Here is a 72,089-nt window from a genome sequence, read left to right as displayed (position 1 = left end):
GTATTAGAAGGGGCGTTGGAGTAATTGGTAAAGTTGTTGCCATGTGATCAGGAGGTCACGGGCTCAAGCCGCGGAAGCAGCCTCTTCCATAAATGCAGGGTAAGACTGCATACAATAGACCCTTGTGGTCCGGCCCTTCCCTGGACCTCAGTTGCTGCAAGAGAACCTGCCATGTTTGTCCAAGTTTTCTGGTGCATATAGTGTGTTCTTTGAAACATCATCTTTTAACCAAGTTCTCAATGTTGACAGGTGAAAAATATAGCAATGGAGATACTAGATTATTATGAGAATCATAGATCGATCACAGATGAGAGGGTGCTTGCTGTCATGAGCAAGCTAGCTCGAAGATGTTGATACCAGCGCACCTAGCCTCCGCCTTTGTGCGGACACTATATATGAATAGAGAAATTCTCTTAAGTATTTGTAAATACTTGACTGTGAATCAGTTATTATTGTATAGCTTTTGCCATATTCTTCACAACATCCTATGTGAGCTAATTTTTGATATTACTTTTGCCATATTTTATCATCTCGTAAGTATGAGGTAGAGCCAGACCCCACGCTGTGGGAATACATTGGGTTTGTTGTTGTTGTTGTTGTTGCAAGTATGAGGCAGAGATGTATAATATATCCATGTCATGTCAAAGTAGACTCTATTTGTAAATTGGCTTTGGGAAGTTTGATATTCCTGGTCTTTGTTTATGTCACAACTTGTCTCCACCTACCAATTAGTCCACATTTTTTAGACAGCTCTTATTTTCATATTTCTCATTCCACACCTTAATTCTAAATATATTTTGTTGGAAGAAGCTTCTTGAAGTTTTTCATCTCATATTGTATTCCCACCAAAGGTACGGTGAAGTTGAAAAACTAAAAACCAATCATCAGCACCTTATTCATGACAAGCACTCAGCTTCAGAATTTGTTATATGATCAGAAAGTCAAAAAAATACTTGAAAAAAGAGTTGTTTACCTCATGAGCTTTAGTTTTACGTTGTGGATAATTAAAAACTAAGCAGAAATTTGCAGATAGCTCTGAGATGAAAGCACTAGCAACTGCAACTAACAAGACAGAATTGATACATCAACCAAGGATGTCTCAAAAATATTCCTTAAAAGGCGTAAATGATTACAAGGATGATAACATTTGAAAAATGTACATTACATCCCCGTCCAGATGATAGTCATAGTTAAACATCTTCTCAAGCAAAAAAGACACATTTTGAGCTATAATAAAATCAAGATATTTTGACATACTGTCGAAACTATTGGAACTTGGAAGGGGTTGGTTTATCCTGGTCCTATCCTATGGACATATAGCAGATTCATTCTTCACGACATGATCAGTCCTCCAATGCTGGTGTGTTCCTCCCATCTGTGATCTTACTCTTCCCTTTCTTTTTGGCAAGCTTTTTTGCTGCAGATCAATCAAATATATTTGTTCACTATGCCTGTAGCAAAAGTTGTACAGTTAAAAGAGAGAAGGAAATGGTGAAAATACCTTGTCTCCTTTAGGCTTAAGATTTGGCAAAGAAATCTCTCCATTCATCTGTAAGGACAAAAATAGGCTCCTCTTCATCTTCAAAGTCGTCACCTTCATTTTGAGTCATTCTTCAGATGAAGACACACACACACAGAGGAAGTTAAAATCTATAGGATAAAAGAGCCTTAAGATTAACAGCTCTAACACAAGGTAACATCTCAAACACACAGTTTCACATGTATACCAAAAAGGAATCATGCCAGTGAGGTTCTAGGTTCAATTTCGCCATCACCACCTACTTGATTACCGAAACTTTAAATTCAAGTCCATGGTTTTGTATCCTTTTCCTCTGCATTCTATATGCAGTGACACTTTCTTAAACTTCCAAGATAATCTATATTTATTTCCTGCGAGTTTATTTGAAGCCAAAATAGTTATTTCCCACTTCATGTTTCAATCAAATGTAGCATTACAACAAATAGACAAGATAAACCATTACTCTCAGTCGTCCAACGTTCATATTTCTTTTTGTGGGAGGAGGGGGTAGGGAAGGGAAAGAGGTGGGACCAAAACCAACCTTCATCCCCTTTTCCATAAATAAACGAAAAGACAAGAAAACTTTGATCAAGTCCTTCTCCATGTTTAACTGAAGACGAGAAAAGTTGGACCAGGTACTTCTCCATGATTGGGCCATAAAAACTCCCTCCTCTCTTCAATTTTCTTTGACAAACAGAATATGCACAGATCACTGTTTACTTTGCACCTATTTCTTGAGTCCCAAATTCAGCACCAATGAACTAAATATTACCAGTGCATATGCTTAGTTCTGAAACTGAGAAAACTTCTGAAAATGTGGACTGAATTTCTAATGTTCTGTTTAGGAGTCGAGAGAATTAGGATCACTTGGAGATGGTTGTATTCAGTAAGAAGATGAAGGGCTCCCAGAGATGTCATACATAAGAATAATTTCGCAGTGATAGAGTGAAAATGGGCTGAGCTAAGGAAAAATGGGTTCTGGGAGTGGAAAAGCACTGATAGGGAAACTGGTCAGGATGAGGAAAAAAGGAGGGAAAGGTGCCAGCAGGTAAGGACAAGGAGGAGAGTGAAAGCAGTGATGTGGTGTATATTGCTGGATGGGCAGTTGAAAAATAGTTCAGGTGTATTTTGATAAATAGTTGGTGATAGTTCAGATAGAAAACTCATACAGCTGTAGTTCAGGTATGAAACTCGAAAAAAGGGGATATTTTAGGTGTGTTCTTGACCCTTCATTCTAATACTATCACCATCATTGAACCACCATTTAATTATAGACACAATATATTGGTACTTCTCAGTTCTCATACACTAGTAGAAAAGAACTCCCAAGTGTGGGAAAATAAATTCCACACTTCTGGACTCTTCATTCAAAAGGTGGCAATGTATACCAACTTCTAGCCTCTAAACGGAAACAAAAGCATACCCAACGTAATCCCACAAGCAAGGCCTTAGGAGAGTAGGATGTACCCAGACCTTAACCCTACCGTTGTAGGGTAGAGAGACTGCTTCTGATAGACCCTCAGCTCGCAAGAAACTTTTAGCCTCTAAACAAAATCTGACATTCAGTAGTGCTGATGTTTAAACTTGTCTTATACAGAAATTCATGATTAAAAGAGCGTAAAATACCAGGAAACAAAACAACTATACGAATGGCGACAACAACAACATACCAAGTGTAATCCCACAAATGGAGTTTTTAACAAATATGAACAGCATTTTTATATAATCAATAATCAGAAAATCCAAGTGCAATGTATAGCAACAACTACTTATTTTTGATAACCCTAGTGCCCAAGCTAGCTCGCGCGCACCTAGACTAATTCCATGAGATACCTCCCACCAGCAACATATATCGACACTTATCAACCAGGTAACTCGGTCTACCAAGACTACGACAGATGTAGCAACAACTATTTTACAAGAACAATCAGAAAATTGTGCAGAAAATACAATCTTTAAGTTAACCCAATTTCAATCAAAGCACAAAAAAACATTAACTAATCATTGAAGAACAAAAAATATATAATAAAAAAGGACCTAAGAAGGAATTGAGTAAAGTTACCTTGAGTCGGTATAACTAACAGTAGGCTCAGAAATCTGCACATCCAAATCGTCCGGCAATAAAGCTGCTGTACTTTGCTGCAATGAAGGAGTGAAAAGTGGACATGCTGGTACATGCTTGTTGCCCTTCAACACAAATACGTCAGAATTTTCAATAACGCGTTCAAAATATAAAAAGGAAAACACTAAGAAATTACAAATTATAGGGGTTCAGCATTTGGAATACATACGTAAAAGTTTAATTTTAACTATGTATAAACAGCTTAATCTTCTGTAGAAAGGGGGAAATACGTGGCTCGTCACCTGCTGCAACATGTAGCTGTGTAAAGGAAAATTATTTAATATATGATAATGATGATGATGATGACGACGATGGTGATGATGACTGCATGGCTTGACATCCATTGAAGATTTTTTCTCCATTGATGGTTTGAGCTGAAGTGAGTGTACTTGCTTCTGTGTTATTTCGGGTCAAGGAATTGGGCTGTGAGTGTATATTGTTAGATGGGCTACTGCACTACAGAATAAGGCCCAAATATTCTGGACTCGGTCCGGGACTAGACCAGCCATTCAATGGTTCAGCCCACATGAGAATTGTGTACTGCCCCCTTCGTCCTATTTTTTTTTTTTTATTTCCCATCCGGTGCTCGTATTGAAGCCCCGACTAATTCGGATTGCCTGTAGCAGGGCCCATTAAGGTACCAATGCTCCCAACAGAGTTTTCTCTCTAGTCGAAAACTCGACCTCTGGTTAAGGGAGGAACAGTCTCATCCACTGCACCACAACCCATGTTGGTGCCCCTTCGTCCTATTACCTATACTTATGGTAATTTGATTTTGCACTAAATTTAAGAACTTACAAAAAAAGTTAAAAGGGCTTATGATCTTGGAGGAGTATTAACATTTTGTATAGTTAAGACAATATCTCATCAAAAAATAAAATAAAATATTAAAAATAAATATTTTAATTGTGAAACAGAATATAAAGAAATAGTGTTGCGTAAACGAAAATACAAGGAATAATTTACATAACAAATCAAGGATGTTTGATGATATTGTTATAAATGTATTTACATTATACTGAATGTCTATCAAGATCTATCAAGATCTACTTTAATATCTATTAGTATTTGAAACATCCGTCTTTTACTCAGACTATGAGTAAATTTCCCCTATAAATAGAGGGGTTTTGTTTATTGTATTTACAATCTTATGATCTCTCATCCCTCAAAATGTGCTTCGTTCTATCTCCATTTATGTATGTAGAAAAGCTTTGACAACATGTGCTACGTTCTATCTCCATTTATGAATTTCAAGGTTAGTAATTATTTATGTTATCTTTCTTTTGCTACTATTAATATAATTATTATTGGATTTGAAGAAAAATAATTGGTTTGGAACCATTTATATTTTAAATTTATTCCTCAAAAATAATATTATCAAAAATGGTGATAATATGTTGGGTTCAAGTCCCATCGATTCATGCCTAAGACACTTTTATATGGATAAGATGTTGAGTTTGAATCTCAATACACCATATTGATGATATTATGATGGCTAAGGTAAAATAATGGGTGTTTAATGAAAAGTCATGAAATTCAACCCATTGAATATGCTCCATTCCATGAAGTGAATGTGGTAGCAATATATGATAAGTCTGAAATATGACAACTTACTTCACTCTTGAGGTGTATTTGGTAGCAGTGCATAATATGTCTGAAAAAAGACAAGTGATTAAATGCACGAATATACGCGTGGAGGGACAATATGATAATGATCATCAAAAGTGACAATATTTTCACACGCTTATATGATTATAAGATATACTAGAGAAGAATTCTCTACATCATAGGTATGCCTCAATTTGATTTTGTAGTAGCTATCATAATTTGATACGCTTAAGGCATGATTATATTCCATTCCTGGAGAATGAGAAACTTATTAATGCAAATGTGCACTTGAGTGTGATGGTATCACAACTCACCTCCGAATGAGGTAGAATAACTGAGAAGAGTTATTTCGAAATCTACTTCTAAAGTAGTAAATCTGAAATTTATTCATGCAACGATAAATTTGAGATTTACTAAAGCAAAAGCACATATCATGGTAAGCTTGGAGTTTACTAGATTAAAAGTTCATAAGTTGACATGAACGATTGTGATATCCCGAAGATGTGCATACTGAGTATTGAACATATATTGAAGAATTAAAAAATTCTTCATGAACTTTAATGTTGCTTATTCTCATGATAAATTAGTTGGACCAATTAATTTTGGGATGAGATCCCTCAAAATTTGAAAAGAATAAAAGGTGAATAAGGGCCCGTTCACCTATCATGTGATATGTTGAAAAGACGTATCAATAAGATGATCACATGTATATTTATTGTCAACCTGCAGTTTGACATTCATAAAGTTGTTTGCTCAAGAAAATTGAGTTAAGAACATAATTTTCAGATTGTGCAATCAATAAAGTTATCTGGATGACGATGGTTTGGCATTGAATGCCTTCGATAAATAGCTAAACCATCGCTAATGAGAACAAAACTTCATGTGCTGATCTGAAATATGATATGTTGCATACAATAACACTTGTATGCATTAGATCAATAAATTATGATTATTTCTTCCCCTCAATTGGTTCAAGGTCATGAACTAACTATTCCATCTAATAATTTGATGTGCGGTATACGATTAATGAATGTACCATAATGCATAAAGATGGATCCATCAAAGAAGATGGATGATGTATGTTAGCTTTCCTAACATATGGGGGAGATTATAAGCAGCTATGAAGTATGTTAGGAATTATCATCAGATCCCCATTCAAAAGATAATTTAAGTCAAATGCCGAACACATCTCATATTTAAGCTGCAAGTGCTCCTATTTTATGTCTTTAGAGGACAAAATCTATGCATGCGTGAAGCGTGATAGACCAATCGGTTCCAAATAAAATAGTACTTGTATAAAATAAGGAGCAAATAATCATAATAAGAAGGTAATATGCACTCGAAGAGCCTATGACATAACACTTCATGAAATCTTATGAGAGGTTTATGTACCTAAAAATAATGAAGTGATGAGATCTCAAAATGTCATGTCGCATTGTGAACCGATACAAAATGATATATCATCAATATCTTTGACACAATATTGGCGTAATATTGTGAAAGATTATGATGATCTGAATTCTACGTTTATTTAAGCATGCTGACGTAGAAACATTTATCAAGTGACATGAAATGATGCATTTCGATAAGCATAAAACTTATTTGATTTACAGTCCAGACACTTGAAGATGTCACTCATGAAATGTTGAATATTGTCACTTGACAAAACTTATATGAAAACTTTTAAGGATTCAAACTGCTTAAAGCATATAAAAGTTTCTGGGAAACTTATTTATAATCCTTATATTGTATAAACTTATTGCTTGAACATCATTGGAACTCTTGGAGAGTTTTCAAAGCAGTAGATTATTTGCTGGAATTCAAAATATATCGAATTGGATTAGTTATGAAGTACCATATCTTAGTGCAATTGATGCACTCATGTACCTTGCAAAAACTACAAGACCCAATATAGCCTTTCGCTTAATTCGTTAGCAAGGTATATTTCTACTCCTACTAGGAGACATCGAAATGGGATAAGATACATGAGTTTATTTTATTCTAAATATTGCAGTCCCGATCTTACTGGTCATGCTGGGTACTCATCTAACCCGCATAAATCTCGGTCTCAAACATACAATGTGTTCACATGTGGGGATACTACCATATCTTTGAGATATACAAAGTAGTCTATCTTAGTCACTTCATCGAATCATGCTGGGATAATATCTATTTATGAAGCAAGCCGAGAATGTGTATGGTTGAGGTCCATGATACATCTCATTCGAGAAAAATATGGTGTGAAATATGGCAATTTACCCACAGTTTTATACAGAGATAATTCAGCATACATAGCACATCTTAAGGGAGAATTCATAAATGGAGATAGAATGAAGCACATTTTGCCAAAGCTTTTTTACATACATGAGCTACAAAAGAATGATGATATTAATGTGCAACAAATTCGTTCAACTGACAATGTGACTGATTTATTCACCAATTCTTCTCTGATTACAACTTTTAAGAAGATGGCGCACAAAATCAGGATGCAAAGGTTCAAGGATGTTCTTATTAGGGGGTGTTAATACACACTGTACTCCTTTTTCCTTACGAGGTTTTGTCCCACTGGGTTTTCCTTGTAAGGTTTTTAATGAGGCAGCCAAAATGTGTATTATTAGAGATGTGTACTTTTTTTCCTTCACTAGATTTTTTTCCTACTGGGTTTTTTCTAGTAAGGTTTTCTATAAGAGCACACTGCCTTCTTATTATGATTATTTAATCTTTATCTTTTTCAAGGATTATTTCATTTAGAACCGATTGATCTACCACGCTTCATGCATGCATAGATTTTGTCCTTTAGGAACACAAAATAGGAGCACTTGCAGCTTAAATATGAGATGCTTTCGACGTTTGACTTGAATTATCTTTTGAATGAGGATCTGATGATAATTCCTAATATATTTCTTAGCTGTTTATAATCTCTCCCTTATGTTAGGAAAGCTAGCATACATCCTCTTTCTTCTTTGAGGAATCTATCTTTGTGCATCATGGTATATTCATTAATCGTATACCGCACATTAACTATTAGATGGACAACGTGTGATTTCTGACTTAAAATCAACTTTGAGGGGAAATTAATCATAATTTATTGGTTTGATGCATACAAGTACTTTTGTATATTATATTTCAAATCAACACATGAAGCTTTTGTTCTCAATGGTTTAACTATTTATTGAAGACATTCAATGTTAAACCATGATCATCAAGACGAATTGTCTTGATTGCACAATCTAAAAGTTATGCTCTTAACTCAATTTTATTGAGCAAGCAACTTTATGAATGTCAAATTGTAGGTTGACAATGAATGTACATGTGATCATCTTATTGATGAATCTTTTCAACATATCACATGATAGGTGAACGGGCCCATATTCACCTTTTATACTTGTCAGATTTAAAAAATTCAATCCTCACATTAGTTGGTCCAACCAACTTATCATGAGAACAAGCGACATAAATAATTCTCGAAGAATCTTTTATTTCTTCAATACAAGTCCAATATTCAATATGCACATCTTCGAGATGTCACAATCGTTCATATCAATTTATGAACTTTTATTCTAGCAAACTTCAAGTTTATTATGACATGTACTTTTTTCTTTAGTAAATTTTAGATTTACTATTACATGAATAAATTTCAGATTTACTACTTGTTAACACAGAAAATAAAGGCCCACTTAGTTAGGCCCAATAGTATACATAACCGGAGCCTATTATTCTTCTCTGTACATTGTATTTTTATTTTGGTTCAATTTTAATATGTGCACGTGTATATATAGAGTAGTGGAATGGACAGACCTTCCAGAGTATTCATTTTTGGAATAAGAACAGAAGATATTTTCTCTCTCTTACTTCTCCATGACAGTTAGGGTTTTCTTCTCTCATTTTGATGGCGATCTTGAGCTGTGAGACTCTAACACTACTTTATAAGTAGATTTCAAAATAACTCTTCTCAGTTATTCAGCCTTTTTCGAAGACAAGTTGTGATACCATTATAATCAAGTGCACATTTGCATTAATAAGCTTCTCATTCCCTAGGAATGGAATATAATCATGCATTAAGCATATCAAATTATGATAGTTACTACAAAAGTAAATTGAGACATACATATGATTTATTGCTACCATATTCAATTCAAGGAATGGAGCATATTTAATGGGACGTGTTTCACCAAATACTCATTATTTTGCCTTAGCTATCATAATATTATCAATATGGTGCATTGAGATTCAAACTCAACGTCTTATTCATATAAAGACGTCTTAGGCATAAATCTCTGGGACTTGAACCCAACATATTATCACCCCTTTTGATAATATTGTTCGCAATGAATTTAAAACATAAATGGTTCCAAACCAATTATTTTTTCCCAAATCCAACAATGATTATATCATTAATAGAAAAATACAAATAACATAAGGAATTACTAACCTTGAACTTTAGATTTATAATCTCACCTTATTTGACTGAGTCTCGTGCTGATCATGTGTTATAAAATATAAAATAAGAACAATAAGAATAAATAGAGAGAGAAAAGGAGGTACTTCTTTATCTCTCTTGGGAATGAGAGATGATCAGATTGATTATATAATAAACAAAATTCATCTATTTATAGGGAAAAATACTTCTAATTTCTCTCTTAGATAGATACTTCATATCTTAATAGATATCAAATATATCTTATCTATATTATTGATAGACATTCACAATAGTGAAAATACATTCCTAACAACAAGTCTTTTTTTTTTTTTCTTTTTCCCTTGCTCTCTTTTATTGTGGTCGTCAATCTTCATCATTATTCGTTACCAACAACTTGGAGTAATTAATTCTGAAAAAACACTCCTTCAACACTTTTTCCAACTTTGTTTTTGGAGGTTGGTGAAAAGCTCACTTATAATTCGAAAAAATTTAAAAGAATTCTTTCCAACAAATTAAAACAAGCACTAGTTGGTATCTAGTCTAATTATGTTTGGTCGTATAACCAAACCGATCGACTTTACCAACAAAAGTTAAACTAGTTCTTACATATTTTTTTTTATTTTAAGGGAGAGTATCATGTTTGGTGCATTTTCAAGATTTCACCAAATCTTAGTGATGGTTGAAAATATAAATTTTCTATCTTTCGATCTTTTTTAGTCATGGTGGATAGAGTTATGACGGGAGATGACAGGTATTTCGTAAATTTAGTTGAGGTGCGCGTAAGTTGTCCGAACACCGCGATTATCAAATATATATAGGTGGATTTTCTATGTCGTGATTATGCTTTTAGAATTGTCAAATTTGGTCCCGTAGAGTTGAAATTGAAGAGCAATATGAAGATTTTCCTAAGTTTGGCTACTGGCATTTCAAATTTCAATTCCCCCTCCCACTTGTTATCACAAACAGACCTACCAATACCAAATTCAACAGTGACCAAGCCACTTTTCACGAGAGAGAGGCGAAACCAAAATTTAAAATTTTAATTGATTTAAGTTATTATATTCTAAATTACTAATATTTTATATACATATCAAATATATTTTAAAAAATAAATGCTAAATTTATTTAGTTTGGTCAAATCCGTCGCTTCGCCTCTTTCACTAGGGTTGGACATAAAATATCAAAAATTGAATTACCGAATCGAATCAAAAATTTTGGTAATTGGTATTCGATAATTCGGTATTTGGTATGATATTTGGGAGTAAAATTTCAACATTTCGATATTTGGGATTGAGTTTGGTACAAAATATTAATACCGTTTGTTATTCGGTATATATATATATATATATATATATATATATAACCCAACCCAATAGACAATAGTACTATTAGAAAGGGGCTACCCCAACCTACCCAAAGGTCGAGGGTTCGACCCTGGGTATGAACAAACACTCTGTTGGGAGCTCTCCCCCCCAAATGGGACCCGACGCGGGGCAAATTCGAATATAGTCGGACTCCTAAAAAGTGGGTACCAAACACTGGGTGGTTTAAATCAAAAGTCATTTCAAAGAATCTCTTGGATCTTGGTAATATATTCGTAAAAAATAAAAAAAAGAATATTAAATAGGATTTCTATTAAATATACTCTTCGAAGTTTAGACATACCTTTGCACATTTCCAACTTTATTATGGTATTACCAAATATCGTACCGAATCGAAATTTAATTTACCGATTACCGAATTATCAAATCAATATTTATAAGTATGGTATGTAATATCTATGTTCAAATATTGATTACCGAATTCAAACTTTATAAATATCGAATCGAATATTAAACGCCCACCCTTACCTTCCACCAACCCTGTCACTCCTCCAAAAGCCGCACACAAAATTTAATGCGTTCAAATCATATTTAAAATGTGCAGATATATGGTTTAGTCTTTAATATAGTAAATGTATTTGTATATATTTAAATTTTTAATATAGTAAATATATTTGTATGTATTTAAGTTTAGTGGTATGTATTCACATGTATTTGAGGGACTACAATATGTATTTGCGTGATTATAATACGTATCTACACATCTTGAATTATTATAAATAATGAAAGAATAAGTAAATAAGAAATGATGTCTTGGAAAGTTGTGTGCTCTCTCCTTTTGAATTTACTTGTTATTATTTTCTTTACATGTTATTCTTAATAAATTAATTTTTTTATAATATATTTTTAGCATTAATTACTTATTCTTACAATTTTTGTTATTACTTATCAACACTAAATAAAATTATTATATTAATTATTACTCCCCTATTTAAAAAAGAATAATCTATTTTTTTAATCCATTTAAAAAAGAATGACTTTTTTTAGTGACTTTTTAATTTTAACTTTCCGCGTAACATGTTTAAGATTACAAGATTAAAAGATATTTTGGTACATTCGACATATATTTAATTTACAACAACAACAACAACAAAAAACCCAGCGAATTCCCACTAAGTGGGGTTTGGGAAGGTTAAAATGTACGCAGTCCATACCGCTATCTCCGAAGAAATAGAGAGACTATTTCCGATAGACCTTGGCTCAAGATAAAGAATAGTTAATAAGATCAAAGTAATACACAAAAACAAAATTGGTGGCATAACTGAAATAAGTAATAAGAACTAATAAAAATAAAAATATGAGAGACACACAAATAAAAGTAATATGCAAATAAGAAATAAGAAAAACACACCCACCTAGTAACAGTATATACTAGCAGCTCTTACTAATAGACACAATTCTAGGATTACTAATCCGGTTACGCAAGAATCGGGTTAGTAATTTATTACCATAAATTTTTTTTTTTTCTTAAATTTTATGTCAAGTTAAATTAGGTAATTTTTTTTTTTTTTTTTTTTTTAGGGTTTCAATTTTTTTTTATTTAATAATTTTTTTTTTTTTTTTTTTTTTTTTTTTTTTTTTTTAAAATCAATGTTTTTTTTTTTTTTTTTTTTTTTTTTTTCTGTAGTAATGCATACCCTGCATATTCAATCTGCACGTCGTCCCCAGATCCAAATAGTACATGTTCATTAATAGCAAGCCCTACAAATTGCCATTCTTCCTTATCTTCAATTCATTTGCTTGTCAAATTTTCCTCATTTGGGTCTCTCAAATTTGGAATCTTTGGCTTAAATCTTGAATCCTTCTTGAATTTTTTTTGTTCAGGTATTTATTTGTGTTGTGTTTTGTCAATGGGCGCATTAGATGAGGGGCATTATCAGACAGAAATAGAGAATGAAGTGAATTTTGAGCTTGGTTTTGAAGATCAGCCAGAAACAGTGGCTATTGAGGATGCTGTAAGAGTCCTTTTGCAGGGTTTGGGCGAAGATGTCAATAGGGAAGGGATCAAGAAAACACCTTTTCGTGTTGCTAAGGCTCTTAGACAAGGAACAATAGGTGAGCTTTTTGGACACCCTTTTCGATTTTACAATTGTTGTTTGTTTTTCATTTGTGCTGATTCAATGGATCTGTTGTCCTTTTATCTACATAAGATCTAGGAAAGTGGAGGATGTGCATCAAACTTGTTAGTGTGGATTTGTGTCTTCAAAATGTTATTAGTATGACCTACTGAAATAGTGTGAATGCATATTTTTGTCTCATGCTGTTAGTTTCTGTGTTTTCCTTTTTGAAAAATGCCCAAAGATACAATTTTTAGCTGAAACTGTGTACTGAATTGGTCTTTGCTGGAGGTTATGGAGGGCATGGATTAGGATTGAGGGTTCGTTAAATAGTATGAATGCATATTTTTGTCTCGTGCTATTGGTTTCTGTGTTTCCCTTGTTGGAAAGTGCCTGAAGATACAGTTTTTAGCTGAAACTGTTTACTGAATTTGTCTTTTGCTGGAGGTTATGGATTAGGATTGAGGGTTAGTTAAGTAATAGAGAATTGACTCACTTTTTCTTCTATACTAGTAGTCGTAGCATTACTCAGGGTATTCTTGTTATTCCATTTCTGTTACCAGTTAATGTTTCTTGCACTTCGATTATCGTATTATCTGGTTGTAGTGACTGTTCCTTTTTGGTGGGAATTCACTGGGTATGTTGTGGTTGTTGTTGTAGTGACTGTTCCTTTTTAGTGTGTGCTTTGTCGTGCGTTCTTTAGTATTTTGTATTTTTCACTTCTGCTTTGGTATGATTTTAATTAGCCAAGGGTCTATAGGAAACAACCTTTCGACCTCCCAAGGTAGGGGTAAGGTCTTACACACTACCCTCCCACACCCCACTTGTGGGATCACTTCGCATGTTGTTGGACGTTTTTCTTCCTTCAGTGAAGGTCCCGCAATTATGAGAACTCTGTCTGTTTATGCATCAAAGGAAAGAGAAGGGGTGGGATGGTGGAATTAGCTTTAACCGGACAAACAAGTTTTGTCATTTTCTAGGAGTAGCTATTTAAGTTAAAAGGCATCTTTTATACCATTATATACTTCATATAAGTTATGCAGATGGATACTGGGTTAAAGAGGGAGGCGAATTAAGTTTTACAAGTACTTGCAGGTCTGGTTTTCTTTATTACACCAAATAATTCTTTCGTTTTGTAACTGGACTATATTCAACAACAACATACCCAGTATATTCCCACCAAGTGGGGTCTGGGGAGGATATAGTGTACGCAGTCCATACCACTACCTCAGTGGCGAGATAGAGAGGTTGTTTCCGATAGACCCCCGGCTCAAAATAAAACAATCTAGACAAGGAAAGAGTCAGATGCTGTAACAGCTCAAAAACAATCTTTCATCATGAGATTTCAAGATTAGTTTATGCAGCTAAACCAAATCGCATACACCACAAAACAATAGAAACCGAAAACTTAAAAAGGACAACAAATGCATTTGACTTCATTCCGGAGAATTGAAGTGATGATTGCCTGAAACTTCAAAAGGAAAGTTGTCAGGTTAAGGGTGGTGGTTTCCATCCCCTCAAAACATCTCAAGTTCCTTTGGTCGAGATGGTCTAAAATGTAGCCTTGGTTGGTTTGCCACAACATCCTGATTGATGGACTTTCTAGCTTTCAACTGTCCCCTTTAAAATGTTCGCAAATCTCTTTTTGTTACAAGGTTAAAAAGTTCACTATCTCCTAATAAATCTGTTAATTAGCTTTTCAGTTAGTGAAGCACGAGTCGACGAACCTTCCAGAAAATAAGTCTTTGAATGTCAGACATGAGCTTTCTCTTTTTCATATTTTCTTGATGGATTCAGTGGCTCAATTTTCCATTGTAGAGGTTATTTGTAGCCATTCTGGTGTGTCCACCAGGTGGATGTTATTAAATAAACCCCCTCTAATTAGATAAGTTGGATTAATTCACTTCTCTAACCATTTTTGTTAGTATGTGTTTGGTGTGAAACTATTGGAAATAAGCATATACGTAGAGGGGAAAGGGGAAGTCATGAATTCCGAAAGCAGCTTCTGGACGTCCATGAAGTGTTGTTCCCTCAAGTAGTTGTATCCATGTACTTTAATTGGAAACTCATCCTTGTAGCACAGTTAAATGAAACTCGTGGGTACATGTCTCTTGAATACACGTGAGAGGAAGTAATCATGAAAGATAAAACTTTTCCATCTTGCGCATAGAACCCATGGATTACTGGCTTGTAGGGTTCAAGAACTTGATATTTTGATGCGGTAACAGGGCGTAAGCTGAAGCATGATATCATGTGTTTTTTTTGCAGTCAATGGAAGAATCTCTAGGTACAACGTTTCTTCAATTGCAATTAGAAATTTCATCTTGCCTGTTTAAAGAAAGTGTTTCTTATCCCCTGCTCCTTTCTGCTTTACATTTAAATGCTTGGATGCTGGTTAGTGCTGGATTTGTGTTCTAGTTTGAAACAATTTATTGTTTCATTAGATAAACTGTGCCTCATGTGAAAAATGAAGCACTTGCACAGCTTTCTTTAGTGAAATAATTTTGAGCACCAAGAGCTTGATAAAATCATAATAAATTGTTGCATGTCATTAGAACATCTACTTTATGCTAGTTAACTGCGGAACTCATCATGCTCTATGCGAAGGAAATCTGTATCTTCTAATAGCATGAATCATGTTGATATTTTCAATTGTAGGTGGGTGGTGGATTGATGTTTTAAACTATTGTTTGACTCTATTCCTTCATATTTTGTGTTGTATGAAGGTTACAAACAAAAAGTGAATGATATCATTCACGGCGCGTTATTCCCTGAAGCTGGATTGGAAGGTGGCAGTGGTCAGGCTGGAGGAGTTGGTGGGCTTGTGATTGTTCGAGATCTTGATCTCTTTACATACTGTGAGTCTTGCTTGCTTCCATTCCAGGTTAAGTGTCATGTAGGTTATGTTCCATCTGGAAAAAGGGTTATAGGACTAAGCAAGCTCTCTCGGGTTGCTGATGTTTTTGCGAAACGGCTCCAAAGTCCACAGCGCCTTGCTGATGAAGTTCGCACTGCTTTGCAGCATGGAATCAAGCCAACAGGTGTTGCTGTGGTTCTACAGTGTAAGCATATTACTTTTCCAAATTTCGAATCAGCATTTCTCAACTCGACTTCCCAAGGATGGGTAAGGATGATAGCTACCTCAGGTTCTGGTGTTTTTGAGGATCAGGATGCTGATGCTTGGACCGACTTTTTGAGTCTTCTGAAATTCCGAGGTATAAATGTAGACAATGCCCATCCTAGGCCCTCTGACCAATCATGGTGCCCATCGCAATCTTGTGGCAGGCCTGGACAAGCAAATTCAGCTATGACAAATGCAGTGCTTTCAATACTTAAGTCTCTGGGCGAAGATCCATTGAGAGAAGAGCTTGTAGGAACCCCATCTCGGTTCTTGAAGTGGTTCATGAACTTTAGAAACTCCAATTTGGAGATGAAACTGAATAGCTTTGTTCGAAGTAGAATAGATACTCGAAGTCTTTCTGGTCAGACTGGTAATCTTAAAGATGGCATCTGCTCCGAGCTCAATTTGTCGTTCTGGTCCCAGTGTGAGCATCATCTACTCCCTTTTCAAGGCGTTGTACACATTGGTTATCACTCATTGGATGGAGTGAACCCTGTTGGAAGACCTCTAGTGCAATCAGTAGTACATTTTTATGGCTTTAAACTCCAAGTACAGGAGAGGCTCACCAGACAAATAGCTGAAACTGTTTCATCGTTTTTAGGTGAAGACATAATCGTCGTTGTGGAAGCAAATCACACCTGTATGATATCTCGAGGAATCGAGAAGTTTGGAAGCAACACAGCCACATTTGCTGTGTTGGGTCGATTTTCCACCGACCCTGCTGCAAGAGCAAAGTTTTTGCAGAGCCTCCCTGATTCTTATTCTGCAGGAAAATGATGTCTGATGTCTTCTTCTAAAAGGAAATACATGCTACAGCAAGCTAGGTACTCACTCGCCTTTCGGGTAAAACTGGTGGAATTGAGAAGCAATCTCGCCCGTTTGCTCAAACAGGTCCTCTTTTTTATTTCTACAGCATAATGATAAATGAGGTGATGAGATTTTATCAATTTTTGTTTTTCCGTCCTTGTAGTATAATGTAGCATGAGCAAGCTTTTAAAGTTGCCCATGATTTATTTTCTACTGCATCACTATTGGTTGAAGTGTAATACTTGGCACATTGTGCCATATAGCATATACATATGGTGTTTTCCAACCACTTCTGCTAGCTATATTAATGTTATTCAAGACCTGATTGAAATCATTTCTGTATATGATGTGCATCAACATTACAAAGTAATTGTCGTGAGCATTTTGTGGTTGAACTTTGCGGAAACTTTTACCTTCAACGACCTTACAGCATTACTAGTTCTTCTATTTACTGACCCGACGAATATAAGCCATAACGCCGTCTTCTCTTAGCAAGATAAGTAATGCTAAACAATCACTTATGCAACAGCAACAGTAGTAAAACAGCACAGTTAAAACACTAATAATGATCAACTGTACAACGAGTTTCTAAAGAACGTTACTCTTCTCCAAGAGAATTATAGCTGAAAGTAAGACAGCTAATGCTGTTTATACACAGAAAGCATGTATTCTTGAGTCGAAACACATAACTAGCTCTAGATAAGTGCATCAACCTCTATACATTCGAGCTCATCAATAAACTTAGCCAAACCATAAGTGTCGGATTGCACCCCAATTCAAGTTTTCATCTGGCTCGGGGGGCTTAGGGTGAAGATCGTAATCAGAGTCAACCTCACTTGCATGACAATCTGAAAGATCATAGTCAGAGTCAACCTCACTTGCATGACAATCTAAGTTCACATCTGATTTGGGGGCCTCACGCTGAATATCACAAACAGAATCAACCTCACTTGCATGACAATCCAATTTTACATGTGGTTGCATTGCACCCAAATCTAAGTTTTCATCTGATTGGGGAGCTTCAGGCTGAAGATCGCGGACAGAATCAGCCTCACTTGCATGACAATCTAAGTTTACATGTGGTTGCATTGCCTCAGGCTGAAGATTGGGTACAAAATCAACAATAGGTGCATAACTATCTCCGTCTACACGTGCTTGCGATACCTGTGAATTGGGAACAGAAGCAACCTTGGCTTGGAGTGTATTCATGAACATAAAGCCCAGTCCGATAAGTATTGCTAGAACCGCATATACCAGTAGAGATGACACTAGCATCTTCAAGAGACCCTAAAAGAGAAAACAGTAGGCATGATTTGAAATTGCACGATAAGCAGTAATTTAAACTTTCGTACACATCTGGATGCAGAATAGGGTACAATTTACAATAAGCACAAATCAATTATCATCTATAAAACTACGAATACGTCCGCATTGTACTTTCGGCATCTATGTCATAATACTAGCTGAATGTTATACGTTAAATGTATCATGCAAGCAGATATATCCCCATGAATTAGAAATAACAATATAATGACCGGATCTTAGCAAGGGTATCCACATTGAGCCATGAAGTGTAAGCCATCCAAATTCAACAGGTTAGGGGGGTGACATTCATCTAAAGTGGCAAAATTAGGAGCAACCCAAATCAATCATGCAACAGATTGGGTTACATTGCCAATCACTATAGAATTTTTTCAAATAATAGATGATTACAACTACATCTCAATCACAAACAAGTTGGGGTCAACAAATAGTAGATGACTCAGAAAAAGAAAAGGACGACCAAATTATTTCGCCTATGGCACTTTTACTTCCTTGCAGAGTGAACGATTTTGGCAACCCAACTGTATAGCTCAAAGAGCAGAATATACATATAAACCATCAAAGTATTTCTAGTTAGACAGCTTGCACTATGACTCACTCCTCAACCAATTCTGACCCAAGTGAACTTTGAGTGGTCGCAACATGACTCTTCATTTATTCAAAACATGACTCCTCATTTACTCGACCCATTTTAACTTGCCTACCGGCAAAGCGTATAAGTGAAAAATGACCAACATCATATAGGCTGTGGTTAATTACGCATTACAGCTTCAATATTCAAATAAATGGATTGCTCCCAAAGGACTGTAGCTAGAAGGTTGAAGTGTTAATTGAATGCCAATTTGATCTAGGAGATGTCCATCAACTGATGGTGCAACCATGGCAATGAAGGCATGTTCACCATACAAGTTTCTCGACCAAAAAAACGTATATCATACAAGTTTACCTGTCTTTACAGACAAATGAACTTTAAAAAGTCACTAACAAAGAAGTTAAACCAACTCACCTTGCTCCGATATGGGCCTTCGAAAGGTTGGTAATTTTTGAAGGGTAGATTTTTATCAGCTAGCTCAAGACAATGGCGAAGCATGTTGAGTACAGTCAACCTAGTTCCTAAATCATCACTTTCTGAAAACACAAGACCAAAAGGAGAAGAATAAAGGAGGGGAGGGGTGTTAGAGTTCTGTTAAACTTAAACAAATTCATGTACTAGCAGGCTAACTTATCTAGATGCCACCTGGGATGTCAAAAATTTGTTTCTTCGGATGAATACCCAGCAGCTGTCCCAAATACATGCGAATGCGTGTACGGTCCGAGAGTGAAAGTAAATCACCATGTGTGAGCACAACAATAGGCTTTTCATCTGAGATTGTGAGAATAAGCAAATTAGAAGAGCCGTAATATGCTCCAATAATGAGAAAGAGAAAATGGGAAGATAAATACCAAAATATGTTATAAACTTAGTATCAATCTGATACTTGTTTTTGGATGGGCTAAGGTGTGTCTTCCTTATTATTTCCAACATTATTTTGTAATTCCACAATGAACTTCCCCATATTCTGATCAAGGGGGCTTCAATTAACATTAATCGTTATCTAACAGAACCACTACACTTTGTTTCTGTCTACACATTTTTAGTAATCACAAAATGGATATAATATTTAATCAACTACACTGCTCTTAAAAGGCCAAAAGACAGACTGAAGTGATAACAAAATTAAAACAAATTGGATTAATACCTTTGAACGATAAGAGAGGGTAGTTGAAAGTTGTAGCAACAGCCTGAGCTCGTTGTCTCTTTGTTTCATCATCACTGTCCATCGATTGCAGCATTTGGACCGCACTGACAACAAATATGACACAACTAACCACATTGGTCTCAGTGGCACAGTATCTATTTCGGCGAGCTTTAGACTTCATCTCTGCATCATCAGAACCCCTGCCAAAAGGAGTATTTCAGAGAGTCGAAGTACCCTAGGTAAGGTTTTGTTTAAGGTTACTAAAAGATAGTCATGTAAACCTCCGTATTAGTTTCCCATGACACACCCCCTTTTTCATCCAGCGCTTCACCATTTTCTCATTTTCATTCGAATCATCCGACAAACCACGTGTGTCATACAAACAGAAAGAGCTTGAACCTCTTGGTATCGTGTACTCATGGAGAAAGTATGTCCCATCTCCATCAGAAGAATCTGGTAACCCACAGATTCAAGAACAATGAAGCTGTTATGACATGTGAATTATCTGACAACAAATACTGAAAGAAAAAAACAATATGATTACAAAATTTCTAGGACAAACAAAGGAAACACGACACTCACATTCTTTTTGGTTACCATCTATCAGAATTTCACTTATTTTACATGAGAAAAAGAGAAAGAGAACATACACGATACTTGAGCTCTTTCTGGTGTAAAAGGATCATCATCGAATACCCTGGAAATCTTGTTAACAAGGCTGCTTTTTCCAGATCCTCTTGGACCAATCAACAAGAGTGTCATCTTTTTTGGTATATTGTAATCGCTCGCTTTCATGCCACCCACCTCCTCAATCCATGATCCAGGGGTGTAACTGCACGTGTTCATTTACCATGTACCTCAACAAATGCATCGTATTTACAAGTAACCAAGCCAAAGAATTTTGTAATATTCTATAATGGATTCTACCATGTACAGTTAAGAAACTGAATAACTACTGGGATGAAATAATTAAGGTTATGCAAGAAAAAAAAAGAAGTTAAACTAGCTAAGTAAAAATTTATTCCATCACAGGCACTAATCAAAATTCAGCTGTCTCTAGGCTGTCAAGTGAGTGAACACAAGACAAGCAGTTCCTGTCCTCCCAGATAAACTGGAATGGGATTAGCTTGTACAGCATCAGAGTGCGTGTTGAGCTGCATTAAGCATATCATTAACATTTAAAGTGATGTAAACATCAGCTGGCACTCATTTTTGATAACTGAGATCAATTGTTTATGACTTTCAAAGTCGGAGAATAATGGGTCCAGTCCACTACCTTACTCTCCTCCACTTAAATACTACACTTGGTTTACAAAACATCTCAAGTTCGTGACGCACACTTATCATACAATTCAAATTGTACTACCTTCTCCAATGAACCAAACCCCATCTAAAGCTAGCTCAGATCTACTACCCAAACCGGGGGGTGATCTTCTTTGGAAGTCACCATTTCCAGACTTACTTAAAAAATGGTACTTCCCTTCCTTGCAGTGGAGGCCACCAAAGCGCCTGTGGTGGTGGGGCGTGGGGGTGAGGGGTGGGGGTGGAGAGAGCAAAAATAGCTTGCATACCTACGATAAAATTAATGCTCATCTACTCACTGAGCATGGATCCCAAGAGTGTCTCTCAGAATTATGTTTCAGAATTTCTTGTTCACTGTGCATATGATATTATGTAAGCTACTTATCCCAAATCTCTACCTTAACCAATAAAGACGGATTTCGTTAACACATGGACAAAGGCTCTGGATTATTTTTCAACATAGCTCAAAACTTAAATATGAGACTAGCTGTTGCTATTTCCACTCTCTGGAGCTTAGCAAATTGCCCAGTAATACAACCCAATATGCAACATTCATCGGAATATCATTGAAACAGAGGAAGAGAAATCAAACAAGGCCGTGAAACACAATGCACCCTCATATAAATAAGTTGAACAATTTGAGGAGCATTCTTAAATTAGTATATCTAGTTACTTATCTTCCAGAGAAAAAGAACAACAACAACAACAACAAACCCAGTGTATTCCCACATAGTGAGGTCTGGGGAGGGTAAGATGTACACAGTCCATAGCTCTACCTCTAAAGAAGTAGAAAGGCCTTTTCCCATATAGAAAATGAATTACCATAAATTACAGTACCTCAAAATTTTATCTTTGGCTTCCTTCAAATAGTCCTTATGGAACTTCAGCTCCTCATAGCTCTTGAGAACATCCATATATACATTCCTTAAACACTTTTGGTTAACATCATCTATGGAATTTGAAGAAGCTCGAACGAATTCCTCCAAATCCATAGAACCTAGTCCAACTTCCCCATCCTCCACTTTTGAGCCAGGATGATCATCACCACTGCACACATTCCAATTTCCAAACACTAATATTACAAACATGTACAGACACACACACACACACACAGAGACTGTGGAGAGTCCATGTATGTAGAAATATCATGAACCAGAAACAGAAAATACCTGAGAAGCATAGGTGAGCTTAGTGGATTCTCAAAGACGTTTTGATCAAAAGATGATTCTTCTGCAAGTACCAAAAATTCAATCTTTTTTCAGCATTATCAATACACAAAGTAACAACAACAACAATAACATACCCAATGTATTCCCACAAAGTGGGGTCTGAGGACGGTAGAGTGTATGCAGTCCGTACCTCTATCTCAAAGGTGAGTTAGAGAAATTGTTTCTGATAGACATTATCAATATACACAAATTCTAGATTTTAAATAAGTAAAATTGATGCAAGAATCAAAGAATTGTTTGTCTCAATTCCAAACAAGTCCACTGAGTTATATGATCATTAGTTCAAAACTAGTTTTACCTAACTGTCAACCTACTGCTACACCTCATTCTTTATACTCCCTCCATTTCAACCAGTTTGTCTGATTTTGGCTTGGCATGAAATTTAAGAAACTAAAGATACATAGAATATATCAAAATATCCTTTAATCTTGTCGCCTTAAAAATATCATATGAAAAGTTGTAACAATGAGTTGCCAAAAAAGGAAAGAGACATGAATTTCAAAACTGACTAACAAATTGAAACAAAGAAAGTATCTGAATCCAACACACACATTACTCTTTTTTAATAACCGTGGTATCCAGGCTAGCTTACGCTCACCTCAACTAATTCCACGGGATACCAATCACATCCCAACAACAACACGTACACATAACTCTATCCACTAACGCTACAACAAATGGAAAAAAAAATCACCAAGTGTTTTTGTCTCCACCGAAATTTGAATCTAAGGGAAACTCTTTCGGTATCAACAACTCTCGCAACGGTCCTCTAACTGTGGAAAAGGGGTGATGGAACCTCTACTATGGCATCTTGCCCAAAGCGAGCGGGCAAGCCTTGCTGGTGGGGAATCGATAAGAAATCGAACGGGCATTCAAGCTTGGACTCAATTTGTCTGGATCATCGTTATCAACCACTTCATTAACCACTAGCTACACCACCAATCCACCATACTTACAAATATACATATCCAAATTATGCAAGAAACGTGGAAAATACAACCACCACAACAACAACAACATATCCAGTGTATTCCCACCTAGTGGGATCTGGGGAGGAGGGTAGAGTGTATGCAGTCCATACCACTGCCTCAGGTGAAGTAGAGAGGTTGTTTCCGATAGACAATAACAATTAACAAACACAAAACATAAACATATATAACCTAACAACACTAGCCACAAGATAATACTAGAGCCACAGGATAATACTACAACTATAACTCTGAAACCATAGACAACACTCAACACCATGACCAAAAAACTACAGACACAAATGAAGAACACTCCCCTACTGTTTCTTACGCACTCCCACCCCCCTAACCCTCTACCCTAATCCGCATCCTCCACACCTTGATGGGTCATGTCCTCCGTAAGCTGCTCCATATCATGTCTAATCATATAATAAATAAATAAATAAATAAATAAATAAGAGAAGATTCATATAATGTACCTGTTGTATACATGAGAGGAGAATTAGGAGATGTTGTATCGCCACCCATACAGTAAGCCAGCAAATTCTAGTAAATTATTATTTTATTTTATTTTAATTTTTTGATTTTGAAAATATACTGTTTAAGGTAGAAGAGAAAAGAGCGGACTTCAATAAGCTTGATGATGGGAAAAGGTTTACTTAGCCAACAAGAATTGAAGAAGGAAAACAGTAATAAATATGGCAAAGGGTTTTGATCACAGTGGAGTATACTCGGTGTATATTTTTGGATGATTATCGTGGGGTTCTGACACGTGTCATCTGATTTACAGGTAGTTGATTGGTTTTTACTTTCATTAGGACTTTGATTAAATTAAGGAGGTTACGTTACAGTTTAGAAAAAACATTAATGAGGTTGGATGATTGATGTGAAAATGATAAAATTGGCTTTGGGAATAGGGGCGCTCCACAGTCAGTTCGATTTATCGATTTTTAATCATTAAATTAATTTATGAGTCTTTTCCTAATTAGAAAAGATTTCTTTCATGTTTTATCAACTCTATTTTTAGAAAGAAAAAGTTTTTAAATTTTTATACATTAAGTATTTTTTTAATAAATAATAAAATAACATATGAGCAGAAAATTATTCTTTCAATAGATTTGTGCTTTTAATATTAGTTAAAATCTTAAATATTATTTTTTTTATTATAGTTTTATTGTTGCCATGTTTTTTGTAATGTATTTTATGTGCAATTTAGTTTTAATATTTTGTCATATATTTTTTTTTTAGAAATTTGTGATTTAAAATGTTATGAAGGTCACGGATTATGATAGATGATTAATTTTTTTTTAATTTATAAATCATATTTTTGTAATGACGTAACTTTTATATTGAATTAGTTTTGATTATGTTAACCACATGAGTATAGAGGTCTCGAATTAGGGTAGAAAGTTAAATTCTTTTTAATTTACGAATCATGTTTTTGTACTATTATAACTTATATGTGCAATTTAATTGTGATGTTGTTGCATGCCCACAATATATTTGTTTTAAAAAATTTATGATTTTTTTTATACAAGTGCGTTAGATAGAGAGATATGGAGGTTGCAGATTAGGGCAGAAGGTTAAATTCTTCTTAATTTATGAATGGGTAAAAATCATTTCACACCCCCACCCCACCCCCCACCCCCCAACTTTGATTAAAAAATCAAACTCCCCCTCAATATTGAACAATAATTATACCCCTTTTATCTCATGCAATGTCCATTTTGTCCTTATAATTTTAATTTTAATTGTGTAATATCTTTTTATATTATATGTAATGAATATTTTTTTAACATGGATATTTGTAGCATTTTATTTAAGTTTATTAACTTTATACGCAAATTAATACGTTTTATAAATTTATCACAAAATTTAATGTTATTTTTTAAGATCGTTATTTTAGTATTATATGTATTAAAAAGTCGTTTGGTGTGAGGTATAATTATGATAATTCAGAGATAAAGTTCATGATTATTTATCCTACGTTTAATTAGATGTATTAGGTAGTTTCAAAATTATTTGTCGCACCATTTATACCACAGTGATGAGATAAGTTATCACACATACATGTTAGTATAACTTATTTTGTAATAACTAATCCCGAAATAACTTGTTTCCAAACAACCAACCCTAAGTGTGTATATATAAATATGTATTTACATGCATGTGCGTATATTTTCGTATTTTATCACTCTCTTATTAAATTCATTTCGTATTACTTAACTTTTTGTTGATGTAACACAATCCTTAAGAAAATTTTACTTAGAGGTATATTTTGCTAAATTAACCTTATCAATGATAATTTGAAACTTTAAATTTGTCTATATTGTTACTTTATATAGTTATTTAACAATAAAAGGTAGAAAAAAAATTTCACAAATTGAGCAGAAAAACTAAAACATTTATTTTTAGCATGAGGATCAAGTGATAAGAAATGATATTATCTATTGTCTATATCAGTAAATAAGCTGTGACTGTCATTAATAGAGTATTACATATTTTATAATTTATATAAATAAATATAATCTTTAAAATTTGACCTTATTTTAATTCGAGAAAAACATCTAGTATCCCCGAACTATGACCAAATTTGCTACGACACACGTCAACTTCACGGGGGTCCTATTACCCCTTAAACTAAATTTTAGCATATTTTTGTCAATCTTTTTAGCTAACGTGATATCTTTTATCAATCGTTTTAGATGGTGTGACACCTTTGATATGAGCTCCATTTTATGTAATAAAGGTGCTACATTCGCACAAAAAATAATAAAAATACGCTAAATTTGAGTTCAGGGGATAATAGGATCCCTGTGAAGTTGGAGTGTGTCGTAACAACTTTGACCATAATTCGGGGTGGTACTAGAGGCTTATCTCTTTCATTTATTGTTTGTATTCTGCATTGAAATATGTTTATAAAATTAGTAATACTTATTATTTTCACTTGTTAAAATAAATATTATAGTTTTGATTATTATTAATAAAACTAATTTTCTTATTATGCTAATTTACTTCATAAAGATCATCATTAGCTTATATATTTCTTACTTTTTTTTTCTCTAGAAGATAATGTTTATGTTTTTATGAAAATTTTGTTATATGAATAATGTTTATGTTTTTATGAAAAAATTGTTATATGATTTTTTTTAAAAATGAAAATATGATGATTTTAAAGAAGTTAAAAAAAAAGAATAAAAAAATTGATGATAAAGGGTAAAATAGAAATTTTAAAAAGTCAATTAGGATAGAAGGGGGAGTATGATTATTGTTCAAAGTTGAGGGCGGAGTTTGATTTTTAAGACAAAGTTGGGGAGGGAAAATGATTTTGACCCTTTATAAATTATGTTTTCTTCTAATGTCTTTTATGTGCAATTTAGTTCTAACATGTTGCATACTTGTAGTATATTTCTTTTTCGAAATTTGTGATTCTTTTTTATATATTTGCATTAGATAAGATGGTATAAATGTCACAAATTAGGGCAGAAGGTTAATTTTTTTTATTATTATAAATCTTTTTTTTTTTATAACGTCGTAGCTTTTTAGGTGCAATTTAGTTCTAATATTGTTGTATCCCCAAGTCTATTTGTTTTCGTAAACTTGTGGTTCTTTTCTATACATGTGCATTAGATAGGAAGTATGAAGGTCATTGATAGACTTTTCAAGCACGGTAATTTTTTTAAGATTCACTCACCGCTTAAAACATATGTAAGTATCTGTATACTTCTAACCCATACTTAATAATGTTATCCCATTCTAAATTATAAATATTATTAGTTTGATTAGTTAGGATTTTTAAATTGCTCAATTCAAAATTTTATTTTACATTATATTAAGAGCAATGTCTTGATGATCAGTTAAAATTTACTTGCAACACGTGTATCTTAAATTAGTACTATATTAAAAATGTGGAGGGTTTTAGAAATATTATTTGAACTTTTTGCTCTTCATTAAAAGTTTCTTCTTTAGACAAAATCGTTTTTTTCACTATTTTCTTAATATTTAAGAGTAAAAAAATAATTAAATATTTATAGTAAAACTTTCCTTATTAGAAGTTATTAAAATTAATAACAATTAATATATTTTCCATTAGTTAAATAATTCTAAATCAATGAAAGCTGCTTTTAAGAAGATTTGAAAAATCTAAAAATAAATATGAAAGCTTTAGAATAAAAAAAATATAAGAAGTACCAAATATTTAAAAGTTTTAGTAAGTAATCAAAGATTTTTTAAAGATTTAACTTTTAAAATAAGGAAAGATTTTAAATATAAAAAAATAAATATAAATAATCATACTATAAATATGGTTTAAATCGAAGCGTCTCTCTTAGTCTCTAACAACATGAAAAAGAGACATTGCATGATAAACGCAAATGCGACGATTTATTAACAATTTGAAACTTTTGATGGCAAAATATATTTGTTTACAATAAAATATATGTTATGTTTACATTATTATATCAGTGTGAAGTATCTTTGAGAAGTGATTGGAACTTGTTGCACTTTATTAAAAATCTTCGAAATAGATAAAATCGTCTAATTTTAAACAATAAAAAGTAACACGTGCAAGGCACGTGCGGTTAAGCTAGTAAATTATAAAAATTAAGACAATAATTATGAAATACAAAAGATAATCAGGTATGTATTTAAAATCTAAAATCATGATTATATAATTATAAATAAAAATATAATTTTATTGGGTTGTTGGTTAATCATTACTAAAATCTTAAAATCGAAAACCAAATCGATAGCCCAATAAAAAAAATTTACAAAATCATTAAAAAACCTATTATTAACCGATATCAATAAATCAATAACACTTTTATCGATTTGAATTATCGATTGAATTGATTTTTACACATCCCTACTTGGGATAGGTTCAAAATAGTTCTTAAAGGTGTGCTCTAAAACAATTTTAGTAGTTGTGGGGAAAAACAAGCAAATCAATAATTATCATACGATTATTTTGTTGTAATTTATGTTACATTATTATGTGTTGTTTTTTTATTAGTTGTACTTCGATTGCTTCTTTTGCTGGATAGCTTTAAATTTATTTTTCTTGAGCTACAGTCTATCGTAAACAACTTATCTACCTCTTAGGTAGAAGCATGGTGTGCGTATTCGTTTCTACTCTTTCTTCTTTCGAGCTACACCTGGGGCAAATAATCTTTTTCCCACTAAAACGTGCATTTTTATGACTATATCGTTGGGAATAGATTTTGTGGAGACAGGGTGGGGCCTATAACTCAGAGGATTAGAGCACGTGGTCAGTGGTGGAATTAACTCGTGATAACACTCAAGCTCATCTCCGATAACGATATCGTCGCCGAGGATAGTGGAATACCCCCGTTAGCCGGCTTTTATAGCAAATTTTATTTGTTCCACCGCTTTGGGTCCCCATTAGACCCGACCTTGTAAAATTAAGTTATATTAGACTCTAGAAATAGATCAAAACGAATAGAAACCACAAAAACTCGATGTGATTGGCAAATAAGAATCGATTCTTCAGCAAGATACATAAAATGTATCATCAATCCAGCCAAATGGATGTAAATAATTTGTACACGGATTCTAAATCAGGGAATGCCTTGTTGAAATAACACAGATGAAAGAGGTATGAAATTTGAACTTGTAATTTTGAAGTACGGAATCTGCCTTCTTCGCCAATAGGAGGACCAGAGATCATGCCAACAACAACAACAAAAAAAAAAGGGCAGCCCGTGCATTAAAAATACCGTTATGCTCAGTGTCCGGGGAAGAACCCCACCACAAAGGTGTATCGTACACTGTCTTACCTTGCAAAGGCTGTTTCCAAGGCTTAAACCCGTGACCTCCTGGTCACATGGTAGCCTTTATATTCTAGAGATCATGCCAACAATTTTACAGAAACCATTATGATAAACATGCTTCCATTGGGAGTCTTACATTCGAACAAAAACATGAACAACTTTAGTATTGCCTTCTCCCAGTTTATGATGGTTTCAATAATTACAACAGTATCTTTCAGTCATCTTCTATAGGATGTTCCCACAAGGACGCCAACTATACCGCATAAAAGGGGCGTAGGTCACTCTCAACATCTTTAGAAGAAAATCTTCTGACAATGAAAAAAATCCTAGTAAATAGATTTTAATTGTGCTGTCAACTACATTTACAGATTACAGCTAAATACAACTATAATTGCTTATTTAGTCGAACTAGAGAGTTGAATCACTGGCTCAAAGGCAACGTCCCTGCTGAAAGGATGATGACATAGCCAGAAAGGGGCGCTCCAAGAAGTTAGCCTGCAAAGATGTCATGCCAAAGCCAGCTGATTGTGGAGCTCCAATGGTTGAATGTGGAATTGTGCTGCAGACCAAAATAAAGGGAAAACTTTAGTTTCATGCTGTCATACTGATCAAGTACACAAGACATTGCCTACACTATAATAAACATAAGATGTCGCCCTACAAGCAGCTTCAATTAATAGTTCTCCATGCAAAAACAAAAAATAAAAGATGTCAGCACTTGAATTCCTTGTTTCTGATATCCAAGTTGAGATACTGACGCTACCTGCTTAGCAGGGGGAAAAGACTAAGCTGCGTTCAATCTCTAATACGAGTAATGACAGTAGACTGATGCATGAGTGCAATGAAAGTCGGGGAACAAATATTTGTTAAGGAAACTGGGTAGCAGGATGATTCCATTTCTGTTCTCCACATGAGAATACATTACTCAAAAACCTAAAATTCATTATTTGAAAGAACTAACATGTTCTTTAATGGATGCCCATTTGATTTTTCTATAATTCGTCTCAACATTATGGATCCAGGATGTCCCAACCAATCGTGCCAAAGTTCAAAAATATTGGAATTAGTAAACTTTTGGTTTACTATAGAATGTGCCTCCATCACACTAATTTTTGTCTAATACAAGCCAGAAGATAAAGCAAGAAACTTCTCTATAACACATGTCTGCCCAGAGACATTCTTGGTAATACCAAGATATTCATGATTCAATTCATCCATTGTCTTATATAATAACCATTTTTACGGATATCTTTAAAACTCAACAAGTTTCTTCGAGACTTGAGAAAACATAACATTATTTATGATGAGTTTAGTTTCTTAGGCAAAATTATAATGGTTCTTCCGAAGTCTTCAATCAAATTAGTACTACCAGAAATTGTAGTAACATTTATTTTGCAATATTTAAATGAGAAAAATATTTTCATTTTTAAATATTGTGTGTTGTAGCAAAATCAATTAAGCAAATGTCTTCATGATTGCACAACTTTCTTTGAAAATTGTCCATATCTTCAAGTAAAATGACACACACAAAACAAATATATATTAAATATTAATAATGAATAAACTACAAAATCAACACTAAGTAATATAAAATCAAATGAGTGGTTTCATTTTCATGGTAAGTATTAATAGAAAGTCATAAGTACTAAAATTTCTTTTTCACACACTTGTTGAGAAAACGATATCAATAATAATAATTAGTCCATGTCAAAAAAAACTTATAAGTAATTTGTTAAATGTTTCTCTATTAACATAACTCGGTGAACTATATTTTATAATATCCAAAAAGATGTAAGAATTAAGATCATAATTAAAATTGTTATTATTATTATTTTTTTTCGTAAGCAGACAGTACATTGCAATATTAAAATGTGATAGGAAAAAATAAAAAATAAATTACTAATAAACTTATGATAATATGACTTAAATAAAAGTAAAAATAGAACAATTACTTTAACCTTTATTCATTACACTACTATTACTAACAAATATTAAAATTTGTTCAATCTTCCATAGCCACAGAACCATCACCAATCAGGTGATCTATCTTTCCCTCAGGATGCTCGAAGAAATCTGCTATATCTAAGTGAGCAATGTCAACATGATTTTTCGAAACAAAATTAACTTCAGGATTTTTTCCTTTTTCTTTAGTGATCCTTGATAAAGCTCAACCAAATGTTTGGGAGTACGATAGTCACGTGCATAGTGTCCTTTTGCATCACATTGAAAACAAACACATGTTTTACCTGCTTCACATTTGTCACTATTTCCTTGTTCATTTTGGCGGAACCATTTATTTGATGAGTGACTACCACTAGGAACATGATTTCTTTCTTGACCATAGTCACGTCCACGACCAGATCCGCGACCCTTGCCACACCTAGCATGGTGGGCATACACCTCATTCTATTCAGGAAATGGTGTAGATCCAGTAGGGCGAAGCTCACGATTTTTCATTAACAAATCATTATTTTGTTCAGCCACAAGGAGGTGAGAACTTAGTTCAGAATATTTCTTGCAACCTTTCTCTCGATATTGTTGCTGCAAGAGCACATTCGAGGCATGAAAAATTGAGTGTCTTTTCCATCATATCATCGTCATTAATAGTTTCTCCACATAATTTCAACTGAGAAAAAATTCTGAACATGGCCGAATTATACTCATGAACAAACTTATAGTCTTGAAATCTCAGACGCATCCAATCATATCGTGCTTTTGGATGTATGACCATTTTTAGGTGGTCATATCTTCCTTTTAAATTATTCCACAAAACAAGTGGATCTTTAACAATAAGATATTCAATTTTTAAAATTTCGTCAATATGATGACACAAAAATATCATGTCCTTAACATGTCTTGATTTGATGCTTTATTTTCTTTTTTAATGGTATCTCCAAGACCCATAACATCTAAATGAATTTCAGCATCCAATACCCACGAAAGGTAGTTCTTGCGCGAACTTTGAAGGGCAACGAATTCAAGTTTCATAAGATTAGACATATTAAAAGAAAAAGGTTAGCCTTTAAATTTTGAAATGGTTAGAGCTTCGTGCTGATAACGTGTTATGAAATAATGGAAGAAACAAAGAAAAAAATTGCAAAACTTATGTATTATGTATATTTGTATCTCTAAAATGAAAGTAATTATGTGCCTTATATAGGCAATTCTACCTACACTACAACCAATTAGAATTGGTCAATCTTGTACAACTACAATTCAATTTTGTAAATTGTTAAAAACTACAATTCAATTTTGTACAATATTGAAAAAGGGTGAAGACATCCACTTATTTCTTAACACCACTCCTTGGATGTCCAACACAAAATAAAAAGAAACTCTAATAATTCATATCTTGTAATATACACTTTATTTTTCAACTGCCTCATTAAAAATCTTATCAAGAAAAATCCAATGGGACAAAACCTTGACTAAGGAAAAAAGAGTGCAGTGTGTATTTACTCCCCTGATTAAAACATCACTTAACAACTTGAAGGTGTCGCCCAATCTTGTATATCATCTTCTCAAATGTTGAGGTCGGCAATCCTTTGGTGAATAAATTTGCTAAATTGTCACTTGAACGGACCTATTGCACGTCGATATCACCATTCTTTTAGAGTTCAAAGATTGGATGGAGCACACCCATTAAGTACTCCAATGGTCGTTCGATTACTCAATGTGACTGAGGATCCATTCCGACCTCAAGAAAAGAATGAGGAAATTCTTGGTCCTGAAGTACCGTATCTTAGTGCAATCGGTGCACCAATGTATCTTACTAACTCCACGAGGCCTGATATAGCCTTTTCTGTTAATTTGTTAGCAAGGTATAGTTCCGCTCCTACTAGGAGGCACTGGAATGGAATCAAACACATATTGCGGTATCTAAAAGGGACTATCGATATAGGCTTATTTTATGCTAAAGGTTGCAGTCCCGATCTTGTTGGTTATGCTGATGCAGGGTAATTATCTGATCCACACAAAGCTCGATCTCAAATAGGTTATGTATTCATATGTGGGGGTACTATCTTGGAGATCTACAAAGTAGTCTATAGTGGTCACTTCATCAAACCATGCGGAGATAATAGCTATTCATAAGGCAAGCTGAGAATGTGTGTGGTTGAGATCCATGATACATCTCATTCAAGAAAAATGTGATTTGAAATGCAACAAAGTACCCACGATTTTATATGAAGCTATAATGCAGCATGCATAGCGCAATTAAAAGGTGGAAAACATCCACTTATTTCTTAACACTCCCTCTTGGATGTCTAACACAAAATAAAAAAAAAACTCTAATAATTCATATCTTGTAATATACTCAAAATTGACCAATTCTAATTGGTTGTAGTGTAGGTAGAATTGCTTATATAAGACACATAATTACTTTCATTTTGGAGATACAAATATATATAATACATAAGTCTTGCAATCTGTTTCTTTGTTTCTTATGTCATTTTATTTTATAACACGTTATCAGCACGAAACTCTAACCATTTCAAAATTTGAAGGCTAAGGTATTATTTTTCTTTTTCTTTTAATATGTCTAATCTTACGAAACTTGAATTCGTTGCCCTTCAAAGTTCGGGCAAGAACTCCCTTTCATGGGTATTGGATGCTGAAATTCATTTATATGCTATGGGTCTTGGAGACATCATTAAAAAAGAAAATAAAGCATCAAATCAAGATCGTGCTAAGACCTTGATATTTTTGCGTCATCATATTGATGAAATTTTAAAAATTAAATATCTTACTGTCAAGGATCCACTTGTTTTGTGGAATAATCTAAAAGAAAGATATGACCACCTAAAAATGATCATACATCCAAAAGCACAATATGATTGGATGCATCTGAGATTTCAAGACTATAAGTATGTTCATGAGTATAATTCGGCCATCCTGAGTATAATAGTAGTGTAATGAATAAATGTTAAAGTAGTTGTTCTATTTTTACATTCATTTTAGTCATATTATCATAAGTTTATTAGTAATTTATTTTCGGTTTGTTCCAATCACATTTTAATATTGCAATGTACTGTCTGCTTACGGAAAAAAAAAAATAATAACAACAATTTTAATTATGGTCTTAATTCTTTCATCTTTTTGAATATTATAAAATATAGTTCACCGAGTTATGTCAATAGAGAAACATTTAACAAATTATTTATAAGTTTTCTTTGACATGGACTAATTATTATTATTGATATCGTTTTCTCAACAAGTGCGTGAAAAAAAAAATTTAGTACTTATGATTTTCTATCAATACTTACCATGAAAATGAACACCATTCATTTGATTGCTCAAATTTATTATACTACTTTGTGTTGACTTTGCAGTTTATTCATTATTAATATTTAATATATATTTGTTTTGTGTGTCATTTTATTTGAAGATATGGACAATTTTCAAAGTTGTGCAATTATGAAGATATTTGCTTAATTGATTTTGCTACAACACAATATTTAAAAATGAGAAATCTTTTTCTCATTTAAATATGGGCAAAAAAAATGTTCGACAATTTCTAGTAGTACTAATTTGATTGAAGGCTCGGAAGAGCCATTATAATTTTACCTAAGGAAACTAAACTCATCATAAATAATACTATGTTTTCTCCTAAGTCTCGGAGAAACTTGTTGAGTTTTAAAGATATCCATGAAAACGGTTATCATATAAGACAATGGATGAGTTGAATCATGAATATCTTGGTATTACCAAGAATGTCTCTGGGCAGACGTGTTATAGAGAAGTTCCCTGCTTTATCTTATTGCTTATATTTAGGGGTGGCAAACGGACGGATTGGATTGGATTTGGACAGGTTAAAAATGGATCGAGCAAAAATGGTTTGGATTGCAATCCGCCCATATAAATATGGGTAAATATGGATTTGTTCAAATATGAATTGGGTAAAAATAGTTTCAACCCACTTTGACTCCTAAGTCAAAAACTTAAAACTTCTTTATTATATCAACTTGACTTTTTTTCTAATTTTTTTTTTAGTTTTTTCTTTGTCTTTCTTCTATATGTAGCCTCTAGTTTTCTTTCTTTTATTTTTCATTTTTTTGTCATTTTTTTTTCTCTCTTCTATCTCTACCCTTTGTTTCTCTTTCTTTTTTCTTTTTTTTCCTTTTCCTTTTAGTCTCCTTTTTTTCTATTTTTTATTTTTTTGTTTTTACTTCTTTCTCATTTTTTTCTTTTTTGGTTGTATTTGAGAAAATGGTCAAAAGCCCCCGAACCTTTACCTCAAATTCCAACTACACACTCAACCTTTAAAAGTGACCTATTACCTCCTAAACTATTTTAAAGTAGAATTATTATCCCCTAAACTATTTCAAAAAAAAATTATTACTCTCCCGAAAATTGACAACCAGTCAATTGAAATGTGGTGTGATGCACGCGCTGCTATGTCATGCCACGTCATTGCCACATCATTTTTTATTTTTATTTTTACTCTAAAAAAATTAATTATTTAACTTTATTATTTCCTTTTTTCTTCCCCATTTTTCATTTTGCTCCCTTTTCTTCTTCAACAAATTTCATCTTCTTGAGTCAAAAATAAAATTCTTGAGGAAAAAAATGGCGGATTAATGAAGTTCTTGAATGGCGGATTAATGAAGTTCTTCAACCCAATTTCATCTCTTTTTGCTCAAGATCGCTATTAATGGCGAATTCTTCCCCATTGTGGAAATTCAAAGCTTTGAACTCGTCATTAATGGCAGATCTTGAGCAAAAATAGAGAAAATCTGAGAAATGGGTTGAAAATTATACGTGGGTTATGTTGGAAATTATATATGGCATTATGGAAATTCGAAGCTTTAAGCTCGCCATTAATGGCGATTTTGAGCAAAAAGAGAGGAAATCGAAGTTCTTGAATTTTTTCAAGTTTTTTGAATCGGAGTTCCCCAACTTCTTCATTTCAAGAATTCATTAATCGGAGAAATCTTATTGTTTCCTTAGTTCAAGTGTTTCTTGGTTTTGGTTTCAGAGCAAAAAGAATTTCTTAGTTTCGGAGAAATCCATTAATGAGGAAGATGAGGAACTCCATTAATGAGTTCTTGAATTTTTGTTTTGAAAAAGAGAAGAAGACATGACGTGGCAATTAAAATTCATTAAGAAAAAGTAATAATTAAAATATTTATTATATTATTAAAAATAATGACATGGCAATCAGAAAAAAAAGAATTTAAAGTGAAATGGGGTCAACTGACGCGCCCATGGGCAGGTGTAGTCACGTCCAGTGACAGGTCAGCAACTGGGGGTAATAAATTCGGTAAAAATAAGTTTAGGAGGTAATAGATTACCTTTAAAGGTTAAGATGTAGTTGAGATTTCGACTAAAGGTTTGGGGGGTAATAGACCATTTTCTTGGTTGTATTTTATGTTTTATATTTTTTTTATTTTCGAAGAACATGGTTAAGTTGAGTACAAATTATGGATGATGACTAAAATATCGTAACCACTCAGTATATTTGTTTTCACTATCATCTTTTATCTTTTTCCTTTTCTCATTTTTCATTATTTTTGCTTTTTGATTTTTTTTGTATTTTTTTCTTCAATTCTTTCTTTACGCTTTTTTCTCTCTTCTATCTCTAACTTCTATCTCTTTTTCTACTTTTTTATTTTTTTTCTATTTTTGGTTTCCCTTTTTTTATGATAACGAAAATACCATAAGCGCATATTGATTTATATTCGTCCAACATTTATAATTCGAGAGCTATGTGGATCCTCAGCCATTAGGGGGTGGCAAACGGGCGGGCTGAGTCGGATATGGACGGGTTAAAAGTGGGTCATGTGAAAATGGATAAAATATCCAACCCAATCCATATTTGATTATGGATAAAATGGATAAACCCAATGAATAATATGAATATCCATATTATTCGTTCCTTCTTATTATGTAAAGACAAAAGTACTCTTATATTACAAGAAAAACTACATGACTTAGCAAACATAAATTTTTAATAATTTAATTTAGCCTAAGTTTTGATTAATTACAATCCATAGGCGCTCTTGCTAATTAAATACACTCCATAACCTCTCTCTTTTATTTCTCCCTCAACTTACTCTTTTTTTTTTCTTTTCCAGCTATTTTTTCTTCTCTTTCTTTCTTTTCCTTTTTTTTCCTCTTTTTTTTTTCATTTTCGTTCTCATTTTTTTCTTTTCCATTTTTTTGCTTTCTTTGTTTTTTCTTTATTTTCTTCATTTAGTAACATTATTTTTGTCATTTTTCCCTTTTTTTGTATTTTATTTTTCATTTTGCTCTGTTCATTTATTCTTTTTTTGTCATTTTTTTGTTGTTGTATTTTATATTTATTTGTATCATACTATATACTTCAAATAAATTTATTATTTGTATTTGAATAGTTTAAATGTAAATATTTATAACTTATTATTTGTATTTGTACACAGACAAGTGTATGAATTTAGTGTATTTGTTTGAGTCTAAAATATACAAATATGCACGCAACATTTATACAAATGTATCGTTAGTATTTGTATGTCAAATTTACCAGTTGTATTTGTATATAAACAAGTACCATTTGTATTTGTATAGTTCAAGTTGTATAAACATGTATCATATTTGATACAATTATATCAATAAAAATAAAAAAATATAAATGATAGCATGAATTATAAAATAAAAATACAAATACAATTATATCAATAAATATAAAAATATAAATAATAGCGTGAACTATAAAATAAAAATACACATACAAGTGCAAACTATAAAATACAAACCCAATTGTATCAATGAATATAAAAATATAAATGATGGTGCACATAAAAATACAATAAGCGATTGTGGTTATTTTTGTGCTCGACGTAGTAATATTTTTCAAAAGTACAAAAAAATTAGAAAAGAAAAAAGAAGAAAGAAAAAAATACAAAAAAATAAAAGAATAAAGAGGAATAGAAGCTAGAGATAGAAGAGAGAAAAAAAAACGAAAGAAAGAAACAAAAAAAATAAAAATAGAAAAAAATCAAATAAAAAAAAAAAAAAAAAAAAAAAAAGAAAAAGGGTGGTTCAAATAATTTAAATGAAAAAATCAATTTTTTAAAAAAAAAAGTTCAATTTTTTAAAAAAAAAAGTTATGAAAATAAAAAATTTTAAAATGGAAAATATTTTCTATTTTTTTGAAAAATATTTTCTTCATTCCAAACACACCCTTAATAAGTATACTTTAGACATTGCTACATCTTCACACATGTCATACTTTAATTTTTTAAAAAAAAGAAGTTCAATTTTAAAAAAAAAAGTTATGAAAATAAAAATTGAAAAAACAAAAAATATTTTCTATGTTTTTCTAAAAAAATATTTTTGAATTTTTTTTCTTCATTCCAAACACACCCTTAATAAGTATAATTTAGACATTGCTACATCTTCACACATGTCATACTTTAAGGAGAGTATAATTGATGGATACCCATGGATTATTCATATTTTAGAATGGATAAAATGGATTGACCCATATTTGACCCACTATTAAATGGGTTGGATACCCAACTCATTTAACATGGATAAAACGGGGGGATAACCATATAATTTATCCATTTTGCCACCCATATCAGTCATATATATTTTAGTCTCAAGAAAATATAATTAATTCATATATTTTTTTTTTATTTTTCATCCGGTGTCCGATGCCTACATTGGAGCCCCGACTAATCCGGATCAGACGTTGCAGGGCCCATTAAGGTGACAGGACTCCCAACGGAGTTTTCTCCATAACCAGGATCGTGGAGCAGCCTCATCCAATGCACCACATTGATTTTAATTCATATACTTATTTGTATATAAATAAAAATGATAAATTGCACATATTGACAAGTAAACTATTCAAATACAAATAATAAATTTATTTGAAATATATAGTATGATACAAATAAATTTCAAGTAAAAAAATATAAAATGCAATGACAAAAAAAAGAATGAGGAAAAGAATATAAAAAATAAGAAAAATGACGAATCAAGAATGAAAAAGGGGGAAACGAAAATACAAAAAAAAAAAAAGAGAATGCAAAGAAATAAAATTGAAAAGGAAAAAAATGATGAAAAAGAAGAAAGAAAAAAAATGTAAGAAACGAATAAAAAATAAGTGGAAAAAATGAAAAAGAAAAAAAAGTAAATTAAAGGAAAAAAGAAAAAAAAAACAAAAAAAAAGAGAGAAATAAAAGATAGAAAAAAATAATAATAAAGGAGTGAGACTATGGATTATATTTAATTGATAAGAAATGTTATGAATTATATAGGCTAAATGGGATAATTAGAAGATTATATTTATTAACCCATGTAGGTTTCAAGCGAATACGAATGATGAAATAAGAATGAGAAAGGGGAAAGCAAAAAAAAAGAGAATACAAAGAAAAAAGAAATAAAAATAAAAAAATAGAAAAATAGATGAAAAAATGAGAAAGAAAAAAAAGAAATTATAAGGAATGAGTAAAAGAAATGAAAAAGAAAAAGTAAATTAAAGAAAAAAAGAAAGAAACAAAGAAGAAAAGAAACTAGAAAAGAAAAAAAACTGAAACTTTAAGCATAGGTGGGTATCTCTGTGTTTAAATGGGTACCCATATTTTACCCATTTTGTCCATATTTGTATAAGCTTTTAAAATGAGCTGAAGTTCATATTTACCCATTTGAAATATGAGTGATCCAATTCACTAAATATGGGTTAAATGAACTTTTTTCACAAATATGGGCTGAAATTGCCACCCCTACTTATATTAGACAAAAATTAGTGCGATTGAGGCACATTTTATAGTAAATCAAAAGTTTACTAATTCTAATATTTTTGAACTTTGGCATGATCAGTTTGGATCCATAATGATGAGATGAATTATAAAAAATTCAAATGGGCATCCATTAAAAAACATGAAGGTTCTTTCAAATAATGAATTTTCTTGTATTGTCTGTTATCAAAGGCAAGTTAATTGTAAGGCCATCACCAACTAAGATTGAGATTGAGTCCCCTACGTTCTTAGAACGTATACAAGGGGATATTAGTGAACCTATTCACTCACCTAGTGGGTCGTTTCGATATTTTATGGTCTTAATAGATGCTTCTTCCAGATGGTCTCATGTGTGCCTATTGTCATCTCACAACTTGGCATTTGCAAAATTATTGGCACAAATAATACGATTGTGGGCACAGTTTTCCGAGAATCAGATCAAGTCTATTCGTCTTGATAATGTTGCGGAATTTTCATCCCAAGCATTTAATGATTATTGCTTATCAATTGGGATAAAAATTGAACATCCTGCAGCTCATGTTCACACTCAAAATAGCCTTGCCGAATCATTAATTAAACGTTTGCAATTGATAGCAAGACCATTGCTTATGAAAACTAAGTTGCTCACCTCTGTTTTGGGAAATGCTATTTTGCATGTTGCGACACTTGTTCGTTTCAAACCGATAAATTATCATAAATTTTCTCTGTTACAACTGGTTTTGGGTCAAGAGCCTAATGTGTCTCATTTGAAAATTTTGAATGTGCTGTGTACGCCTATGGCACCACCACAACGCACTAAGATGGCCCCCAAAGAAGGTTAGGAATATATGTTGGGTTTGAATCACCTTCGATTATTCGCTACCTAGAACCATTAACTGAAGATATGTTTACTGCTCGATTTGCAGATTGTCGGTTTGATGAGACTGTTTTTCCAAAATTAGGAGGAGAAGAACTCATCTTGATCCGCGTGCTTCTATTTTTTAGCAAAAAGTACAAAAGATTATTCACTTACAAAAAATTGCAAATCAAATGCCGAACGCATTTACAGATTTAAAAAGAATTACAAAATCATACATTCCTGCAGTGAATGTTCCAATACGAATTAAGGTCCATGTAAGACCATCTACTAGTGTCGTGACCAATGAGTCCAAAGCACGACTGAAGCATAGTAAACCATTGGGTCCTAAGGATCGAAATCCTAGAAAAAGAAAAATAAATAGTCAAGATGATACTACGAAAGAATCTTATATGGAAGTTCAAAACTTGAACAATTCTGATACCCCTGACGGAATCAATGAGCCTGAACCTCAAGAAAATAAGGAATTATCCATAAATACAAGTGATGGTAAAACTAATTTGAATCGATAGAAAATAGTGGTGGACTATGTCTTTGCATATAATGTTGCAACAAAAATCATGCAAGATAGTGAGGATCTCAAACCTCAGTCAGTCACAAAATGTCAACAAAGAAATGACTGGCCAAAATGGCAAGAAGCAATTCAATCTGAGTTGAATTCACTTGTCAAACGTGAAGTTTTTGGACCTATTGTTCAAACACCAAATGGTATTAACCCTGTTGGCTATAAATGGGTATTTGTGCGTAAAAGAAATGACAAAAATGAAATACAAAGATATAAGGCACACCTTGTTGCACAAAGATTTTCACAAAGACCTGGTGTCGATTATGAAGAGGCATGCTCACCAGTTATGGATGGAATAACATTGTGTAATCTCATTAGTTTCACTGTTCATGAAAGGCTTGAAATATGCATTTGATGGATGTGGTTACATCTCGAGCCGGGGGTCTATCGAAAACAGCCTTTCTACTACTTTAGAGGTAGAGATATAGACTGCGTACCTCTTACCCTCCCCAGACCTCACTATGTGGGAATACACTGAGTTTGTTGTTGTTGTTGTGGATGTGGTTACAGCCTATCTTTATGGATAACTTAATAATGAGATATACATGAAAATTCCTGAAGGATATAAAATGCATGAGGCATCTCGAGAAATGTATTCAATTAAATTACAGAGATCATTATATGGTTTGAAGCAATCTGGACGCATGTGGTATAACCGTTTTAGTAAGTACTTATCTAAAGAAGGTTATACAAATAATGAAATTTGCCCATGTGTTTTTATAAAGAAAACATCGGAGTTTGTTGTGCTTGCTGTTTATGTTGATGACATAAACCTTATTGGAACTCCAATAGAGCTTCAAAAGGCAATTGATTATTTAAAGAAGGAATTTGAGATGAAAAATCTTGGAAGAACAAGATTATGTCTTGGTTTGCAAATTGAGCATATGACAAACGGTATCTTTGTCCATCAATCTACCTATACAGAAAAGGTTTTGAAAAATTTTATATGGATGGAGCACACCCATTAAGTACTCCAATAGTCGTTCGATCACGCAATGTGACTAAGGATCAATTCCGACCTCAAGAAAAGAACGAGGAAATTCTTGATCCTAAAGTACCGTATCTTAGTGCAATCGGTGCACTAATGTATCTTGCTAACTCTACTACGCCTGATATAACCTTTTCTGTTAATTTGTTAGCAAGATATAGTTCCGCTCCTACTAGGAGGCACTGGAATGGAATCAAACACATATTGCGGTATCTAAAAGGGACTACCGATATGGGCATATTTTATGCTAAAGATTGCAGTCCCAATCTTGTTGGTTATGCTGATGCAGGGTATTTATCTGATCCACACAAAGCTCGATCTTAAACAGGTTATGCATTCATATGTGGGGTACTGTCATATCTTGGAGATCTACAAAGCAGTCTATTGTGGCCACTTCATCGAACCATGCGGAGATGATAGCGATTCATGAGGCAAGCCAAGAATGTGTGTAGTTGAGATTCATGATACATCTCATTCGAGAAAAATGTGGTCTGAAATGCAACAAAGTACCCACGATTTTATATGAAAATAATGCAGCATGCAGACCGCAATTAAAGGGTGGATTCATAAAGGGAAATAGAACGAAGCACATTTCGCCAAAACCTTTCTACACATATGAACTCCAAAAGAATGGTGATATCGACGTGCGACAGGTTCGTTCAAGTGACAATTTAGCAGATTTATTCACCAAAGGATTGCCGACCTCAACATTAGAGAAGATGATATACAAGATTGGGATGCAACACCTTCAAGATGTTAAGTGATGTTTTAATCAGGGGAGTAAATACACACTGCACTCTTTTTTCCTTAGTCAAGGTTTTGTCCCATTGGGTTTTCCTTGATAAGGTTTTTAACGAGGCAATTGAAAAATAAAATGAATATTACAAGATATAAATTATTAGAGTTTCTTTTTATTTTGTGTTAGACATCCAAGGGGGAATGTTAAGAAATAAGTGGATGTCTTCCACCCTTTTTCAATATTGTACAAAATTGAATTGTAGTTTTCAACAATGTACAAAATTGAATTGTAGTTGTGCAAAATTGACCAATTCTAATTGGTTGTAGCGTAGGTAGAATTGCCTATGTAAGGCACATAATTACTTTCATTTTAGAGATACAAACACACATAATACATAAGTCTTGCAATCTGTTTCTTTGTTTCTTCCGTTATTTCGTAACGTCATTAACATAAAGGAAATTTGATAATGGATGCGAACCTGAATGATAATGACAATGTGGAGTCCACTGGAGCAGAAATTTGTTGGTGATCAGTTGGAAACAATGACCAGAAAACTGAAAAGAAGCAACAACACAGACATGACATCTCTAAGTAATAGTTTTGAAGGTGAAGATTTTCAACCGACTACATTAAATACACAGAAAGAACCATAATATGCCTGACAAACCTTGCAGCATTTCCTTCAAGAGTCTTAATACAAGGCAATTGTAGAACCACCCACCCCAATTGCAGAAATGGTTAATACAACAAGATATCACACTAGAAGGAAAAGCATATGAGCTACCTGATTGTTGTGAGTGATCTTGAAAACCAGGGCAGAACAACATATCCTGCCGATGTGATTAAAAACTTTTAGAAGAATTTATCAAAATCGGGAGTCTTATGAAAGAAATCCCTGAAAACAGTGGCCCAAACATAAAAAAATAAAAGGAAAATTGAGACACTTACCGTTCCTGTACCTTGACTCTTACTTGCCATCTTTGCAGGAAATAAATCTACATAATGAGGATAAGGTAAATTGTTTCAGGAAGCTGCAACTGAAAAAGAGATGTACAACAATAAAACAAAAACATAAATTAAAGCAAGACATATACTAGAAAGGACTTCAATCCTCATGCTCTTAAAATAATGATAACAAACAGTTTTTTGCTTCAAGGATATTTTATATGTAAGATTTAAGTGCTAGGCATGATGCTGTCTTTAGAAAATGTTTCCTTGGGAAATTTGAGACGTGCTTAAACTTGAATTAACACCATATCAAGAATATATATTTCGGACACAGCAGTGTGAATATTGCCTCTAAGAAACAAGATAGAGGAAGACACAACAACAAAAATGTCAGTTATTACAAAAGCCAGGATATACATGAACAAAAGCAATTGTTGCAACAAATTGAGCCATTGCAGTTGAGCATTGCAAGCATTTATATGTAAGGATGATGTATGGAAATAATAAAAATCTTAAAAGCTCATACCCAGACAAGAGGGACTTGGGTTCACAGCCAAAGTCAAACCAAGATAGCAGTCATCTTTTTCTGTCCCGAAATTCCACAGGTTCAACTCAAGATTAGGCTCAGTTCCTGCACAACAGATAGCTTCATGAACTAAAAGCGGCCAGTGGCAGATGCTAATAGTATTTTACGAGTTCTTACCAACATTGCTTAAATTCATCTGCAGTGGATCCCCTAGAGGACGAGGAATCCACATATCAACCTATTCATTAGCAAGTAGCATGTAATTCAAATCTCCATAGTAGGATGCCAATAACAATAAAAATTTATAGCAAACGACAAATAACATAAATTAGCTTACATGAAAAAAGGGGTGCTGTAAGCATTGGTCAGCAGTTGGTCTCCTCAATGGGTCCCATGAGCAGAGTTGCTATGTCATGAAGGGAGGTAGATCAGGTAATACCATTTCGTATTTATGCATAAAATATGCCAGCAATGTAAAGAAGCAACTATAAGGAATACCTTGATCAAATCAATAGCTTCCAAGCTAGAATTTGGAATGACATCAGACAGGTTGGCTGGTGTAATCTATCAGAAACCAAAAAGGGAAAAAAAAAAAAAAAGGAGCTGAATATGGTGATCATTCACATGTCTGCAATAAAGGCCAAAAGAAATTAGAGCAGACTAACAAGAAGTTCAGGCTGGACTTACATCAAAACAACTTATATCAAATAAACGAGAAGCACTTCTCGGTTCTGTGAAGCTAGTCCAATCTGGCGGCCCAAGAACACAGCATATCTTATACAACTGATCAATTTCACTGGCCAAAGGAAAAGGAAGATTACTTTCAAACAAAATAGTTCTCCAAATGATATGAATCAAGTATCAATTTCCCATAGAATTTGGACAATTTGCACCACAGACTCTTGGAACTAACTACAACACTCAATTGTCAGTTACATTTGAGGTCAAAGGAGTCTAGGCTCCAAGCCCAAAGAAGCTAGGACATCTTTTTAATGCAAGACAAAATGGGATATCAAATCACCTTTCACCAGGGAAAATTGGGCAAAGAGTGAAAAGTTCAGCAAGAACCGCACCAACTGCCCACATATCTGTGTACAGTCGCAAGTATGTTAAAGCAGCTGATAATAAAGAGAAAGAGGATATATACAGGATTATGAAATAAAAAAGTACTAGCCAAAAGAAGCAAATATATATATAACAATAGTTATCTCTACCATTCAGAGACCTTATTCTCATGAGTCAAGAAAAAGATTACTTAACCAACATAAACAAACATGAAATTTTATCCAAGAGTTCTTTCCACACATTGAACAATTTCTAATGCAAGGCTGTCAAAGTTGAGACAATTTGGGAACTTCTAAACAATAGCAGTTCAACGAGATGAGCTTTTTTGGATAGATCATAGAACAACCACTAAAAGGGCAGCCAAGTACACTAAAGCTCCCACTGTTCGCAGGGTCAAGAAGGACCGGACTACAAGAGTCTGTTGTATATAGCCTTACCTTACATCTTTGCTAGAGGCTATTTCCACGGCTTGAACCTGTGAAGAACCGCTAAAATTCCAAAATAAAGAAATCCAAAAAATGCAAAGGAACTTTCCTGACAAACCCAAGCATGTGAAGTAGTCAAATAAACATATGCTCACTTCAAGAATTGAAAAGAAGCCAAATCACTAGCAAAAATGTACTAAAAAACTAGCCCAAGTTCTTTTTCACATATATCTATTATCATGCAAAACAAACATGCACAAAACCCAAGGAAATTCTAAGTTTCTACTGGGAGAACATCAGTAAATGTCACATAGTCCAGTTTTACAATCGAATCACGGCAGCAATTTTGAAGTCAAGCCTTTGAAGAACTTGGTCCAAGGCAATTCTTCTTGGCACTCTCCTATTTTCTTTTATACAACCTTCATAGAACCGATTGAAGCTTATACTACCTTCAAAGAACCCTGGCAGGTCACACCATGTGCTTACTATCAAAATTAACAGAAAACATTTAAAGAAAGATTGTTTATACACGGTAAAATATCAACAAACACAAAACACGCTGCTCAACTATGTACTTAAATCTACAAGTTTATTATTAATACGAGTAGAAAACTAGCTGCAACAGCCGTATTCGAGAACAAAATTTCAGGACTAGGTAATTCTTATCAAATGCTAGCTTCCAAAACCTACTGAAACTTATTGATGTCAAATGAAAAATGATCCAGTGTGTCACACAAGAAGCTTCTGAAATTATAAGAACATGTTAACAGTGCATACCGATAGCAGGTGTGTATGATGAAGATTGCAACAAAACTTCTGGTGCTCGGTACCTTTTAAAGACATTAGAACTTTCATCAGAAGCAAAAATTTAACAAGCACTTGGAGACAAAAGGATGCACTAAACTAGAGAAGAGAACTCACCAACGAGTTGAAACATAATCAGTGAAAGGAGGTAATGAAGACACCTCTCTGGCCAACCCAAAGTCAGCAATTTTAATCACGTCATTCGTCACCAGTAAATTCTCTGAGGCAGATCAAGTAACTTTAGTTTCACACCGCCAGAAATAAAGATGGTAAATAGACCACATGACATTTCAATACCAGGTTTCAAATCCCGGTGAAAGTAACCATTTTTATGCATATGGGCTAGTCCTTGCAACACCTGAGACATCAATCCTCGAATCTCTTCCTCTAGGAAAGGTCTTTGCCGTTCTTTCATAAGTTGGTACAAGTTACATTCCTAGACAATTTAAAAGGAGATAATTTAGAGGTCACCTTGACATAGTATTGCAATATTCTGAAACTAAAACCACTACTTCCAAAGTTACATAAATGTATATTATGTTAACTGCACGAAAAATTCTACAGCACAGACAACGATTGAGATGCAACACAAAGAAATCTAGCCAAAAGTCTTAAACTGGTACCATGTACTCGAGTATGAAGAAAAGCTCATTGTTCTCCCTGACAATTTCCTTTAGTTTGATGATGTTAGGATGATTCAATTTACGGAGGGACTGCACAGAGGAATATTGAAAAGCTTAGCTTGCACCAAGTATGATATGTACAAGAAACTCTTTTCTAACACAGTATTTTTTCTGAATAAATAAGTTTAAGTTCAGATCATCAAATGTGAGACCAACTAGGAAGAAACTCACACACCTTTATTTCACGTAGGTTAATGCATTCTTCCCAAAAATAGAACTTCCTCTTCATTTTCTTTACTGCAACCTGCAATACACGAAACAAATATATAAATTACAATCTCAAGGAGAAATCAACATCCTGTGAGATGTGTGAGATGTCTGAGCACAGAGAAACAATCAACACAAGCTTAAATCACTCCAAAGGGGACAAAGAAGAGAGCGACAAGGTCAAATTTTATTATTCTTCATTTCTTGAAATAGCATAGCATAGGCATGATTAAAAACTAATCTGACGTCTCAACTATATGTGGCATGGAAATTTGACATGGCTCTCACAAATAGTTATGTATGGGACAATCCCAACACGACCCCAGTCAACTATCAAAAGACACCCCTTTAGTCTGCCAATGCTTTACGCATGGAAAATTTAAAGAAATTTAAAAAAAAAAAAAAAAAAAAAAAGCTTATCTATTAATTACGGATTCATATTTCTCTGTACCAATTATATTAGCATAAGGACAACTTATCTATTAACTATGTTATCCTATTTCTTTGTAGCAATTATTTCTCCACTTTCTCATGTCAGTAGTAGTAGTAGGAAGTTATTTCCTTGTTAATACGTAGGTGTTTAATCCACCACCACCACCACCAACAACAACAACAACAACATACCTAGTATATTCCCACATAGTGAGGAGTTTAATCCACCAATATTGTATTTAAAGTTATACGAATTCAATGGAAAGATAAGGAGAAATTTATTCCAGTCTTTAGTATTTAACTCAAGAGACAGCATGTTCACTCTTAACGAACCAACACCATAGGTCGTAGAAAGAAAACATCTGATTTATCTTGCAGCGTCTCATAACTAGATCCATATCAGGGGACCGTAACAACTTGGCGTCAGTGCCGTGATGCCAGAGTTATGGGAGATCTAATCCAGCAACAATTGGCACAATTGTGGACTTTGTTCAAAGAAGAATGTGCAACCAATTTAACAAGACATCAAGCCATATATGCTTGCTTGGATGCACTCACGAAGTACTTATAGCAAATTCAAAGGTGGATGTTGAAGCAACCGAAAATGGCAGTCATAATTGAGGTTGGAAAGGTAAAGTTGTGGCTCCAGGTTTTAAAACTAGTGGGAATTCCATGATTTATAAATATACAAAGTTGAATTTCCACAATTTCGCAATCATGAGGACCCTTGGGATGGCTGAACGGTGTGAGCATTTCTTTCAACACCAGACAAACGCCTGAAGAAGAAAAATTGGACTTGCTTCTTTTCATTTGGAAAAAATTTGCACAACTCTAGTTTCTTCAACTAGAGAAACATATCCCTCATTGCTCTTGGATGAGTTCAAACGTCAATGCAACCTTCGTTTGGACCACTGACTAGAAGTCAAAAGCTGGGAGAATTGGTCAAGTTATGCCAAATTATATATGTGGCATATTACTAAAAAGTATGACAATTGATTTCATGGGCTGGTACCATTACACAAGGGTAGAAATTGAACTTTACATTAGTGGTCTTGCTGATTATATAGCGATTGAGGTAGAGTTGCATAATCCTCCCGATTTGGCTACGGCGATGAGTATTTTCCAATGTTATGAACGCAAGGAACTACCCCTTCGTTCACAATTGTTAGATGCATGTAGATCAAAGACCTCAGATTTCTCACCCCAACAACCCGTCAGATTTTTGAAGAAGTTGACCAGATCTGAAATGGATGAAAGACAGCTTATAGGACTCCGTTTCAACTGCAACGAACCATTCACTCGAGGTCAACAGTGCAATAAATTATTTTGAATTACTTGCATTGATGATGAGGAAGAGTTTGCTGGAAAAAAGGGAAATACTAATGTTTTCCACACTTGGCGCTTGAGGACAAACGTGACTTGAAGGAGGATAGTAATTTTAGCATCCATTTAGTCTAACAACGTTTTACCCATGGAAAATTAAAGAAATCAGAGATAGTTACTTCGGCTTATCTATTATTTAATGTTTTCCTATTTCATTATAGCAGTAAGGTCAGCTTATCTATTAATTATGTTTTCATCTTTCTTTGTAGCAGTTATTAGCAATAAGGAGGTCACTCCTCCACTTTCTCCGTTCAGTAGTAGTAGTAAGCTATTTCCTAGTTATTTGGTGGGTTGTTAATCCACCAATGTTGTATTTGAAGTTGTTAGAATTCAACGAAAAGATGAGAAAATTATTCCAGCTTTTGAGTACTTCAACTCAAGATATTGTAGGTTCTCTTTTAAAGAACCAGCACCATAGGTCATAGGAAAAAAACATTTGATATCATCTTGCAACATCCCATAACTAAAGGAGAAAAGCCAAGCATTACCACGTTAAGCTCTAATACTTATAAGATACAAATATACGGCATTATTAATTTAGACGTGCAACTATTCAAACACGCACAGATCAAAATCTTTTCTGGTGCTGCCAGATGCAAGCTTCCTACTCAAGGTTTTTAGATTTTGTAAACCCGATTCTGGAACGTCTCCTTGTTATCAACTAATAATTGAGAAAATCTGAAAAAAATGTGTAGATAAATAAAACACAACAAATTCATAAACAAAGACAATTACTTACAATTTCAGATGTTTCTGTATTAATGGCCTTATATACATTACCACAAGTTCCATCTCCAAGCTCCTTCAATATTCTATATCTGGAATTATAATGTCCCATATAAGAAATCACAAAATATTTGGATAATCAGAAGGAAACCACCTCTTAATATCCAAATAGGGTATGAACATGAATTACCTTTCCATTTTTAGATTACAATGACTGTCGAACCAACACTTTCTCAATGGACCTCTAACCTCCTGATAGAGGTTTTTACACCGTAAAAACAGTGATCTTCACGTGGTTGTTGACATATATCACTTTCTATTTGCAACATACGATACGGCAAATGGTAAAAAATCCACCTCTCATTACAAAAGAAACTGAAAATCAACTGACAGACTATCAACATGCTTAAACGCAGCCTTCACGAGCTGCAATCAGTAGTTCTCATCTAAAAGGCAGACACTGATTTCTGTCGAATACTTGCTATATCTTGGATAAAGTAAGAGGTCAGACAAGCCGGCAAAATACCAAATCATAAACATGTCTCTCTTCCATGAGCTTCAGTTATGTTTTATCTGTCAAGCAATACCAGAAAAGTCAGAGACAAATGTAGAACATGAATACTGCATGCTACCCCTTCGGTGCTTTACAGGATTCAAGAATCTGGATTGGAAATATAAACGGAAAAACATAAAAAGCGGAAAGACCACCGAGTTATGTGTCAAAACAACCAAAGAGAGAGAGGAAAGACATGACGAGATATAAAGGATACTACAAAAATAGCTAATAGCATATGCATGCAGCTATTAAGTTGAAGAGAAATCACCCTTTGCTTTATTATTTAACCTATTCGAATAGCTTTATATCCACGAACAGAGGCGGATCCAGAATCCGACTGTCAACAAAAAGAAGTTTCGGAGCGCTACAAATTAAAACCAATCCACCAAAGCACAAATCATATGATATGGTAAATCAAATACACATCAATTCGGTGATCAAATTCTTTGTGGGAATATACTGGGTCTGTTGTTGTTGTTGTTGTTGTCGTTGATCAAAACTAAAAAGTCCACGTGAAAAACATGTAATAAAACAACTATTAAGAAATACATGAAGAGCTGGATGTTTATAGTAGTAGATAAATTAGACAGCAATTTTGAACGAAAAAGGATGCAGATTTTCCAGTAACTCTTCTAGTACCAATCCAAATCAATACAGAAAAAAATCAAGTCACTTCAGATTATAATGCTGATTGCAGATAATATAAAAAACAGAAGTAGATTCTCAGGCCACTAGAAAAAAACGCATAATAATAAGCACGATATAGCAGGAAACATACAGAAATAGGGAAAAAAATTGAACTCGTTACTTAATGCAATTGAATTTATTCATGATTTTTTGATCAAAACAGCAGAAATAGATTCTCAAGCCACTAGAAAAACGTATAGAATAGAATACGCACAGGAATTGGAACAAAAATCAAACTTTAAATTCAATTGAATTTATTCATGATTTTCTGATCAAAACAACAGAAGTAGAATCTCTGTCCACCAGAAAAAAACATATAATAAGCACGATATAATAGAAAACACACAAAATTCAAAAGAAAAAAGAAAGTCACAGCTTAATGCAATTGAATTTATTCATGATTTTCTGATCAAAACAGCTAAAAAAAAAATGTATAATAAGCATGATAAAATGGAAAACACTCAGAAATTGAAAAAAAAACGAACTTACAGCTTAATGCAGTTGAATCTATTCATGATTTTCTGATCAAAACTACTAGAAAAAAAAAAAGGGATAACAAGCACGATAAAATAGAAAACACACAGAAATTGAAAAAAAAAAAAAAAAAAAAAAAAAAAGAGCGCACCGAAACACACAGAGATTGAAATAAAAAATTGAGCTCACAGCTTAATGCAATTGAATTTATTCATGATTTTCTGATCAAAACAGCAGAAGTACATTCTCCAGCTACTAGAAAAAATTATAATAAGCAAGATATAATTATAAAAAACACACAGAACTTCAAAAAAAAAAAATGAACTCACCGCTTAATGCTGGAGAAACAGTGAAACTACAAACATCTAGAGAGAGAACTATCGAGAGAAATGAAGAATTCTAGAGAGAAGAAAAATGTACCGATCGATAATGTAACAGCAAAATCATCAATATGAAGAAGCGTTGTAGAAGAAACCAAAAATATATTTTGGAAATATATAAAGTAATTAAAATATATTCATTTATATTAAAGTATTTTTTTTAGATAAACAAGAGAAATTTAAAAACAAATATCAAAAGAGATAATTAAAAAATTGCAAAAGATGCTTGGTGGTGGGGAAAAGGAGTGGTCCTCTTTAAAGTAAGTTTACGTAAAAGCCCTTATGCTAACTTGTTATTTTCAACGTTATCCATGGTGGGTTATTTTATGACAGCTTTATCCTCTAATGGTTCGTCAAATTACCAGTGTCTGCCATTGTGTGAACAGGTACTGATTGAAATTCTTAAGAAAAATGGGGATGTATTTGGTATTTGACATTTCATTCGACCACGCGATTTGGACCGGAAGAACAAGTCTTCTCATGAAATTTGACTTGGGCTTGAAGCTTTGGGCTCGGACTGGGCTCGGGCAAACAAGAACTTATCCACATATTGAAGTTCAAAAAGAGTATAATTTGAAGTTGAAAAAGAATATTCCTTGTGCTTTAATTAATTTAATAGTTAAATTGGAGACAAAGTTTAAGAAGAAATGTAAGTTTTTCAATAATCTTAGAATGAAGAGAAGCTTTTTTTGTTTTGTAAATTAGGTTATAGAGGGGAGTGGTTTTGATAAGGATAAGATGCAAAGGTGAACAGGATTTGAGCTTGTGAAAAGGAAATATAATGATGCTTCAATATGAAGGTGGTGAGGGATTGATTATCCTAAAAATTACACAAATACATAACTTATATTTTTAATATTACAAAAAAATTTCAACTCCCTAAATATATTACAAAGATCCCAGCATATACACAGAATGCTATGTATATATCGATTATGTTATGTATTAATAGGGAGAGAGAACAAATTAATTTAAAAAGTGAAAAAAAGTGGAATTACTTCCAAAAGGGTATGGTCTTGAATAGGGGAATGTGGAAGACAGAAATCATGGTAGAAAATCAGTAGGAACATAGTTACATAGTAATGTCTTGTTGTCCATCGTAGTTTCTTGTCCCTTGATTTATGTTACTAATCATTATTTTGTTCTATCTCGATTCTCGTACTATGTTATTGTAGCTATTTTGTTACTATCTGTCACTTTTATTATTATTTTCTCTTTCTGGCGCTTTAATTACTTGTTGTTCAAGCTTGTTTGGATTTTTTTTTTCTAAAAAATTACATAACACTACAATTTAGATTTACGAAATCACATAAAATTCTCACATTTTTTATTAATTACCTAAATCCCTTTTTTAAAAGAACAACCATATACATCCATAAACCTATAAATTTTCGAATATATAATTTTAATTATATATCTCCTTTTGGTCTAGTTAATGTATTATGTATCTCGACTAAATAGTTCAGAAAATGGATGTATCTCAATAATCAAAACTATGTTTTCCAACTTCAAAATTATGTATCCGGATGCCTATTATGTATCCTAGCAAAAATGGAGTAATAATTCAAAATTATGTATCTCAACTTCAAAATTATATATCCAGATGTCAATTATATATTCGAAAATTGCAAAATGAGAGATTATTTGTAATTTAGCCAAAGCTAGGAATAGAGACTAATTAGGGATAAACTTGTTAGAATTTATGTGAGTTTTACTTTATTTTCTGTTGGTGATTGTTGATGAAAACAACTCTCTACCTCTGATAATGATAAGATCTACATATACTCTACCATTCTCATACTCCACTATACTCCACTTTGTAAAACTATATTAAGCATATTATTGAATCATTGAAATAGACAACTCAAATTTCACCTGACTGTCTAGGATTTCATTGCTTTTGCGTGTGCTCGCCGTAGAAGTTCTGTATAAATATAGTGTAAACCACATAAATCCCCTATCTTAAGAAAGTAATTACACAAAATCCCCTTTTAATTTCTCTCTCCCGAATTTTGGCAAATATACCCATACATTCGAACTAATATTATACATTGGTCAAATGTATAATGAAACAGTTAATCCTAAATTTAAGGTAATTGAAATCAGTAGTTATATTAATGTTCCTTAATTAACGGCAATAATTAGCTAACATTAACTCATTTATGGATAAAACTAGTAACTGAAATTTGAATTTCAAAAAAAAATAAAAAATCTACGAAGTCAATTTTTTTTCTTTAATATTTGATTCAAGATCTGGAAGGCAAAAAAGCTCTATTACTGCAAGAAATTTCTTCTAAAAAATTCGAAAAAACAACAAAATTCCTCTACATACGTTGTTAAATAATTCAAAAAGCAACATGAATATCCCAATATTGTTGCGGCATTCTGGAATTTGGGAGTCAGAAACTAGTTTTAAGTCATACAAAGGTGACACAATAATTGTTTCAAAAAGTATTACTTTCTTAAAATTGGTTTCTAGGATCGCCATGGAGTTGGATATAGACGAAGTGCGTAAAAAAATTGAAGTGAAATATGTGGTTGAAGGAAACTCTTCTCTAATTGTAATAAGAAACGACAATGGAGTGAGGGTTTACGTTGAGTTAAAGAAACAACTTGTAGGTTTGATTAATTTTCCGCTTTGTATTTCAACTTGCGACCAAGCCAATGATGAAATAGAGTTTGATAAAGCAACCGGTGTTGTAATGTGTATCGAGGGTAGTGAATATGATTCGGTTGTGTTAACAGTTGTTGAAACGGATAATCAGTAAGCTCTATATGTGCCTGAAATGGAAGTAAAAAACTTCATTATTGATTGCAAGAACACTGAAATAATGGTGAGTCAGATATACAAGGATAAGGAAACTCTTGTTTCAGTAATGGCAAGACACGCAATAGCGAATAGATTCAACACAAAAGCGAAACGATCCGACAAAAAAAGGTATGATATAAGACTATCAATTGTATGTACTGATCTTATAACATATGTAATTTTTATTTTTTTTAAGAAGTTTATGTTGTGTAGTTTTGTGAACTGTTGATGTTTAATGTTAATTTACGAATGTATAATGTGATATTATATGTCTTTGGTAATGTATAATTAAATCGTGCCAGTCAAAGAAATGTATGATACATTGGTTTAAGAGATTGTAAAGTCGTCTGTGTATTATTACTGGTTTGTTAAGTTAAATATTCAAATGTATAATTTTAATTATACATTCAGGGATATGTACAATATAACCGAAGCAGTGAAAGTATTTATTTTTTGTTATTGCTATTTTAATTTTTAATATTTCTGTTTTATACATTTATTAAGTTTTTATTTGGTGATGCAGATATGTACTTATAATATGAATACAAACTTTCTGAAATTTAATGTGTTTTATGAATTATTTTTATAAATTTAAAAACGTATGTATAATGTAGATTATACATTCAGATATATGTATAATATAACTGGGGCAGTTGTTGGAATAAATATTTTTTGTTTATATTTTCAAGTTTAATACTTTTATTTCATACAATGACTAAGTTTTTATATTCTGATGCAGCTGTGTACTGATTTGTCGTAACGAAGATTGTAAATGGGTCATGAAGGCGTCTTGTATGAATGAATCGAAATTGTTTGTGATTAAAATATTTGTTTTGGAGCATAGTTGCAGTCTTAGGGATCAAGTGCTGAATAATGTGGTTGCGACAATTAATTTTGTGAGTGAATTTACTGCTTCAAAATTAATCAATCACAAAAGAATACACACCTCCGCGGACATTATCGAAAAGTTGAAGACTGTTTACGGAATTGACATTAACTACATAAAGGCATGGCGCGCAAAAGAGAAGGTGATTGAGATGCTTAGAGGTGGACCAACAGATAGATATAGAAAAATACCCAGCTATTTCTATATGTTGAACCAAGTGTATCCACAATCGCACATTCGGATGCATAAAACAATAGATAACGAGTTTAAATACTTGTTTATTGCATTGCGTCCGATGATAAGTGGTTTTAAATTTTGTATTGTTGACGGGGAACATTTAATCGGTCCATATGAAGGAATATTTGTATCGGCAAGCACATTAGATGGTGCAGGTACTGTGCGTTCATGTTTTTTTGTACTCTTTTTTTGTTTTGTTATTTACTATTTATTATATTAGCTTATACATTGATGTTTTATTTATAATGATTCATAAAGATGCTAAAATTAGAACCTTTATAGTTGACTAATTTTTGTTTTACAATGATTGTCTTGTTTAATTTATATGTTGGTTGTATTCTACCATTAGCTTACGGTGTTGTTGATTCGGAGAATGACAACGCATGGATTTGTTTTTTCAACAATTTAGAAAGGCATTTGGTGAAAGAGACAATATGTGTGTTGTTTCAGACAAAAATGAAAGTATCATAAAAGGTGTAATCATTGTTTTTCCTAATATCCCTCATGTAGCTTGTATATGACATTTATGAAAAAACGTTTGCACCCATTTTAGGAAAAGCAAAGATAGACTTAGTGACCTATATTATTCCATGGCTAAATTTTATAAAAAAAATTGAATATATTATGTCAAAGGTTGCTAAGGTTGATCAAAGAGTTAAGGAATATCTGGAGGAAGCTAAGTATGAAAAATGGACTCGGTGTCACTCTCCTGTGAATAGAGGTAGAATGATGACTTTAAATATAGCCGAATGTATTAATGGAAGTTTGATTGAGGCTAGAAAACTTTCTATTCTAGGTTTCCTAGAATAAGTTAGAATCTTATTTGCTGCATGGAATTGTAAGAACAACGAAATTGCATCGTACACCAATACAACTCTTGGCAGAAGATTTGAAGAAATTCTAACTCATAATGGTGTTAAAGCTTTGTGAATGACGGTATGTATTAAAATAATTATGGAACATAAACTTTGTTTTACATTAATTGTATATTAATATTTTTACATCTGAAACATATTATGCTTTTTGGTAACAAGTTAAGCCAGCGGGGAGTTATTTTTATTGTGTTTATGATTCGAGACGAAGGTACATTGTAGATATTGAGCGTGGCACGTGCAATTGTGGTCGGTATCAAATTGATGAAATACCTTGTCCACATAAAATTGTTGTATTAAAAAGTAAAAATGTGGATGTAAAGGATTATGATCGTTATTGCTCTGAATTGTACAAGCCACAAACCATAGTGAAGACATATGAACTCCAGATAGTTTCAATGCTAGACAAGAAGGATTGGAATGTTCCAGGTTTTGTTGATGATGAAGAAGTTTTGCCGCCCAAATATCGAAGACCTCCTGGTAGGACAAAAAAAGGAAGGCATCGGAAATCAAGTGAATCACTGTCTTCAAATTCGAACCACTGAGATAAATGTGGACGAGCCGATCACAACCGTAGGACTTGCGGTTTCTTTCCAAAGGAATCATGATGAAGATAATATGTTTTTCTACATGTTGATGGTTTGATTGGTTTTAGTAGTATAATCATTTTAATTAGATTTTGTTAGAATGTTGGAACAATTAATATTAAGATTTTTGGTTGCTATTTGAGTTTCACTTGTTCAATTAATATTCAATAGTATAAGAACAGTTTGTGTTATTTTTCGTTTATCATATTTTGTAACCATATTAATGTAAGTTATAACTGATTGTTATATGTATTATGTAACCTGGAAAATATATCATTCACTTAAAAAAATGTTGAAAGAAATGTATGATGTAGCGTTATACTTTTTGTTGGTGAATTATGTTATACAGGAAAAAATGTCATTTTAATGACTCTTACTGATTACACGTTATACATTCATCTAAAGTATATTTTGTTCAGTTACGAATATATAAATTAGATCATACATTTGTATCATTGTATTAAATAGTGTAATACTTTATAAAAGTGATTGTGGTGAACTCTGTTTGTAAATTTTATTTAAGAAAAAAAAAGTGTGACAATATTTATTATGCTATGTGTTACATATATTTAATTTATTAATATTAGTGCAATGTAATTTTAACTTATAAGAAAATGTACGTTACAGTAAAAATATAATGTGTTCAAATGCAATGTTAGTATATTTTTATTTTTGTTTATACACGTCGTAAAAAAAAAAGGGAAAAACAATATCGACCAAGAAATAGTTTGTATAATTACAGTATTGTATTAGAAACTGCAAATAAATTGTTTCAAAAAAAAGAAGACATCCATAAAATGTTCATTAACATTAAGAAAGTAATCCTGGAAATGTGTAACATTAACCACGAAAATAAGAAATAGTTCATTCAATGTCAACAATTAGAAAACATTGCTACTCTAAAGTAACAATTGCACTTGCATCAATTTCTTCGATAACACTTTTTCTTGGCCGAGGCGGATCTCCATTATCACTCGTGTACCCTTCATTTGTCTTTTCCACTCCGTAATGCCACAGTAAGGAAGCATAGCGTGCATGTTGACTTACAGCATCAAACCCACATGAATGAACTTGCAGTCCTTCACTTAATATTTCTGCATAGGCACACACAAAGACGCCACAGTCCTTGATTTAAAAAAAAAAAAGAAATAATAATCAGTACATCCATTATAACATTATTATACATAAAAAATAAACTATAATTTACTTACAAACTATCAGACACTTGTTGTGGGATGTTTTGCACATAATCAACATCAAATGGAATTTCATTTACAAGACCAGTTTACTAAGTAATCTTCCCTTTGTAAGCTTTAAGTGATGGTCAGTCAGTTCGCTCGGTCTTATCATAAAAGTCATTGTCTGACAAGTAAGTAGGAAGTATAACTGCAAGCTTTTGTATTTCAATTGGAGGTTCTTTTTTTCTTTTACTTGACAGTGAGTCATACACACGTATCAATCTTTCCTTCAAGACAATCACAGCCAATACCCAGTGAAATTCTTTACCTCAGTTAACTGAAACGTATACCTCATCAACCATATACCATGGTAATCCAGCAGACATAAAAATTCATGAATTATATTAGCAATAACATTTTCATTCTTAGCCAACATAATTAATTCTACATAGTCTTATTGCGTCGATAGCTCAACTGTCAGTTCCGCTAGATAATAGCGAGTATGTGTCTCCTCAACATATGTTTTAAAGAAGCAACTTGTCATCGTATATCTATAATTATCACCCAGCTGAATCTTTGATTTCTTTCTCAAGTAGTAGAAGATCACATCTAAATGCTACAAGTGAAAACAGGGTAAAATAATAAAAACGATTGAAAGAAATCAGTAGCTTCGACCTTACTTGTTGATTAGATGTATGATATACAACTATGTTGGAGTGACATGTTATTATACATGACATGTTGATTAAAGTTGAACAAATGATAATGAAAAATACCGCATGTATGATATGTTATCATACATTGGCTAACATGTATGATATGTTATTATACATTGGTTTACATGTATGATATATTATGGTGTTGTAGTATATTAAGTATCAACAAAAGAAATAATGATATGGATAATATTTAGAATAAGTTACCTCATCGTTCCAGCATGTCTTACTTTCAGACATCAAGTAAAACCAATTCTTGAACTGTGGGTATGCAACGACAAATTTCAATTGTCTGTAACCTAACCCAGAAGCATTTACTCGATAGTGGTTGTCTGTTTCTTTTCTAAAAAAAATCATTGATTACACATGACAATAACTGTTTAGTTTAAGATGGAATAGTATTGTTGGGCAAAAAGATAATACCAAATTTCTTACTTGGCAGAATGAGTTTTCAGTAATCCTATGGCAATCCACTGGGAGTAATCAATCATCAATTCGTTCAAAAAATCTTGATTAATGGTGTACCCATCAAAAGCATACTTCAGCTTCTCCTCTTTATCGAAATCAACCGCATCCTTAGAGCCAGAACCATATTTCGAAATGCATGGTGACCTTAAAACCCTGGACTTCTTTCTTTCTCATTTGGCAGGTGCTTTTGCTTTTGAGGCTTGAAGCTCTCAAACCTGAGCATCAGGGAAGTTGGGTGGAATCTGACTATCTGGAAGATCCCGATGTCTTTCGATCATTTTATAAGAAGCACCAACATCCAATGACTTTTTAGTCAAAGATGTTGATAGACCAAATAAAATTGTATCTACAACTGTTTGTATTGAATCAGTTATCGTTCCACCAACTTCATCCTACGTGAACACATAAGGATTTGTAATGTATACATACAATATCTGAATGTGTAACTATATTAATGTTTACGACATTTATGTTAGAAATCATGACAACATCAATATTAGTAAAATTTGATATGCAGCAGAAAAAAAATCAATACATTCCAATTGGTTCAAATCCACAAAAAAAAATTGATATGCAACAGAGAAATAACATTAAGTCCCAGTACGTACTTTTACAAGGTCGAACACGTAGATAGATATATTTTTGAAAAAAAATAAGTATTAGGGACAAAAAAATATCTTTACATCAGTAGATTTCTGATTTTTCAAATTCACTTCATTAACATCTTCTTTAGCGGTTAGATTCGCATCCTATATTAAATAACAATTATCGTGTATTAACATTTATTCAAAGTATAATATAAAAGATTGAGATAAAGTTTTACAGTCGTGATAAGAAATTTCTATCTGTAATGGGTGTATATGAATATATAAATATATCAATACTAACAAATGATGTCATATGTTATCCACAAACGATTTTATAGCATTAATAACATAAATATGATTGATGGTAATCATAAACTACAAGCTTTATGTTTATGAAAATATTTGTATGTTGAATTTATGACTCTTCTTGATACATTCGATTGAATGTTTTATGTACATTTAACTGCCCTAATATGAGGAAGTTAGAAGAAACTATATGTGTGTAGAAACTTATAGTAGTAATCAAATAATATTAGGGACATGAAAATACCGACAAATCTTCTACATCTGGAATGTTCTTTTTTCCCAATTCTTCATCGCTACATTTTTCTTCATATGTCATAATCTCATCCTATTATTTATGTGATAATTATCATCATCCAAGTTGCATGAAGAGAAAAATTTGTATTTATTAAGACAACTGTTAAACAATGTGCAAAATATTGAAAGCGTCAAGATCGATACAACTTTATAGTCAGCCAATAAGATTAATATTTTTTTTTCAATCAATAACAGAAGCTACATTTATATAGACATATATTTTAGGAAAAAAATAAATTTGATGTACAGAAAGATACCTCCAAAGCTTGCAAATCAAAACAGTCCTCATTTTCAAAATCATCCTCACGACTTGCCTCTTTATCGGCCGCATTCACATCCTAAATTAAATAACAAGTCGCTTTAATGAACAGTTATTCATAAACTTGTTTTAGATGATTCTAGAATGATGTTGTTCAAGTAATTGTAAATGGCATGCATGTTTATGAAGAGATTCATAAATAACATGTATTTTCCTGAAGAAAAAAGTAGTAAGTTTAATGTATAACTGATCATTAGACATTCAAGTTAATGTACGATGAAAAATTAAACTGCCCAAATTTAGTATGTAACAAGTATTAAGGGAAAAAAATACCAGCAACTGTTGCTCTTCAAGAATGTGCTGCTTATTAGATTCTTCATCACGAGACACTTCCATATCATTGTGTGATCCCTTATCATGATCTTTATGTTGTATTAAAAAGAAACAACATTTGTTTTTGATAAGGTAATTATGTAGATTTGTAGTAAACGAACAACATAATTGACAAAAAGTACCTACATGTCCTCCTTATATGGTCTCTTCTGTTTGTTGGATTCGTCTTCTTGGCTTTGTTGTTGTTCATCAATTTCGTCCTCCTATATAACATGAACAATCTGAATGTATGAACTTTTCAACAACGTTATGCAAAATATAATGAAATTAAATTGTTATACCTGTGATTGCTTATTTGCTTCATTCTTCAATGCTTTGATGACCTCAGGAGGTGTTTTTGATATTAGTGTAACCAGTTCGGTCATTTTTCAGCAAACTTATCACGTAACAAAAAAAAAAGTTAGTAGAAACACATCATGCTATTCAGAAAAAATGTACGATAAAGAAACTAAACTTACACATTTGTTGATGTAATTCTTTATTTCATCACCATCTAAACTTGATTTAGAAGTCCCTTCAGGTTGTGTGGAAGATGAAGGAACAGGCTTGTGTTGGTGATTCTGAGGAGACACCTCAATTTCTCCATGATGATGATGTTGAATTTCAGATACACCAATTTCTCCCTTGTCTGATGCATCCTTATGCGTTTCACGATACAAACCAGACCCATAATGTACTGCATGACCACGTCTAGATGTATCATCATCCATCACCCCTTGATTATCTTGCTCGAACATGATAATCTTTCTTTTCTTCAAAGGTTGGTCAGGTGATACAGGCGATGCAAAATCAACCTTTGTGAGGATTTTTCGCAGCGGTGTAGTGCTGAAATTACCAAATTCTTCAGCAATGGTACCAACATGCTGTTCAAGTTTAGCTACTGTCTTTTTCAATTTTCTAGAATCAGATGTTGAAGCATAAGTGGTTGGATCACATGTCTCAAAATCTTTTAAAAAGGACAAATCCAACCTACTAACTTCATCGGTTGTAGGTTGTATATTCTTGTAAGAATGCTGGAAAGAATAATTTCAAAATAAAATATTTGCACATAAATAAAACGACTTGAATAAACAAAATAAGTACAAAGTTAAACAATTACCTTACTGAACATGCCAGACATAATAGATTCGTACTCAGGCCTTATACACTCCACCGACCAGTTTAGTATTCTGGGAATAGCGTTTCTCTGACGAACAACTATTTTTGATTCTACCTCAGAGCAGTACTCAAACATCCAAACATTTAGAATGTGCGACATTCCACCCAATGAATATAATTGCTTCGCAGTATTGAAATTCTGCTGTCAGGAATTCATTAACTTTTCGAATGTGACCTTCCCCATGGAAAGTGAATGTACTGACCATCCTCAACAATCTGAAAGTGTGCAACACTGATTGGTGCTTCCTTATGCTGAGAAAACATGAATGTCTGAATAAAGAATAATATCGCCAGGTTCAGAGCATCTTCAGCGTTATCAAAGTTTCCTATTTGTACCCGTGTTATCAATTTTGATCGAGTTATTGCTTCTTTATTATCGAAAAAATACCTCGACATCAACACTGATTTAGATGATGAAGTATACATATAATCATCAATATTACAGGTACACTTCAGACCGGTAATAATGGCGAATTTAAGCATTATGAATTTAAGAATTTTCCCTTGTACCCGAACATGAAGCTCGTCCTTGTTATCATGCTGAATTTCAAGCATGAGTAGGCAATTTGAAATCTGTCCTATCCAGTTGCATCGTGGAAAATCCAGAAATATGCCAAAAATTGTATTTCTAAATGCTCCCAGTACATCCTCTCCAAAATATTCCTTCATCTCTTCCCCGAAAGCATAGTTCATCTCTTCCCCGAAAGCATAGTTACATAAGCTCACCATATGCAATAGGTGTGGTGGAACTTTATCAATTCGGTATTTCATGCCCTGGAAAAAAAACATAACATAATTAGCTAACGGTTATTGATTGTATGATGGTCATTTATACTTTCATAATATAAAACAGTCAAACATTAAACAATTGTTAGTCATGTATGAGGGTAACTTATAACTGTACAATTAAACTATTTAAATGTATAATAATTTCAGTCCAACATATACACTACAGTAACACATGTATGAGGTTAACTTATACATCTAAAATTAATACAAGTTGTTAGACATGTATGATGGTTACTTATCCATTAACTAAATCAGACCCACATTAAACAATAGTTAGTCATGTATGAAGGTTATTTATACATTGACAATTAAACTGTTTAAATGTATAATAATTTCAGTCCAACATATACACTACAGTAACACATGTATGAGGTTAACTTATACATCTAAAATTAATATAAGCTGTTAGACATGTATGATGGTTACTTAATCATTAACAAATCACTTGTATTAATGTATAATAAAGTACAACCCTAACCATTCTATCGATGCACATGTATGATGGTTACTTATACATCTAATAAATTCTTATTATACTAAAAAAGAAACTACATCTAAACATGTTTGAGGGTAATTTTCAAAGAGTACCATAGTTAAACAACATATACAAATGTATGATGGTTATGTATATATCTAACAATTTATGTCAGACCAACACGGAAACAAAAACTACACATGTGTGAGGGTAACGTATGCATTTCAAAAATTAATATCAGCTTTATTAGAATGCATAACCTTTAGAATAATATTTCAGAACAACTATATTATACATTCCTGTGATGAAACACTAATGTATCTTATCTTATTATACACGTGTCAAATTATACATACACTCATAATAAATACCTTCGGCAGACGTGGTCGGCCGAAATCATCAAATTTCTTTTTACTTGCTTTTGAAGTAGATTTCTTCAATTTAGAAGCAGCCTTATCTCGCAATTTCTTTATTGTAACGGGGTCGTTTCTGTGCTTTGAGCGATTCTCTGCCCAATAAGGATCTTGTTCATCAAATGTAGCAGGAACAAATCAAAGTGGAATATCTTCTACAGTTGCATCTAACTGAGTAATTCCTAAACTAAAACTTGGAGGATTATCCATTATCAATTAACACTATTTTAACTTAACAATATTGTTAAATCGAACTACAAAACAAGAAAATCAAAGATCTAACTTGTACCATATGAAAAATAATGAAAAAATGAACTACTTAACTTGAATAAGATTGAACAATACTACAATTTGAACATGCAAAAAAACCAAAAATGAAAACCCTCTGAATTGGTAAAGTTGAACAAAAAAAATCAAAAAAATTAATGAAGTACAATATTAAAAACAATTAACTGTTGAATAACTTACAATTTGATAACCACAAGTAGAGGTTACTTCAACTATGTCGTAAAAGAGGGGTTTCAAAAATGGAGTACAAATCGGCTTGATAATGGGAGCATTAGGGAGTAAAAGACGGAAGCCAAAAACCTATTGTTACATGTATAATATTGATGAGAGAGAAACTACCAAATAAAGAGATTTTTATAATTATTATGGGATTTGTGTAATTGCTTAACCAATTGGGGATTTTTTGTAATTATGTAACTTAAATTTGTGTATATATGTAAGTTTTAGATAAATATAGAGTGAATTAACTATATAAACTTATTAGATTAGTTATTACAAGTTATAGCAAAACTTTTAAGTTTTCAAGTTATAGCAACTTTCATCTTAAAAAAATATATAAAAAATATTTTTCTTTTTGTTGAAAATACAAAAAATAATTAATGAAAAAGGAAAAGTAAGATTTAATACAATTAATATACAAATTACCTTCCTTAAAAATAGTCAACCTTAATTACTGATATTTATCCACCCCAAATCCCTCTAACAGTTTATTTTTGTTCTTATTTTAATGCTTGCATTAAGATTCCCATCTTTATACACTACCTTCCTCTGTTACACGATTTCTCTCTACCAGTACACAAAAAACGCTTGCTAACTAAGCGTTGTTGAATATAGTTTGAAAAAAAAAGTAAAAATAAGTATTTCTTTAGATAACAAATATGAATTCTATTAATTTACATTCAATCATGATACATCATGGAGGGAGATGGGATTCGTCAGGTTTGTTAATTTATTTTTGTGCTTTCTAAATGAATTTAAATATATATTTTTTGTGTGTTTCTTCAATTATCTGTTGTTACAATGTTGAATTTTGAACGTTTATCAATTTCACTAAAATTATTGTATAAACAGGAATACCGAGGGACTTCGAAATTGATGAGATAATGTATGTTGGAACAACCAAGTACAAAGGATTAGTAGAAGCAATCGCAACACAACTGATGATAGACACATCTATAAATAATCTTGAAATCCGATACATAATAAGTGATAGATTCCCAACTATGGTCATACACAATGATACACGTGTGCAGGTGTATTTGGAACAGAAGAAAACAATTGTTGATTTCTTCTTAAAGTATCCATTGTACATTATAACTTTGGATAAATCGGATGATGTAATTCACCAAACTGAAGGATCAATTGTTTGTATTGGGCAACAATGTTCTAACGAAAAGAATGAACAAAGGAGAAAGCTATTTTTAAAAGATTATGTTCGTTTGATCGGGATAAGTGCAGATTTTGAAGAATTTGAAGAAGAACGTGTGGATATAATTTGTGATGTAACGAATATCAACATAGCTGTAAAACAGATTTACAAGGATAAACAAACACTGGTTAAGGTTATGGAGTTACACGCATTTATGAAACAGTTCTCTTATCGAACTGAAAGATCAAGTGGAAGCAGGTAAAAACGTTTGTATTTTTTTTGTGTATTAAGTTGGATATAATAGTTGTATGTTAATTCGATATCTATTTTTTTTTGTAATAATAATTTTTTAATTTAACAGCTACTATTTGGTTTGCGGTGGAGGACTGCACTTGATTTCTTCGTTCTTCCAGAATTAACAAATCAAATTTTTGTAAGATAAGAAAATATTGTGGCATTCATACATTCTGAATAAAGGATCAAGTTTATGCAAGGCATCAAGGAATGACAAAAGTGGTAGCCGGATTGATCTTAGGTAATCATGTGGATACCAAAAGAATATACACTCCCAACGATATTGTTTCTGACATGATGAGGGAGCATGAAATTTCACTAGATTATCATCAGGCATGGCGGGTAAAAGCCAAAGCAATTAAAATATTGTGTGGTGATTCTACCGAGTCATATCAAAAGATACCGGGTTATTTGTATATGTTGGAAAAGCATTATCCTGGATCTATTGTTAGCTGGAAGAAAACTGAAGAAAATAGATTCTTGTATGTTTTTGTTGCATTAGATGCTTCAATTCATGGATGGGAATATTGCAGACCAATTGTTATAGTCGATGGAGCAGCTCTAAAATAGCTTTACGGTGGAACTATGCTGACTGCGAGCACATTGGACCCAGGAGGTAATGTTTATTTATTTTTTTATAATGGAAGTTATATCAGAATGTTAAGGTGTTGTATAATATTTGTATGTCATCTGTATGTATTTTGTTTGTTTTGGTAAAAAGTAATCAACCAATATATTATATGAAGTATGTTATGATTGTAGGTCATATACTACCCCTTGCTTATGTTGTGGTTGATTCAGAAAATATTGCATCTTGGACTTAATTTTTTGATAAATTTAAGATTGTATTTGGGGAAAGGAAAGGTATGTGTATAATGTCCGATAGAAATGAAAGTATTTGAAAGGCAACATCCGCAGTATATCCAAATCTGTCACATCATGCTTGTATTTGGCATCTGTGGTGCAACATAAAGGTAAACTTTCGTAAGAATTTTGAAGAATTACATAAACTTTTTTTTGCAATGGCAAAGGCATATACTCTACAACAATTTGAAGAGTTAATAGGAAGGGTGGACCAAATAGATAAGAGAGTTAGGGGGTATTTATTTCAAATTGGCTACCATAAATGGGCAAGAGTTCATTCTACTGTCAAACGGACTTGGACAATGACATCAAACATAGCGGAATCCATCAACAGCACGAACGAAATAGCTAGAAGATTACCCGTGGTTTCAACAATGAATTTTATGAGGTTAATGATTGAATCATGGAATGCAAAACAACATGAGGAGACAACAAACACGTAACAGAGTTGACAGTTAAATATAATGATATTTTGACAAATAATTGTTTGCTTTCACAGAGAATGATAGTAAGTCCTTTATCCATTACTTTTTACATGACTTAAATTTTTTGTTAATTGATTTGTGTATTAAAATTGATTCTCAATGCAGGTAAAAACATCAAATGAATTCCTGCATACTATAAGTAATGGAGCAAAAAGATTCATTGTTTGTTTACGAAGCAGAAAGTGCAGCTGTGGAGAATTTCAATTGGACGAAATACCCTGCTCTCATGCTATGGCTGCTATTACGTATAGAAACCAACATGGCGAGAACTATTGCTCACCGTACTACAACAACAAAAATTTCAGAGATGCTTATGCCATACCAGTTGAACCTTTTTCTTGTGAAAGTACATGGAAAATACCACGTGAAGTGTTGGATGAAGTTGTATTACCACCTAATTCAAAACGACTTCCCGGAAGATCATGTTATGAGAGATGGAAAGCACCAAATGAAGACAAGAGTAAATGTTCAAAGATTACATGTAGTGACTGTCATCGTGAGGGGCACAATAAAAGGACTTGCCACAAACATGCACCACCAGCTTAAGATGGAATCTATTTTGCTTACTTTATGTTGATGTTAATTTAAAAAAAAAACAGTAATGATCAATAAATTGAAGTGTTAAGATTTGTTCCATTTTAATTACTTTGTGGTTATGGATATTTATTTTTATTGGTTTTAAATAATCAAATGTTTGAGAGTTGGTGAATTTCTTTTTCAATTAACATGACTGAACACGTATATAATATTGGAAAAAACAACAACATACACCAAAAATGTACTGTAATGTGCAATAGTTGCAACTTGGTATTCAGGTATTTGAATGAATAATAAACTAGGACTCCTACCCATGTAAGATAGTGATAGCTATTGTACATTTTAGTTTACCTAATGGATTACAATATGTAGAATCATATTTGGATACATGTAAAGTTCAAAGATAGAGATAAGGAGAAATAAGCAGTTAGGTAACTTTTGCATTATATATAAACCATGTTGGAGCAGACGTAGAATACACAAGGAAAGAATCAAGAAAAATGCAAGACTTAAATGAGAATCTGCACTTAAATGGGACTCTACATGTCAAAAAATACATTGTATAACAGCTGAATACAACCAATGCATGTATCAAATTGGGTTGAAAATTATATATTTATAAGAACTAATACAAGCACAATAACTTTCCAAATTAAAAACATTGTTGCTTTACTTCATCACATCAATAAATTTCAATCAAAAGGAACCAAACTCAATATAGAGTAACAAAAAAAAAATTCAGGTGTCCTTGTAACTATTGAAAAAGATACTACTACTTTCAAATATCAAAACATCCGTCAAAAAACACAACTAAATAAGACCAACTACTATTGTAATATTTTAAGACTGATACTATTGTGTCCTTGTACTTCCAAACTGCTCCCTAGATCTTTTGAAACCACCATGCTTGCTAGTAACATTTCCTGTTGCCTCATTTTCACTAATTGCCCCATCATTCTGCTTCCGTCTGGCATAATCCCATAGTAGTGCACCATATCTGATTCGATGGTTGACAGCATCAAAAAGTCTACTAGAGATATCAAAAATGTCATGACTAACGTACTCAGCGAAGTCGCATACAAACATACCACAATCACTAAAAAATAGAAAATCAGCAAAATCACTTATAAAGCAACATATATATATATTAATATAAATACATAAAAATATAATTTAAATTTAACTTACTTAGATTAAGGTTCCTGTTGTGGTGTATCCTTCAAATGACATACTCCAAAGGTTCACTCAGTGATTTATCAATGTATACAGCTTCCCGATGCCAGTCAATATCCGAACGTTTTCCGTAAAAATTAGTGGCAACCAAAAACATAGGCATCATGGTTAAAAGGGACCGAACATAATCTAAAAAATTCTTTGAATGGATAACACCTCCCATCATTGAATCATAAACGTATAGACACCTATGTCTAATTCGGAAAACAACCAATATCCAATGAAATGACTCACTAACATTCACAGAAATGATGATATTATCAACAAAATCCCAAGGAACATTGGCAAGCAGTTTGTAACCCCTAATGTATTGGCTAACGCGGTGTTCAGGAGTGATGCAACTCATTTCTTCATTCAAACTTAACCATTGTTGATGAATTGAACGTATCCATTTAACAAAGAAGACATCGATAGTGATGTATGTAATAGGCTTAATGACACTGTACTTTGATTTTTTTCTCAAATAATACATTATCACGTCAACATGCTGAATAAATAAAAATTATAGAATAGCATAATTAGTGTGTCTTGTACACAAAATACTCGCAATCCAAGCATACTAAGCATAAGGGATATCAAGGCAGTCAATTTATATTACTTATATTACAAGGCAGTCAATTTATATTACTTATATTACTTATAATCAACCCAAAAATATCAAGGCAACCAATTTATATTACTTACATTTTTTTTAATGAGTATTTAATATCTATTTCATAGATAGACATCTAAAAAGGACTTAAATAGTTAGTCACAGCAAAAAGTCATAAGGAATTCGTATTCATAAGCTATTGTCTTTCATTTTATATTAGTTGTTATATTTTTCTATCACACATGTTTTAAAAAATGTATGTTTTTTATTCAACTATCTTTCATTCTTTTTAGTCTATCCAATATTGTTTACTTTCAAAATCAAAAATTTTAAGGACAACCAACTTACTAAGGTGTCCCACTTAGTAAAACTTTTACTGTCCCACATACTAAAACTTTTCCTAAAGTGGAATATGTAACCAACTTGTTTATAGCATATCAACTTTATTGTCATTTTAATACATATTGACGAATCTACAAAATCCACGTACCAAGAAGTTTATGATGTGTTTTTGTTGCCATCTTTCTTTTCTCTATGGTCTTTGTTTTTCCTTTTCTTTTTCCTGGTGGTCTCTTAATTGAATTGAAAAGCCTAAATTTACATACACTAAATTTACATCACATATGAACAATGAATGCACAAGTATACAAGCAAATTTTATACTGCATGTAAGAAACAAAATAGAGTGCATGGCACTATCAAACAACATAAATAAAATCAAAGTATAAACTGTATATGATTTAGTCCATTGCAAAAAGAAAGGAGAATAGAAAAAATGATTAAAATCATCTACAAAATGCTCTTGATCAAATTTTTTCCAACTTGAGCTTCCAAATGTATGATGTTTTCAATACATTATAGGCGTAGCGATATGTGCTTTTGGTGTTTTCAATACTCTAAATGTTGGTTCAAGAGCAACTAATTGAGACTCAGTAAAGAAGGATATGTCATCCAACGGTGACTGATCATTGACATGATTATTCACAACTGGATTGTCAGAAAATGTGAATAAAACATGAGAACTCGTGAAGGAATTTCAATAATGTACAATCTTGTTATTATATAAATAAAATTAAGTATGAAAGTATAGAAATATTACCATTCAATCGGACAGAAGCATCATCACCAAAAGAATATTTTCAATGACAGGATCAACAAGCACTTCATCTTGCTTGTTGCTTGCACTTGGTGTTTGTAAACCAACGTCCACATTCTTATGAAAGATATAGTATTTTAATAACAGTTAGTAATGAGAAAATTGATAACAAATATATGATAATTCAATGCAATGAAAATTAAACCTCTTTTTCAACAAATTCAGACAATTTTGTTTAACCAATCTTAATTCATTCAATATCAACTTCACAGATTCTTGAACAAACTCCCTCATCCCATTGAATTCACTTTCAACCTGAAAAGAACATAAAACAATGAAAAAGATATATC

The 72,089-nt window shown here is 32.7% G+C and overlaps 5 protein-coding genes across 15 annotated transcripts in view; 2 read left to right on the top strand and 3 right to left on the bottom strand.

Moving 5' to 3' along the window:
- Positions 1–537, top strand: part of LOC107875354 (cyclin-C1-2) — a 5,842-nt gene extending 5,305 nt beyond the window's left edge. For 2 of the 6 annotated variants that reach the window (XM_047414214.1, XM_047414215.1), the window contains 2 exons: positions 52–99; positions 250–537. In XM_047414214.1, coding sequence (XP_047270170.1) covers positions 52–99; positions 250–354 — 153 coding nt within the window. In that variant the 3' untranslated portion in view covers positions 355–537. Of the gene's footprint in view, positions 102–249 lie in introns of those variants that run through there. The other 4 variants (XM_016722047.2, XM_016722044.2, XR_007056858.1 and 1 more) reach the window with 3 other exon arrangements.
- A 539-nt stretch (positions 538–1,076) lies between these two features.
- LOC107874585 (SKI/DACH domain-containing protein 1) lies at positions 1,077–4,150 on the bottom strand. 2 transcript variants are annotated; one of them, XR_001675538.2, is made up of 4 exons: positions 3,811–4,049; positions 3,582–3,706; positions 1,502–1,611; positions 1,077–1,417 (listed from the first exon to the last, which is right to left on the bottom strand). XR_001675538.2 is itself a non-coding variant. In XM_016721350.2 (4 exons), exons 1-3 carry the CDS (start codon positions 4,001–4,003, stop codon positions 1,518–1,520), a joined length of 339 nt encoding a protein of 112 aa, XP_016576836.1. In that variant the 5' UTR covers positions 4,004–4,150; the 3' UTR covers positions 1,077–1,417; positions 1,502–1,517. The 2 variants fall into 2 exon arrangements, 1 of the variants encoding a protein (XP_016576836.1); XM_016721350.2 differs by having other exon boundaries at positions 3,884–4,150.
- Positions 4,151–12,547: 8,397 nt separating this feature from the next.
- On the top strand, positions 12,548–17,378 carry LOC107875356 (GTP cyclohydrolase 1). The gene is made up of 2 exons (XM_016722049.2): positions 12,548–13,106; positions 15,835–17,378. The coding sequence occupies exons 1-2, from the start codon at positions 12,902–12,904 to the stop codon at positions 17,004–17,006; spliced, it is 1,377 nt and encodes a 458-aa protein (XP_016577535.1). The 5' UTR covers positions 12,548–12,901; the 3' UTR covers positions 17,007–17,378.
- A 193-nt stretch (positions 17,379–17,571) lies between these two features.
- Positions 17,572–24,534, bottom strand: LOC107875355. The gene is made up of 9 exons (XM_016722048.2): positions 24,077–24,534; positions 22,570–22,630; positions 22,238–22,447; positions 20,749–20,930; positions 20,380–20,551; positions 20,099–20,298; positions 19,597–19,722; positions 19,366–19,487; positions 17,572–18,323 (listed from the first exon to the last, which is right to left on the bottom strand). Exons 1-9 carry the CDS (start codon positions 24,123–24,125, stop codon positions 17,778–17,780), a joined length of 1,668 nt encoding a protein of 555 aa, XP_016577534.1. The 5' UTR covers positions 24,126–24,534; the 3' UTR covers positions 17,572–17,777.
- A 4,989-nt stretch (positions 24,535–29,523) lies between these two features.
- Positions 29,524–52,752, bottom strand: LOC107875357 (serine/threonine-protein kinase MHK). 5 transcript variants are annotated; one of them, XM_016722050.2, is made up of 18 exons: positions 52,504–52,752; positions 50,648–51,030; positions 50,471–50,549; positions 47,885–47,953; positions 47,650–47,739; positions 47,324–47,462; positions 47,144–47,246; positions 47,000–47,052; positions 45,754–45,820; positions 45,420–45,528; positions 45,231–45,296; positions 45,070–45,138; positions 44,910–44,970; positions 44,733–44,837; positions 44,207–44,253; positions 44,043–44,088; positions 43,737–43,812; positions 29,524–29,945 (listed from the first exon to the last, which is right to left on the bottom strand). In XM_016722050.2, exons 2-18 carry the CDS (start codon positions 50,653–50,655, stop codon positions 29,816–29,818), a joined length of 1,317 nt encoding a protein of 438 aa, XP_016577536.1. In that variant the 5' UTR covers positions 50,656–51,030; positions 52,504–52,752; the 3' UTR covers positions 29,524–29,815. The 5 variants fall into 5 exon arrangements, with proteins under 5 accessions (XP_016577536.1, XP_016577538.1, XP_047270169.1 ...); XM_016722052.2 differs by having other exon boundaries at positions 52,595–52,752; XM_047414211.1 differs by lacking the exon at positions 29,524–29,945 and adding an exon at positions 40,577–41,308.
- Between the last annotated feature and the right edge of the window lie 19,337 nt (positions 52,753–72,089).

The sequence above is a fragment of the Capsicum annuum genome, chromosome 6 (assembly GCF_002878395.1).
Source record: "Capsicum annuum cultivar UCD-10X-F1 chromosome 6, UCD10Xv1.1, whole genome shotgun sequence".
In the NCBI taxonomy this organism is placed as follows: Eukaryota; Viridiplantae; Streptophyta; class Magnoliopsida; order Solanales; family Solanaceae; genus Capsicum; species Capsicum annuum.
The sequence above is the reverse complement of the archived record's forward strand: the minus strand, read 5'-3'. Positions and strand labels throughout refer to the sequence as shown.

Bases quoted from the DNA above. Each gene is read 5' to 3' on its own strand.
- LOC107874585 (XM_016721350.2), bottom strand. From the start codon at position 4,003: ATGGAGAAAAAATCTTCAATGGATGTCAAGCCATGCAGTCATCATCAC. The intron at 3,707-3,883 runs GTGACGAGCCAC...TTTGTGTTGAAG, and splicing joins ACAGCTACATGTTGCAGCAG to GGCAACAAGCATGTACCAGC. The intron at 1,612-3,581 runs GTAACTTTACTC...CTTCATCTGAAG, and splicing joins GTTAGTTATACCGACTCAAG to AATGACTCAAAATGAAGGTG.
- LOC107875357 (XM_016722050.2), bottom strand. The intron at 45,297-45,419 runs GTAAGTCCAGCC...GGTTTCTGATAG, and splicing joins TTGATATAAGTTGTTTTGAT to ATTACACCAGCCAACCTGTC. The intron at 44,254-44,732 runs GTATGAGCTTTT...CTCATTATGTAG, and splicing joins CCCAAGTCCCTCTTGTCTGG to ATTTATTTCCTGCAAAGATG.
- LOC107875356 (XM_016722049.2), top strand. From the start codon at position 12,902: ATGGGCGCATTAGATGAGGGGCATTATCAGACAGAAATAGAGAATGAA. The intron at 13,107-15,834 runs GTGAGCTTTTTG...TGTTGTATGAAG, and splicing joins TCTTAGACAAGGAACAATAG to GTTACAAACAAAAAGTGAAT.
- LOC107875355 (XM_016722048.2), bottom strand. From the start codon at position 24,125: ATGGGTGGCGATACAACATCTCCTAATTCTCCTCTCATGTATACAACA. The intron at 22,448-22,569 runs GTATTTTCTGTT...GAATGTGTGCAG, and splicing joins AGCTCACCTATGCTTCTCAG to TGGTGATGATCATCCTGGCT. The intron at 20,299-20,379 runs GTTTACATGACT...TCCTTTTGGCAG, and splicing joins CATGGGAAACTAATACGGAG to GGGTTCTGATGATGCAGAGA.